Genomic DNA, 72,089 nt, shown 5'->3' with positions numbered 1-72,089 from the left:
AGAGCAGTTACTGCAAACATTCTCATATTATATTATATTATATTATATTATATTATATTATATTATATTATATTATATTATATTATATTATATTATATTATATTATATTATATTATATAGAGGAGAGCAGTTACTGCAAACATTCTCATATATTATATTATATTATATTATATTATATTATATTATATTATATTATATTATATTATATTATATTATATTATATAGAGGAGAGCAGTTACTGCAAACATTCTCATATTATATTATATTATATTATATTATATTATATTATATTATATTATATTATATTATATTATATTATATTATATAGAGGAGAGCAATTACTGCAAACATTCTCTTTATATTAACGTATATTATATTATATTATATAGAGGAGATCAGCTACAGCAAACATTCTCTTTATATTGTATTATATTATATTATATTATTATATTATATAGAGGAGATCAGTTACTGCAAACATTCTCTTTATATTATATTATATAAAGGAGAGCAGTTACAGCAACAATTCTAATGATACTATATTATTATATTAATTATATTACAGTTTTTCTCAGTTGCTTTGGTGCATTTCTCAGATCACAACTAAAATTCTTACTTGTTCAATCTCCACATTATCTACTTGTGCACCTCATAAAAGCAATTTCTCATTCTTTTGAACAAATTGCAGTACATTCATGCAGTTGATTATGTGCAAATGTATGCTGTTTCTTACATTATTAATTGCTTATGTCATGTTTATAAAAATGTATTATACTGGTTCTCTGTTGAATAGTCTTACCCCACAAAACATATAGGCATTAGTTCCATAAGTCATTAAATGCAGAATTGGTTGAACTAGTTGTCATAAACTGTCAAACATATTTTCTATACAATTCTATTAGACTTTTTTTGTCCTGAATTGTTGAATTGCAGAGGTGAGTTCTGAATTTCACTAATGAAGGGGAATGTAAAGCATTAGATCAATCAATGATCAACCAGTTCTCTATAATAGCTCAGAGTGCATCTCATGAAGCTTCATCTGGGATGCATACAGAGCACAACACGTTACACACTCTGAGAGAGGAAGAACAACAGGGTGAACAGCCGAGAAGAAGAAGAGGAGCAAGGATGTGTGGTGGAAGGGTAAGGAGGTAAAACAGAGGAACAGGCTAAGATTGTGTGTTTCAGAAGAAATAAGTGCCATTATTGTAGATCATGTTCTCATTCATGACCTTATGGCCGAGGCTGGATGAAGGGTGCAGCCGAATGTTGGGAGAACAACCGTGTGTCTTCAATCATTCAAGCGTTTGTAGACAGAACAGGTGTGTAATCAGACAGTGTTCACTCTACTGCACTGTACTGTTCACCATAAACTGTAGACTTACTGTAATGCTATAGGCTATTACAGAAGTCTACTTGCATTATACATTATACAGTAAATATACTTGATAGAGACACGTACATACAGTATATGTGTGATAGTCTTGTTTTTTATATCACAGTGCCACTGTACTGTAATCTTTTGTCAGACCAACAGTAAAAGTGCATATGTGAATCCTGTCCAGTCTCCTCTAGAGTAATGCGTATATGTGTGCTGTTTAAATTTATATGTCATTCAGATACAGTGCAGTATTTTGTATTTTCAATCATTGTCATCAAAATCGTAGCCATAGTTTACATCTGAAACTAAGCATTTTGACATTCTTGTTTGTGAACAATGACACAAGGATATGTTCTTTGATATTGTACTAAGGATTTTGAGCAAGTTACAGGAGTTTGATGGTAGGCTAATCTATTGTGTTCTGCTGTTTGTACGAAATGCACTTAGGTACTGGTGTGCAAATCTTAAGGATGATTCAATAAATGTACTAAAGTGACTGATAATAACTGTTAATAGAGCAGTTACAGCAAACATTATGTAACTGCTGTCTCTCTCTCTCTCTCTCTCTCTATATATATATAGAGAGTCTCTCTCTCTCTCTCTCTCTCTCTCTATATATATATATAGAGAGAGAGAGAGAGAGAGAGAGAGAGAGAGAAAGAGAGAGAGAGAGAGAGAGAGATAGAGACAGCAGTTACATATAGTCATAATACAAAAGAAAAAAAGTGTTTAAAAGAATCATGAATCAAGCTGACACGTTTAAATGTTTGTTTACAGATGTATTTTGTTCTTACTTTGATTTTAAAAGCCATTGGATCTACACTAACCCTAACCCTAACCCTAACCCTAACCCTAGCTCTGTCTCTGCCTGTCAGACTGACTGAGATCTGCTCATACTGTGATCAGCCGCCCTTCCCCCACAGCACTGACTCTGATCGCGCGCGCGCCCTTCCCCCACAGCACTGAGACTGATCGCGTGCGCGCCCTTCACCCACAGCACTGAGACTGATCGCGTGCGCGCCCTTCCCCCACAGCACTGAGACTGACTGCAGAGTGAAAGAGATGAGATGAATGAACTAACAGACTGACCAGTGACAGAGAGATAGGTAATCAGCAGTGCTGCTCAAAAGATGACAATCTGTTGTGGCTATGCGTTTTTAAAGCACTTTTACATTGTCTAACAGCTTCTCCGCCCTTTAATGTAAATACCATTCATTTATTAAATACATAAAAAGATAATGCTGTTAAATTACACGTTAAAGTTTAATTTTGAGCCTCGAAATAATCCACACTCCTTCCCCCTTCTTAACTCAAATAAATTCTGAAGTAGTTGTGGGACACTGATGAAATGACAACAACACAGACAAGTGCAGAACTGGAGATATACCAGCTCATATCAGCCCTGCTGTATATTTGCAGACATCAATTTACTATTTTGATTAATGATATTAGTAGAAAATAATATGCCTGTTCAAGAGATCTAGGTTGCTCATTTAGGCATTTTTTGCTCTTTTAAACCTGTGTTTGTACGCACATGCGCAGTGGTTCCTAGTTCGAGGCGGGTGGATTCGTTTAAAAGTGATCATGTGCTCTGTCCACTAGAAAAGACCGGAAAAGACACTCTGGAAAGACTCACTTCACCACAGGTTTTTTTGTTTTGTTTTTTTTTAGTTTGAAGAAAGAGTACTGTGATTAAAACTGTGGAAAAAAAGATTCTTGCCATCAGATAATGTTCTATTAGGTTAAATAAATGTAGTCACAATTTCAACGTGAAATCCAAATACGTAATTACGTCATTTACGCAAGTCTGCGACCGTGGATGTGTTTTCCCGGGAAATGCAGACACGTGACAATGGGACGCGAAACAGACGACGACAACCCCCACCACGCACGCATTAAAGGCTAAAGGTGAGATCTAGACTTGTCCTCAAAATGCATGATAACTAAATACATTGTGAAATATGAAAGTTAGTAAGATGTGTTTATTTTAGTTGTTTAATTATTTTTTCCTTAGGGTTTTATTTACTTCTCGACTGTATTTGAGTTTGCTTCTAATATGATGATTTGCTGCAATAAAGAAAAAGTTTATTGCCAACTTGTAGGCAATGGCCAGTAAATAGAATTTTGTTATTTTTTATATAATAGTACTTTAGATTCTGCAAATTAATCTAAACAACTGAGTCAGTGATAGTCTACTAGCCTATATCATTGTTTTTTTTTTTAATCAAAAGTGTTGTCAACTATCAACAGTAATTTGTATAAATAATGAAATAATGAATTCCATTTTTTTATATCATTATTATTTGATAATTTTTATTTTATATAATATTTTTTATTACATTATATGCCTGTTCTTATTATTATTTATCTTTATAGAGCTTTTTTGCCCAATGCCAGTACATAGACACTTTATAGTATTTTTATTGTGTGTGTCAAATCCAAAGCAGACCAAAAGCACATTAAAAATAGCCCCTATGAATCTAGCTGGTTACTGACTGAAAATCTCCCATACGCTCTTAAATCAAATATGAATATACAGTAGATTGATGTCAATTGTGGTCACAAGGCACACAAGAACTAATGGTTTTTGGCATCATTGACATTGCCTTTTTTATCTAAATGCCTGTTGTTGACTGGTCACATGTGCTGTCATTGAATAGAGCTCTGTTGATATAATATAAAGATATACTTTAGTGTTTAACAGAAAAAAACACAACACAGGTTTGGAACAACATGAGGTTCAATTGAAACAACAATTAATATAATTGTATGTTAATTATGTATGTTTTTGGGTGAACAATTCCAGTAAGATCAACAAGATTTTTTTAAATATGCTTATTTATTTCATTCACCTTATATTTATTTTATTTATTTTTTTCAGTCATTTCAAGAAAGAAATTCAGCATGCTGGGAAATAAAAGGCGTAAAAAACCTCTGCAGGACGCTGAGCATCACATTACCTGTGAAACCGACAAGCCTGGGCTTCGAGAGCAGTTCATCAGCAAATATAAAGGCAAGTATAAATTACTAAGCAGTTTAGTAATAACGTTAATCTACAAAACTGAGAATTTAATGTGAGGTGAGTCATATGGTTGTTAGGCCAACTAATATCCATGTTTCACAAGTTAAACAAAACCAGTTACATTTTTGCATTTCTGGTTCCATCAACCCAAAGTCAATGTTTATTTGCACATTCTGAACCCAGTTATGCATAATAAGCCGACAGTGCATGTGGTCATGTAAACGCAGACTAAGGTCACCATAAACAGCATAAGCATAAACCAATCGACACAGATAGATTTTTGCCCCTTATTTGCAGATTTGCCCGGCATGTAAACACATTAACCTCTGTGTTCTGTGGCTTATTGAAGGGAGCATGTGTGATGTGTGACAGGAAAGTGTCCTTATTTTGGATTAAAGCACATCCAGACAGAGCGAGTGTTTTCTTGACCCAAGAACCTCTTAAAAGTATTCTCATCTCGTTCAGAAGTGGTACAGTCAAAATCCTGCACCCGATACTGCATGAGAGGAGAATATGAGTCTGGAAGTTTTCCTCTGAAATTCTGGAATACTCTTGGGCTTTATTTAACATCACAACTGACATGACATATGAAATACACAGTCAGATAAACGAATGGTTAGGTTTTGACGTCATTAACCTGATTTACTTATAAAGTAGTGGTTTACGTGGTTATTGGTTTGCATGTAAACCTGGATAATGGATTATTTCAAGAAGGTGATTTTATTTTGTTATCAGCGTATCGGTGTGCATGTAAACATGATCAATGGGTTTTGGTTAAATTCCTGAAATAAGATCCATGGTTAGCACAAGATCAAGATATTTTCACGCTTTACTCCACAACATAAAATAGTAATACTCTCTTGTGTGTTTTTTTTAAAAGCCTTTACTTGTCTGGTAAAAGGCAGTTGTTAACAAGTGTCTAAATGGGAGACGGGTTGTCTGGGACATTAAACGTCATCAGCTGAACAGATTAACTCATCTAGTCACTTTCACAGCCTCGTTGTGTTTATAATCGCACTCTTGCAAACTATTCTAGGTAGATGTAGGGATGGGGATGTATACATCACACAATCAGTCAAACATGCATTATAATAATGCAGAAACATTATAAATATTACACAGGGAGATGGATTTTAAAGCTTTAGAGTTCCTGGAGGCACATTTATCAACAACAAAAAAAAAAAACTCTATACTTTTATCTAAACTATAGAAGCCACATAAAACATCCATATACCACAAAGAAAAACTACCTGAAAGAGATGCAAATAATAAACAAACAGAATTGTCTTTTAAAATAATGCAACACAGTTGTTGAAGCTTCATCGTAAGGAAGTTGAAGTTGGTCAACCGTGGTGTAGTTTATAGATTAACTTTAGCTTATTTTCTGCAAATCCCAGTGGGTTTTTGTGGAGGAAACCAGGGGATGTTCAACTACTACCGGGTTGGCCTGCAAAAATAGGTTTGTGTAAGAAAATGTATGTAATTTTAACTGTATAATTTTAAGACTTAAAAGTATAATGTAAAGTATAAAAAGCAAATCATGCTTTGAGATTAGCCTGACTTTTGACTATTTTCCTTAAGTAATTTCCCTTTCACATCGTATAATGTACGTCATATGGTAGAGAACTTTTAGTAATAAAATAATAGTTGACATTAAAGAAACTGCAGCTAATGTATTTCTCCTCTTTAGAGCTTTCTTCCGACCGAACTGAACACTACACTGAAGCTGAGAACACGTTCCTGTTTGATTTTCAGTGGCATGGCAAAAATTGGTGGTGAGTACAGAACTGTTGGATTGATGTAGTAAGGATGCTAAAATATCTGGAACTGTAAAATACTTAGGATGTGTTCATACCTGGAGTTCTGTTCGCTTGGTTCGTTTGGTCCGGGTCCGCTTAGTGTTCAGATTGGCATTTCTATTGTCAAACCTGTTATGCTTGACCAGTCTGTCCTTTTTAGGGTCACATCTTCCTGTTTTTGGTTCGTTTACATGTCTCTGGGTCCATGTTACATTCTTTTTTCATTCGAACCGCACCAGAGTTCGTTTGGAAGCCAACTGAGACCTATTTATTCAGCATCTGGATCCTCTTGTTTGGTGGCACCAGGTTTCAGATGGCAGTGTTCACACTTATTCAAATTAACCACACTAACAGTCTAAACAAACATGCCAGGTGTGAACACACCCTAATAATTAAAATTCAACATGAACTGACATTAAGAGTACTGAGTGCAGTTTCCTTGAGTCATCTAAATTGGCTTTCCCTGTATTCCCTAAAGAGAACAAAATGATTAATTTTAGATGCCTTTATCTGAGAGCTGAGAGGATGTTGCAGTGCGCCATTTAATCTCATATATCATATAGATCAGTGGTTCTCAGACCCTCCTCTCTGCAGATTCTGTATGTCTCCTTCACCTGACACACTCAGATGAGTTCATAGAGCTGTGTTCTGATGATGAACTCCTCATCTGAATCAGGTGGATTAAAACACCAGACATACAGCATATGCAGAGTGGTGGGTTCCCAGGACTGGGGTTCAGAACCACTTATAATAACTGTACATGTCTAGCTAGTACTGAGTGGTCATTTTATGTCTTTATAGCATGGATGCATCTAAAGAAGACTCGTCCTTGGGAAGACTTATGTAAATGATGAGACCAGAAATACTTGCAAAATGAGAACCGTTGAAGTGAGCAGAAAACCTCACCTGTGTCTCTTTGCTGTACGAGACATTCTACCAGGGGAGGAAATCACTTACAATTATGGCGACTCAGATTGGCCATGGCGAGTCAAGGTACTATCAAGAAAATGCTAAAGAGATTAATCAGTAATTCTCACAAATCTCATAATCTTAACTCTCATTCTGATTAGTTACCATGTGATTGTGGTCTCATATTTCTCAAGCCTTTGAATAAAGCATCAGCAGAATCCACTGATAAAAAGCCAGCCAGCAGTTTGGGTCTGCAGAAATCGGTAAGTCCACTTTAAAACATCTGTATCATTATATTATTGACTCTTTCAGCGTAGAGTTGTGTGTGAAAGAAATGATAGATAACGTGTAGGACAGCTAGAGGAATGAACATGAACAAGTTTTTCTGTCCTTTACAAATATTCTGATTTTGATATTCACTGGTTTCTTTTCTGACATCCAGCCCCATTGTTCAGCTTCTGTTTCTTCTCCTGAATTGGACAAGGTGAACAGCAATGGTCCATATAAGCAGTCAGGCAAAGCAATAACATCAATGAATAAAACGGTAACCATCTCATACATGCAGCAACTATCTACTGATGTTTACTGCCAGCTAGTTGAAAGTGCAGTGAGTGATTTCTGAGAAACACTATTGATATTTGAAATCGACACCCAAACAGACACACCCCTCCCTTCATTGCTCGGCCCCCAAAATAATGAACACGCAACACAGGCAACCACTAACAGCTGGCGCTCAGGTGTTCAACTCGAAAAGATCTTTATCGCTGGCAAACCATAGGATGCTTTTTAAAGGTTTGGTTTTAGTTGATTGTAGGTGCATATCCACTTCATCCAGCACACGTGTGTAATAGTAGTGGGAAGTTCGGATCATTTTACTGACTCAGATCTTTAAATCTCGTTCATCAAAATGAACAAATCTTTTTTCAAGTTATTTCGTTCATTTCAGCAGAATGTATTTAAAATGTTACATGTTAGCCAAATTCCCCAAACACATCAAATGTTGATCGCATTTAGAATAAGAAAAAAATTGCAATGCAAGAAAAAGGCCATATTATGAGAAACAGTTAATTTATTTATTTGGGTCTTCAGGCTATGCATTCTGTTAGTTTACCTCACCTCCCGATCTAAGCCGTTCGATCATCCCGTGATCCTCATAAACTGAGCTTTGCAGTCTGTAGTACCAGATACAGTATTGATTAGTTCACGTTTCGAGTCTATCGACTTTGGGTTCAAGTCATTCGTGCATCACGTGACAGCCCCATATAGGCTGAGCTATGCAGTCGCTACCGGATACAGAATTGATTAGTTCATCTTTTGAGTTTTCGTGGACTTGATAGGTGAACTAATCATTTATCTTTCCGGTACTGACAGCATAGCCTCTGTGGGACTGACCGGAAGAACGAAAGACTTGGACCCGAAGTCTCGAGAGATGAACTAATCATTTCTGTTTCCAGTACAGAACCCATGGGATGTTGGGCATGTGCGGTCAGCGCAAAATGAACGAATCACTCTCTGAGACAACTCGGTAGTCCCGAGTCATATTAAAGATTCGTTCATGACGACCCGTCACTAGTGTATAAACGCTTCAAATGATACAAAATTGTATTGCCATTAGAAATGTACTTATGTACCCACACTTATGTAAAATGTACCCACAATTAAAACAAACAAACTAAAAATGACTTGGATGGTATGGAGTAAATGTAGCGCCTTACTACCAACCTCTGCTAGTTAAGTATAGTTATTGGTTCAGAGTTTAAATGTCTGACTCTGAACCAATGTAACTATTAATGTGACTATTGTCACAATTTGTATGTAAAGTTTGTATAAATGTTTGTTTAGAGTTTTTATTTTATTAATGATCTTTGCTTTGAAATGTGCAAAACATTTTTTGTTCACTCCTACAGTGTGTTTGTTCTTGTCTGAAATGGGTGCCACAGTTTTCAATATTGCTAATGTACATTTTATTCTTGTTTAAGCTAAATACCTCTTTATATATCTGCAGAAGCGGTTTCAATCAAGATTGGCAAAATTAAGACAACATCATGAAGATTGCTATGAACGTTTTAACAGAGCAGAAATTGAAAAGGAACACAAGATTGCTAAACAGCAATCACAAAAAGTTTGTTTGGTGAGTAATATGTGAACATAATCACACTATTCTGTGATCAACGCCTCAGTCAATTAACGGTTAATTATTTTATTATTCATTTATTTTATTAATTAACAGTTTGCTTAGTCCTTTTGCTTTTAGACCTTATATTTTTATTCAAATTATATTTCAAGCTGTCACAGTCATCCTCAGTCGCATCCACATCTGATGCACCCTCTTCATCGGCACCCTGTGCTTTGTCCACCTCTATAATGGCCTCATCAACCTCATGCTCTCCTGCCCTGTCCTCATCACCGTCACCAGCTCCTGCGCCACCCATGCCACCTTCATCCTCGCCTGGGCAGCCTTCATCATCATCATCTTCGCCTGGGCAGCCTTCATCATCCTCGCCTGGGCAGCCTTCATCATCCTCATCCTCGCCTGGGCAGCCTTCATCATCCTCATCCTCGCCTGGGCAGCCTTCATCATCCTCATCCTCGCCTGGGCAGCCTTCATCATCCTCATCCTCGCCTGGGCAGCCTTCATCAGCTTCGCCTGGGCAGCCTTCATCATCCTCGCCTGGGCAGCCTTCATCATCTTCGCCTGGGCAGCCTTCATCATCCTCGCCTGGGCAGCCTTCATCATCTTTGCCTGGGCAGCCTTCATCATCCTCGCCTAGTAGGCAGCCTTCATCATCCTCATCCTCGCCTGGGCAGCCTTCATCATCCTCATCCTCGCCTAGGCAGCCTTCATCATCCTCGCCTGGGCAGCCTTCATCATCCTCATCCTCGCCTAGGCAGCCTTCATCTTCATCATCCTCATCCTCGCCTGGGCAGCCTTCATCATCCTCATCCTCGCCTGGGCAGCCTTCATCATCATCATCCTCGCCTGGGCAGCCTTCATCATCCTCATCCTCGCCTGGGCAGCCTTCATCATCATCATCCTCGTCTGGGCAGCCTTCATCATCATCATCATCCTCGCCTGGGCAGCCTTCATCATCCTCGCCTGGGCAGCCTTCGTCATCCTCGCCTGGGCAGCCTTCATCATCCTCGCCTGGGCAGCCTTCATCATCCTCATCCTCGCCTAGGCAGCCTTCATCATCCTCGCCTGGGCAGCCTTCATCATCCTCATCCTCGCCTAGGCAGCCTTCATCTTCATCATCCTCATCCTCGCCTAGGCAGCCTTCATCATCCTCATCCTCGCCTGGGCAGCCTTCATCATCCTCGCCTGGGCAGCCTTCATCATCCTCATCCTCGCCTAGGCAGCCTTCATCATCCTCGCCTGGGCAGCCTTCATCTTCATCATCCTCGCCTAGGCAGCCTTCCTCTTCATCATCCTCATCCTCGCCTGGGCAGCCTTCATCATCCTCGCCTGGGCAGGCTTCATCTTCATCATCCTCGCGTGGGCAGCCTTCATCTTCATCATCCTCATCTTTGCCTAGGCAGCCTTCATCATCCTCATCCTCGCCTAGGCAGCCTTCATCATCCTCGCCTAGGCAGCCTTTATCATCCTCGCCTGGGCAGCCTTCATCTTCATCATCCTCGCCTAGGCAGCCTTCATCATCCTCATCCTCGCCTGGGCAGCCTTCATCATCCTCGCCTGGGCAGCCTTCATCATCCTCATCCTCGCCTAGGCAGCCTTCATCATCCTCGCCTGGGCAGCCTTCATCTTCATCATCCTCGCCTAGGCAGCCTTCCTCTTCATCATCCTCATCCTCGCCTGGGCAGCCTTCATCATCCTCGCCTGGGCAGGCTTCATCTTCATCATCCTCGCGTGGGCAGCCTTCATCTTCATCATCCTCATCTTTGCCTAGGCAGCCTTCATCATCCTCATCCTCGCCTAGGCAGCCTTCATCATCCTCGCCTGGGCAGCCTTCATCTTCATCATCCTCATCCTCGCCTGGGCAGCCTTCATCTTCATCATCCTCGCCTGGGCAGCCTTCCTCTTCATCATCCTCATCCTCGCCTGGGCAGCCTTCATCATCCTCGCCTGGGCAGGCTTCATCTTCATCATTCTTGCCTGAGCAGCCTTCATCTTCATCATCCTCATCCTCGCCTGGGCAGCCTTCCTCTTCATCATCCTCATCCTCGCCTGGGCAGCCTTCATCTTCATCATCCTCGCCTGGGCAGCCTTCATCTTCATCATCCTCGCCTGGGCAGCCTTCATCTTCATCATCCTCGCCTGGGCAGCCTTCATTGCCTTCCTATGCGCAGCCTTCATCATCATCATCATCATCTTCTCTTGCTCCACCCTTATCTTCACTCTTATCAGTGATTCAAAATCGCAGATGTCTGAGACACTCTCATTAAGGGAGGTGGGTAGATTAATTTGCTTAATTATTGGGATGGTCTGGCTGTATTGCACTTGTAGAACTAACAATAGATTATATGAAATTATATATTATTTATATTTGTTTGTATTTCTCCTCTTCCAGATATCCTCTTTAAGGCCATCAAGAAAAAGACAGGTATGTGACTTGCCATGTGATACTTTATATGCTCAATTTTTTTGGCATAATTATGACTTTGCTTGCCAGTATCCACAATGCGATGAAACATAATGTTACAGGAACCACTGCCTTGAGTAAGTGTTATATTCTCTCATTCAGTATTCAGGAAGTACCGTCTGTGACACAGACTACAGCGATGTCACAGACTACAGCGATGTTGACCAAACATACCAAAAATCAGCTCAGATGAATCGGATGGTAGTTCTTCTGGACATGACATGGTCAAAAATGGCCAGACACCTTGAGTTTGTCCATCGCAGAGGGAACACTGCAGCTGGCAAAAATGAGTAAAGTCCTAATGGCCATGGAGAAAGGAACACTGTCTGACTACAAAGGAAAGATGCATCTGTCAGTATGAACTACACGCGAAACTTCATCATAGTTCATAAAGGACACTATTTTCTTGAAACCTTTGCTCACTTCTAAGCCGACTGGTGTGTTTAGAGCACACAGAGGTCGAACTCTTTTCCTGCCCTGGGCATCATCATCTTTAGGTTTCAGAGGACAGTTTTTGATATGTTTCCAAAGGCTACGCTTGTTATAAGGCCCTTGGCAGTAAATGCAGTGAATAAATTCTTTGGCTCTTTGTCTATTTTTTGAACGGTAGTAGGCAATCATCTCCCCATGTCCTTGTCTCACCACATCTGTGTTGTGGGCAAAGTTGCCCCTTTTTCAAAGGAGGTTCAACTGTACTCGTCTTTCTTTGGAATGTTTTGGAAATGCTATTGCCTTTACAACCCCCACTTCGTTGCGATGGACAAATTCAAGGTGTCTTGCCATTTTTGAATATGGCTTAGAGCAATTAAGGCAATACTGCTTCTTGTACGCCTTGCGGAGTTCCGTCTTTGGTGATGGCATTGACTGAATAAAAGTCTTATCACCAGACAAGGTGTTTGTCTCTTTAGATTGGCATTTCATCTTTTTTGGTGATGGTACAGTCATAAATTGATCAGATGAACTACCTGCCTCGTTGGGAGATGTTGGATGTATCAAAGCACTTTTGACAATGTCATGTCCAGAAGAACTACCATCCGATTCATCTGAGCTGATTTTTGGTATGTTTGGTCACATCAGACCCCATCCTGTTGAACAAGTGCTCTCCCAGCTGCTAATGGCCATGGAGAAAGGAACACTGTCTGACTACAAAGGAAAGAAACTTGATGACATTGAAATTGACCCAAATGGTACGAGTATACTTGGACTGTCTGTGTGTATCTGTTCTTTACATATTTGCAAAACAATGTATATGTTACCGGCAAAGTGTGTAATCCGGAATTCTATAGAATGCCCTAGGTAATGTAGGTAGGTAACTTAGGTAACCATCAGGCATTCTATACAATAACGGGATTTCACACTTTGCCGGTAACATATATAATCATGTCACAGATGGTAAGTATAAGCAATAAAGTGTAAATTTTTTTGTCAGTGAATTATTTAGAGCAACTTGAGGCCCAAGGTGATTCCATGTCAAGTGATGAGGAGGATTACAGTGACCTATCTCAGAAAACAGCACCAGCAGAGACTGATCAACTTGTTCAATCTGATCAATCTGTTTCATGGGAGGATCAAGGTAAGAAAAATCTCTAAACTACACAAACAACAATAATCAAATAAACATGAATCAGCTCCATGCAGCAATATCCAGCCAAATGAAAAAAATATACACATTAGGACACATTAGTCTTGATTTGGTCTTTACTCACCAATTTAGTTGTAATGAGAATGTGTAATGAGTATTTACTTGTTTTTAACTATTTCATAGGTTCTTCAAACGCTCCAAAAAAGAAATGGGAGGACAGTGAGGTAAAAGCAGTAGAGAGACACATGATGAAGTTCATCAAGACATACAAAGTTCCTGGTAAGCAAGACTGTGAAAGATGCATTCACGCAGAGCCAGAAGCTTTGAAGCAGCGAACATGGACTGGTGTGAAAAATTATGTGCGGAACAGGATCACGACTCTTAAAGAAAAGGTGGTTTGTAGGGTGGCACAAACACTTTAACACTTTGCACATTATGCTCTTTTTGTAAGAAATGGAGCTAAATTAAAAGAAATGAGGATATAGGTGTAGAAATATTTTGAGGATGGAATGAAACAGAATATAAAGTGCAAAGTTAGAGTATAAGAAGGCTAATGAAGAAGTAGAGGATATTAAGATAGTCAATTTTCATTATTCAGTTTTCTTTGTTCAGTTGCAATGAAGTTGGATGGAATGTCATGTTAAACTTTTTGATATTTCTGTCATAGAGGGAGGAGAGAATGTTAAGAGGATAAAAAGGGAAGAGTGAATAGGTGTGTTGGACATGGGCCGTGGCTGGATGTAACCGATCGGTGAGAGTTGCAGTGTGCAGGCGGGAGGAGCTGAAAACAGACACGTGAGTCGGACACTTTCTGCTTCCCGTAGTGACGCAGAGCCAGAAGCTTTGAAGCAGCGAACATGGACTGGTGTGAGAAATTATGTGCGGAACAGGATCACGACTCTTAAAGAAAGGGTGGTTTGTAGGGAGGCACAAACACTTTAACACTTTGCACATTATACTCTTTTTGTAAGAAATGGAGCTAAATTAAAAGAAATAAGGATAAAGGTATAGAAATTAAAATTGAGAGACGCTCACGCTGTGTTTGCATACTTTACCACAGCTGAAGTGAAATAAATGCATTATTTGCCAAATACACAGATATTTCAGAGACATTTTCATGCAATACATGTACTGCTTAATACAGCATCTGTTTGTACAAGAATAAAGTTCAACATAAGCCTAAATACCGATGAAGTGGGGTCTACATTGTATCAGTTTTATTTGGATAAACATGACAATATAACAGCGTGACTACATGAAAGGGGATTTCACTGTTATAAAAACAGATTTGTGAGCATTAGTGGAACTAAAGGTGTGAGAATTAACTCTTAATCATTGTGTTGCAGTGGATTCGGCCAATCGTGGATCAGTTGTGTCGTCATCAGAGCTCATGAGTCGCTCTGGAGAAGCTGCGCTGGCTGAGTCCTCCTGCTCTCCAATCGCTCTCGCCGTACTCTGATACCATACGTCACAGTCACGGGGCTTCGCTGTCTGAAGTCGGACACAAGTTCTAACCGGCATGCACTGCTCAAGTCAGCTGCTGATCGGTCTGCGCAGCGCTGCATGAAGTCCAACAAGCCTAATGCTCTCCTCCCTCTTTACATCCCTTTACATTCTCCTCCCTCTTTACATCCCTTTACATTCTCTCCTCCCTCTTTTCATCCCCTTTACATTTTCTCCTCCCTCTTTACGTCCCCTTTACATTCTCCTCCCTCTTTACATCCCTTTACATTCTCTCCTCCCTCTTTACGTCCCCTTTACATTTTCTCCTCCCTCTTTACGTCCCCTTTACATTCTCTCCTCCCTCTTAACATCCCCTTTACATTCTCTCCTCCCTCTTTACGTCCCCTTTACATTCTCTCCTCCCTCTTTACGTCCCCTTTACATTCTCTCCTCCCTCTTTACATCCCCTTTAAATTCTCTCCTCTCTCTTAACATCCCCTTTACATTCTCTCCTCCCTCTTTACATCCCCTTTACATTCTCTCCTCCCCTTTTACATTATCTCCTCCCCTTTACATCCTCTTTACATTCTCCCCTCCCTCTTTACATTCTCTCCTCCCTCTTTACATTCCCCTTTACATTTTCTCCTCCCTCTTTACGTCCCCTTTACATTCTCTCCTCCCTCTTTACGTCCCCTTTACATTCTCTCCTCCCTCTTTACATCCCCTTTATATTCTCTCCTCCCTCTTTATGTCCCCTTTATATTCTCTCCTCCCTCTTTACGTCCCCTTAACATTCTCTCCTCCCTCTTTACGTCCCCTTTACATTCTCTCCTCCATCTTTACGTCCCCTTTACATTAGGCTTGTTGGACTTCATGCAGCGCTGCACAGAACGATCAGCGGCTAACTTGAGCAGTGCTTGATGGTTAGAACTTGTGTCCGACTTCAGACAGCGACGCCCGTGACTGTGCCATAAGGCATCAGAGTACAATGAGAGTGATTGGAGAGCAGGAGGACTCAGCCAGAGCAGATTCTCTAGAGCGACTCACGAGCTCTGATGATGACACAGCTAATCCACGATTGGCAGAGTACACCGCTTGACAACGATCACGTGCGTTTCATGTTTCTTCTCACACCTTCAGTTCCACTAAGGATCACAAATCTGTTCTTTATAACAGTAAAAGCTCTTTTCATGTAGTTCTTTTCAAAATAAAACAATGTAGACCCCACTTCACTGGTATTTAGGCTTATTTTGAACTTTATTCTTGTACAAACAGTAGTGCATGTATTGAATGAAAATGTCTCTGAAATATCTGTATCTGGAAAATAATGCGTTTATTCCACTTCAGCTGTGGTAAAGTATGCAAACTTAGCCTGAGCGTCACTACGGGAAGCAGAAAGTGTCTGACATCACATTCTCTCGTCTGCACACGGCAACTCTCACCAATCGGTTACATCCAGCCACAGCCCATGTCCAGCACACCTAATATAAGGGATGAATAGAGGGAGTAAATGTAAAGAGGATGAAAAGAGGGAGGAGTAAAGCGGGTAAAAAGAGTGAGGAGTAGAGTTAGAGGATGAAGAGGAGGAGTAAAGAGGATGAAAAGAGGGAGTAGTAAAGAGGGTAAAAAGATGGAGGAGTAGAGTTAAAGAGGATAAAGAGAGGGAGGAGTAAAGCGGGTAAAAAGAGTGAGGAGTAGTTAGAGGATGAAGAGGAGGAGTAAAGAGGGTAAAAAGAGGGAGGAGTAGAGTTAAAGAGGATGAAAAGAGGGAGGAGTAAAGGGTAAAAAGAGGGAGGAGTAGAGTTAAAGAGGTGAAGAGGAGGAGTAGAATTAAAGAGGATAAAGAGGGAGGAGTAAAGCGGGTAAAAAGAGTGAGGAGTAGAGTTAAAGAGGATGAAGAGAAGTAGAGTTAAAGAGGATGAAAAGGAGTAAAGTGGGTAAAAAGAGGGAGGAGTAGAGTTAAAGAGGGAGGAGTAGAGTTAAAGAGGGAGGAGTAGAGTTAAAGAGGGAGGAGTAGAGTTAAAGAGGATGAAAAGGAGTAAAGCGGGTAAAAAGAGGGATGAGTAGAGTTAAAGAGGGATGAGTAGAGTTAAAGAGGGAGGAGTAGAGTTAAAGAGGGAGGAGAGAATGTAAAGGAGGAAGTAGAGAGATTTTGAAGAAGGGTGGATGGAGGAAGTACAGAGGATAGTTGGGCACTGAGAATCATTCCCACCTCCAAGTTAATTGATTTTTCATTGTTGTTCTTTTAAAAAAAAGAATAATTTGAAGTTCTGTCATTAACTGCAATGTGCACTTTCAACACAATGTGTCCAAGACTGTTAATATTAAAGAGTCATTTAATCGGAGTGTGTGTCACTAGAGTCCCCAAAGAGTCGTTCAATTGGAGTGTGTGTGTGTGTCACTTGAGTCCCCAAAGAGTCATTTAATCGGAGTTTGTGTGTGTCTCGAGTCCCCAAAGAGTCATTTAATCGGAGTGTGTGTGTGTGTCACTAGAGTCCCCAAAGAGTCATTTAATCAGAGTGTGTGTCACTAGAGTCCCCAAAGAGTCATTTAATCGGAGTGTGTGTGTCTCTCTAGTCCCCAAAGAGTCGTTTAATATGAGTGTGTGTGTGTCACTAGAGTCCCCAAAGGGTCATTTAATCGGAGTGTGTGTGTGTCACTAGAGTCCCCAAAGGGTCGTTTAATCGGAGTGTGTGTGTCACTTAAGTCCCCAAAGAGTCATTTAATCGGAGTGTGTGTGTCACTTAAGTCCCCAAAGAGTCATTTAATCGGAGTGTGTGTGTCACTCGAGTCCCCAAAGGGTCATTTAATCGGAGTGTGTGTGTGTCACTAGAGTCCCCAAAGAGTCATTTAATCGGAGTGTGCGTGTCACTCGAGTCCCCAAAGGGTCATTTAATCGGAGTGTGTGTGTCACTAGAGTCCCCAAAGGGTAATTTAATCGGAGTGTGTGTGTCACTCGAGTCCCCAAAGGGTCATTTAATCGGAGTGTGTGTGTGTCACTAGAGTCCCCAAAGAGTCATTTAATCGGAGTGTGTGTGTCACTTCGAGTCCCCAAAGGGTCATTTAATCGGAGTGTGTGTGTGTCACTAGAGTCCCCAAAGGGTCATTTAATCGGAGTGTGTGTGTCACTAGAGTCCCCAAAGAGTCATTTAATCGGAGTGTGTGTGTCACTCGAGTCCCCAAAGAGTCATTTAATCGGAGAGTGTGTATCACTATTTTTATTTGTATAGAGTTTTTTTTGACAATTACTACACTTTACAGAAGAACATGCCTAATGTCTTAACCCCAGTGTGTAGCCAAAGATGACTCTGATGAGGAAAACTCCTTAAGATGTTTTTGTGATAATGATTAGTTTACAGTCGATGCTAAATTAACTAGAGGGATGCAGCCGGTGGTCAGTGAAAGGTTCTCTGCCATGAAGTGAAGTCCGTTTTATTTCTATAGCGCATGATACAATACAGATGGTTTCAAAGGAGCTTCACAGACATAAAATAACTTGCAAATGTCAACAATTATGAAATGAATAATGTAGAGCTGTTTTACAGTTGAAATTAAAGACAATAGTGTTATTATTCAGCTCAATTCTGTTCATCTTTTGCTTCTGATAGTCAATCAGTCAAATCAATAATATTTCTGAATGTTAATTGTCATTCCCCAACTGAGCAGCCAAAGGCACTTGATCTCAAGCTACAAATCAGACAAAAAATGTAGGCTACCCATTTACAGTGATCTTGCAGAAAAGAAGAAACCCAGTTTACTCTCTCACACCTGTATCTCTGCACTAGCTTGATTTCACTGTCCAGTATTGGAACTTTGAATTGTAATATTCTACTTCTGTCTTCTTAGGATAAATAATATATAACATCTCAACAATGTCCTGAAAGTATACCTTAACCAGAGTATGTGTATCACCATGGTCCTCAAAGTATGACTTCATCAGAGTTTGTGTTTAATGTCCCCAAAATGGACATAAAAAATACTGTCCCTAAAGTGAAGGCAAAATGTCAGGTCTTTAAGGAAGGCTTTTATTGATAAAATCAAGTGATAATTGTGATGACAGCTTCTCCAGAAGTGCAGTCATATCTTTCTTTTGTCTCTAGACCCTTCAGAAAGGGGTGTCCCTAAAGGTAGGGTTCCCAGTCATACGTCCTCACATTGTGGTTAAGTAGGTATGTGTGTGTGTGTGTGTGTGTGTGTGTGTGTGTGTGTGTGTGTGTGTGTGTTTGTGTGTTTATGAGGTGCCGGACTGGACAAAAGCAAGGTGAACGCCGCGAGCGCGCTGAACAGTGCGCGAGAGAGACCCAATGTGTCTGAGCATAATATAGTTTGTTTATAAATAAATTACACATTTCAGCATTAGAATAATCTCTGTGACATATTGGTATCATCTGCAACATTTTAATTAGTTTACATAATGTACTCACAATATGTAACCTGTACCTCAATATGTACCTCACACCATCGGTGCTCGGGCATAATAAAAGAGACATCAGGAATGCAGTGCCATGTTAAAAAATTGTGCAATTATAAGATTAATATAGCATAATGTAATAAATGTAACAAAATTTGCAGTGTCATGACAATTTATCTAAAAAAAAATGCATCTGTTACCACATTGTGCAACCAATTCAATCTTAAAGGTCAGATCAAAAATCTTGACTTGAATAATGACAAATAAAGAAGAGACAAACGAGGACAATATGATAAATATCACAGCAGATTTGGATTTTTCTGCATTAACAGACTTAAGATTTCTTAAGCCTCTGTGTTCTTTAAAAGCTTTTATTTTCAGCATTCTCACGTTATTCCTAATATAAATGTTTATTTATTCATTACCTTTCATGGAAAACCTCCTGCGGATCAGAACTTCAGTGTGGAGACGCTGAGACTGATTCCCGTTCTGACTTTGCTGCATCATAAGGATCCTTATTCAAATGCCATCGCAGAGCATGAAAATAACCAGTGAATCATATCATCCTCATGGAAATGGATCATGTTTACATGCTTGTAAAAACAGCATCTCCCTGCTCTTTTCTCCCATTGGGATCTGTGATGTTAAGAGGCCTGATTATTTCAGGACCTTGAAACAAGTCATTATTTTTTTAGTTTTTGTATTGCTTTAGTTACTTGTATTTAAAACCTGAGACACATTGAGGAACGAAATACCCACGCTGCCATGCTAAGGGGATGTTTGCCAATAATGGCTGTGACAAGCACAAAAATATAGAACACACACTGACTCACTCACTCTCCACTCACTCACTCACTCAGTCACTCTCCACTCACTCACTCACTCACTCACACACACACACACACACACACACACACACACACACACACACACACACCCATGCTTGCGCATTCCCTCCACATTCACATAGTTTGAATGTTGGAAGCGGTGAATGCGAGAGGAATACGGGTTTTTCCTCACAGTGGAGGTCGGGAAGGAATGGAAGGCTCTATGGAAGAGCTGGTGGGTTATGGCCAGAGAAGAAGCGCAGTACTCCAGCCATCAGTCACGCTGAGGTCGTTCCCCAAAGTGTCTCAGGACGCAGTGCGAGTTCCCTTTCTAAAGGGAATCTTAGTTTCAGCTCAAAACAAGAATAAATATCTGCCAATAAACTTAATTCAAAAGGAAAACAAATTTTTGTACTAGAAAACACAAATCATTTTTTTTGCAGTGTAAAGCGAAATTGAAGATGTCCTTTATGCTGTGTATTGTTTGTATATATATCTCGACCTTTAAGAAACTACAAACTTTAAACTGTTACAAGCTACTGTGATCAAGGAAGCTGAAATGTGCCACCAAAACGTTTTTTTTTTGTAAATGTTGCTTTTTTGGTCTCGATCTTACTATAAAAGTATAAACATTGAATTGCTTTTTGCTTCTGTACTTGTAACTATTGTGTCACTTCAGGGTGTAGCAAACATAAACCATTAACAGCAGCTAATAATTCATCAAAAAAAGCTCCAACACGGAGCAAATGTTACAATAGACAAAAGCAATGTAGTTAACATCGCCACCTGGACGAGCTCAGTTACTGGTTATTTTCATACTCAGCGATGCCATTTAAATACAGAACCAAAGTCGAATGGAAATCAGTGTCTGTGTGTTCAGATGGAAACATTTTGCATCTTTAAAACAACACAAGGTTTGGCATGAATTGGTCATAAATTACTTCATCTAACAAACATTGTTTACAACCAAACGAACTGCACTGGAACACATATAATTACATTATAACAATAAGACAACAGAAAATGTGTAAAACTATAGACATATGTTTTTAAAGTCTGCAAAGTGTGATCCATATCATATGACCTTAAAAATGCAATAATAAGTCAATTTTATCAAGAGTTCACCTTTGAATTCTTGTTTATTTTAAACGTTGTTTTAATCTTAATAGTTCAGATAGGAATCATGGATATTTATTTATTAGTTTATGATTAGTAAAATGGCAGCTATATATTTATAAACTTTTAAAATGTAAGTTCAGGAGGAATCTGTTAATGGAATCCTGTCAGTCACTTTAAAGCGACCGCTTACCTCGATTCCCTGTAACGACTGAGATAAGTCAGACACAAGTATTTGTTATAGTTTAACAAATTATATTTAGAACTCACTCTGGGATCTGTGGCCCCATCCCCCCAAACAGGGCAAGAAGGTCTTAGTTACCATGACCACGATCAGATAAGTTGGTTTTATGACTGTTAGCAATGTGAACGGGGCCTCTGCCACAAGACCTACAGATATTAGAACAGACTCTCCTGCATTCATTTATCGATGAACTGATTAACATGAAATCAACATGCATCCCAGAACATTTTGTGAATGATTTACTGTCTTGTGTTGTGTCTTTTAATACTATTATCTTTTGATACTATTATCTCTTTGATACTATGTATTTTATTATAGATGTAACCTCACGTATACCATGTTTGGTCTCTATAAATTGGTACTTTGAAGATAGAAATGATTGTGTACATGATATGCCGATAGCTGCGCAACATAGTATTACAAGAATCTATCTTAGTTTAGTCATCAGAAACCAATCCAGCTGCCACTGCAAATGAGCACGCTTAGAACAAAGATTCATAAATCAACCACAGAGGAATCTTCCTGCTTGGATATTCCACCCTTCTCATTGGTCAAGCAAACCCGGAGAGGTGTTTTTTCAGGCTTTATTAGAGACAAATCCTTATATCCCAAGGGCCCCAGCAGGCCATGACCACCACCTGCTATCCTTTCACTCTCCCAAAGGAGTCAGACTGTCTTTTCTTCAATCCAACCAAGAAGAAAACTGTAACCTTACCATCACTCTTGCAACGATCAACTCTTGGCTTCTCGGTACGTTCAGGGTGGCGTGCTGTCCAGCATGGCCTCAGCAGGCTCCAGGGTATCAGGCTTCGATTCACAACAGCCATGTGCTCACTCAGGAGAGAGAGGACTCTCTCAATCACAACAGCATCAAGGACAACCTCAGGAGTTCAGTGTCTTCATTCAATGCAGAAGAAGTCCATCGCAACTCCCATCATTTGCCCTGTGTGCTCTCTCCGGCCCAGAGCCGGCAGGCCACAATCTGCACTCCAGCCATGAGAACAGCGTTGAAATAACCATGCAAGTTCATCATATCTTCTCCATCCAGCAGAGAAGAAAACGATTGCAACTTGTACAGTGACATTTGACACTCACGGACCCATCAACAAACTCAATTTTCAACCTCTTCAAGAATTGTGTCCACTGCACAGACCATGCAAGTATCAATTTAATGAGGTACTCTGAAAATGATAAGCTGATGGTTTTTTTCATAGATAAATGGATCTTTTCCATAGTTCCATTTCCTGTTTCCGGTTTCATATCAATCACCATTTTGCCTATGCATGTATGCACAGTAGGGAGAACAAGTATTTGATACACTGCCGATTTTGCAGGTTTTCCTACTTACAAAGCATGTAGAGGTCTGTAATTTTTATCATAGGTAAACTTCAACTGTGAGAGACTGAATCTAAAACAAAAATCCAGAAAATCACATTGTATGATTTTTAAATAATTAATTTGCATTTTATTGCATGACATAAGTATTTGATCACCTACCAACCAGTAAGAATTACGTCCCTCACAGGGGTCAGCCCTATGTTCCCACAGCCCTATGTTCCCACAGTCATATGTTCTCTCATTTAACTATGTCCCCTATGAAGACTAGGTTTTAGTGCTTGTGCTGGTACAGGGATAGCCCAATTACATCCCAGACAAGTCTCCCTCCTGTGAGGGGTAGGTTTAGGTATGTTAGGGTTAGGGTTAGGGCTGTGGGAACATAAGGCTGCGGGAACATAGGACTGTGGGAACATAGACATGTTCCCCTATCACAGACCTGTTAGTTTTTCTTTAAGAAGCCCTCCTGTTCTCCACTCATTACCTGTATTAACCCTCTGGGGACCAAAAACGCGCCCGCGCGTTTTGCTCGTTTTTTTTTTTTTTAGCAATGAAAATAAACACTAAATGCTCTGTTAATTTTGATCTTTCATTTTCGTGTAATACATCAATCGATCCTGTTCAGTTTCTATTTTTTTTCTGTATACTCACAATAAAAATAAAGTGTTTTGCTTTTTGACAAATAAAGAAAAATTAACATCATGCGATTTCTGCCTTCTCTCTGTCAGTAAACTCCCATTTGAAACGCGTTCGAAAATGATCTATAACTCCGCGAAAATTCAGTCAAACAGGCAAACAGACCCACGGACATACAGCTTGAGATCGCATCTGTTAAATGAAGTAACTTATATAAAAAACAAATATTCTCAGCTTCTGTAATCTGTATAAAAAGAGAGCGACTCCAGTCGAGCTCATTACGAGCTAATTCACAGTAATGTGACCACTCCCCGGAGAGCGCGTGCTATTCAAACGCAAATTCTGAGAACTATTTCAGACCTGTGAAACGCCCACATCAGCTGTAAACAAAGCGCGTCGCGATCGAGTGAGGCATAATATAGCCTACCTTATGGAGAAAAGATTCCTCAGAACAGTGCTGATATGAGGAGCAATATCTCCTGATATGAGGAGCAGATCCCGCTGAGGAGTGAGGTAGGCTGTTTTCTTTTCTCAAGTGTGGAATAACGTTATGGAATAACGTTAGTGTAGGCCTATGCAAACCGCAAAAAGATGAATCGCATTTCTATAATATGACTCGCCTTTCTGTGAGATGAATGAAGGGGACATATTTGTAAAGAATGTTTAGCCTAAATATAAATCGTGCGTCTGTGTGTGAAAGAATAAACTGCTTTGCTATAGCCTACTGAGATGAGTAAAAATCGACTGGAATATGTTGCAATAAAATGTATTTGTATAAGCAACGTATTAAACTGCAAATTAGCATTTATATGCCCTAATATTTCATAAAAACAACGTTACAGTCAGTCACTTGTTGACTAGATTTGGGTACAGTTTTTAGGCTACTGTAGAATATACTGCCACATCAAATAAGCTTTTGTTTAGCAATTTTTGCTCATATCTAACGTTATATATATATATATATATATATATATATTTGTCAAAAATAAAGTCATAGACTAAGATGTTAGATGTTTCAATGTTGGCTATATTCAAACTAATGAATAAATATGATAAAATGTAGGCCTATAATCTTTTTTCTTTTTCTTTTTTACAAAGAAAGAGTACACTTGAAATATTGTTGAAATTGTAATTATTGTTGTAATTGTAACATTTTTAATAAAATAGCAAAACATATTTACAAGAGAGATGTAAGCGAAATCTTAAATGGTCAATATAAGTCTTCTTCTAAATACATCTTTTGTCCTTGCATTGTGGCTCAGTCAGTGTCACACCTGAATGAATGGCTCATTAGGCAGAGTCATTATGCAGAGTGGGTGGGACATTGTAATCTAAGGTGTAAACTACTCCTCCCCCTCGCATATTGGCTTTCCAAGCAAAACCTGTTTTACACCATTTAAATCAATGTTTTTTTTTTTTTGGGAACGATAAAGCAAGACTATTTTCACATAATTTTGAAGCTAGAACTCAAAGGGACAACATCCATTAGTCAAAAGTCTTGTGGACACATATTTAATATGTGTTTTGTGGTCTTAATTCAGCAACTTTCGTTTTAATTTTTTCCAATAACCATGCATAAACATTATTCTCTTAAAAATACAAACATCTACATACAAGTTGCTCGCATATTATGGTAGCCCTCTTTGTGCTATATAGAGTGAATTTACACCTTTGCCATTAACATGTTTATAAATAACTGAAAAAAGCACAAATGTCAAGGCATGTCAGAACATCTCAAGGGCCCCAAAAACACCTTCGTCCCCAGAGGGTTAACTGCACCTGTTTGATCTTGTTACCTGTATAAAAGACACTTGTCCACACACTCAATCAAACAGACTCCAACCTCTCCACAATGGCCAAGACATGAGATGTTTAAGGACATCAGGGATACAATTGTAGACCTGCACAAGGCTGGGATGGGCTACAGGACAATAGGCAAGCAGCTTGGTGAGAAGGCAACAACTGTTGGCTCAATTATTAGAAAATGGAAGTTCAAGATGGCGGTCAATCTTACTCGGTCTGGGGCACCATGCAAGATCTCACCTCGTGGGGCATCAATGATCATGAGGAAGGTGAGAGATCAGCCCAGAACTTCACGGCAGGACCTGGTCAATGACCTGAAGAGAGCTGGGACCACAGTCTCAAAGAAAACCATTAGTAACACACTACGCCGTCATGGATTAAAATCCTGCAGCGCACGCAAGGTCCCCCTGCTCAAGCCAGCGCATGTCCAGGCCCGTCTGAAGTTTGCCACTGACCATCTGGATGATCCAGAGGAGGAATGGGAGAAGGTCATGTGGTCTGATGAGACAAAAATGGAGCTTTTTTGTCTAAACTCCACTCGCCGTGTTTGGAGGAAGAAGGATGAGTACAACCTCAAGAACACCATCCCAACCGTGAAGCATGGAGATGGAAACATCATTCTTTGGGGATGCTTTTCTGCAAAGGGGACAGTACGACTGCACCGTATTGAGGGGAGGATGGATGGGGCCATGTATTGCGAGATCTTGGCCAACAACCTCCTTCCCTCAGTAAGAGCATTGAAGATGGGTCGAGGCTGGGTCTTTCATCATGACAACAACCCGAAATGCACAGCCAGGGCAACTAAGGAGTGGCTCCGTAAGAAGCATCTCAAGGTCCTGGAGTGGCCGAGCCAGTCTCCAGACCTGAACCCAATAGAAAATCTTTGGAGGGAGCTGAAAGTCCGTATTGTCCAGCGTCAGCTGGACAACCTGACGGATCTGGAGAAGGTCTGTATGGAGGAGTGGGCCAAAATCCCTGCTGCAGTGTGTGCAAACCTGGTCAAGAACTACAGGAAACGTATGATCTCTGTAATTGCAAACAAAGGTTTCTGTACCAAATATTAAGTTCTGCTTTTCTGATACATCAAATACTTATGTCATGCAATAAATTGCAAATTAATTACTTAAAAATCATACAATGTGATTTTCTGGATTTTTGTTTTGGATTCCGTCACTCACAGTTTTAGATTCCGTCACTCACAGTTGAAGAGTACCTATGATAAAAAATTACAGACTTCTACATGCTTTGTAAGTGGGAAAACCTGCAAAATCGGCAGTGTACCAAATACTTGTTCTCCCCACTGTATGTATGTTTGTTTAGTTTAGTTATGTTTGTGATTTAGTTAATAAAACTTGTGCACAATATGTATTTGGTTCTGATTCTCTGCTTGCAACAAAGTCCGTTTTCAGCAACCTTGCCGCTGGTGCCACTTCACATGGGCGTCGAGTCCGATCCTTGAGCCGCACACTCGACCACAGATGGAGCAGGGGAAACCAGATACCAGGGGGATACCAGCCACTCATTGGTGTCTCTAGATTCGCCTCTTGGATCATCGGTCTTGGTTGGTTTGGTGTATTTGAGAGACTGCAGTGGCACAGGTGACCAGCCAGGCTGATCTGTCGAGTGACCTTCAGGTTACGGTTTTCAAAAAGCCTGCTGCGTAGGCGTCCAAAAGATGATGAGGCTTTATTTATCCAGGTGTGTATTTCTGTGTCAAGGGAGCAGCATGAGGACAAAGTGGAGCCGAGGTAGGTGAAGTGGTCCACAGTTTTAAGACGAACACCATTTACATGAAAACTGGGGGGTGTGGGGGCGGGGGTAGTGAGACAGGACATGACCTCGTTTTTTTTAGTGTTAACCTGTAGGCCAAAAGATTGGTACAGACTGGATATTGTGTTAAGGGCGTGCTGCATAGAGTCCGGGCTGTGGGCTAAGACTGCACAGTCATCAGCATACTGAAGCTCACAGATTTGGCGGGTCTTTGTCTTGGTGCGAGCCTGGAGCCGACGGATGTTGAAAAGGCTTCCATCAAGTCGGTATTCCACATGGACACTGTCTTCATGTCCCATGACACGATGGAAGAGGCAGGTGATGGCAGAGAGGAAGATGTTAAAGAGCATTGGAGCCAAGACACAGCCTTGCTTCACCCCAACATTTACCATGAAGGACTCTGACTGGAGTTCTCCCGTGAGCACTCTGGCTTGCAACCCATCATGCAGCTACTGTAGGATGCTGAGAAACTTGGGTGGTACCCCAATTTTGGAGAGGTGTTTCCAGGGCAGCTCACGGTTGATGGTGTCAAAAGCTTTGCTGAGGTCAATGAAGGCTATGTAAAGGTCTTTGTGATGTTCTCGGCTCTTCTCCAGCAGCTGCCTCAAAACAAAAACCATGTCTATACATAAACCATTAACAGCAGCTAATTATTCATCAAAAAAAGCTGCAACACGGAGCAAATGTTACAATAGACAAATGCAATAAAGTTAATATTGCCACCTGGACGAGCTCAGTTACTGGTTATTTTCATACTCAGCGATGCCATTTAAATACAGAACCAAAGTCGAATGGAAATCAGTGTCTGTGTGTTCAGATGGAAACATTTTGCATCTTTAAAACAACACAAGGTTTTGCATGAATTGGTCATATTGTTTACAACCAAACGAACTGCACTGGAACACATATAATTACATTATAACAATAAGTCAACAGAAAATGTGTAAAACTATAGACTATGTTTTTAAAGTCTGCAAAGTGTGATCAATATCATATGACCTTAAAAATGCAATAATAAGTCAATTTTATCAAGAGTTCACTTTTGAATTCTTGTTTATTTTAAACGTTGTTTTAATATTAATAGTTCAGATAGGAATCATGGATATTTATTTATTAGTTTATGATTTGTAAAATGGCATTTATGAACTTTTTAAATGTAAGTTCAGGAGTAATCTGTTAATGCAATCCTGTCAGTCACTTTAAAGCGACCGCTTACCTCGATTCCCTGACAAATTACATGCATTTTTTCTTTTTTTTTGATCCTACGGTTAAAAATAAAGTTCTTTATTTGAATCTTATTTCCATTAAGAGCCTTTAACATCAGTGGAAACTTTCCATCAGTGGGAACTTCAGTGTGGAGATGCCGAGACTGATTCCCGTTCTGACTTTGCTGCATCATAAGGATCCTAATTTAAATGCCACCTCAGAGCATGGAAATAACCAGTGAATGATATCATCCTCATGAAAATAGATCATGTTTACATGCTTGTAAAAACAGCATCTCCCTGCTCTTTTCTTCCATTGGGGTCTGTGATGTTAAGAGGCCTGATTATTTTAGGACCTTGAAACAAGTCATTATTTTTTTAGTTTTTTTGTATTGCTTTGGTTACTTGTATTTAGGCAAGGCAAGGCAAGGCAAGTTTATTTATATAGCACATTTCATACACAGTGGCAATTCAAAGTGCTTTACATAGAAGAAATTAAAATAATAAAAAGAAAGAAGAATAATTAAAATAATAAAAAGAAATAAGAATAATTAAAACAGTTAAAAAAAATAAAATACAGTACAGTACAAACATTCGGATGAACAGTGGCACAGTGCTCATTCATTAAATGCATAGTTAAACAGATGTGTTTTGAGTCTGGATTTGAATGTGACTACTGTAGGAGCACGTCTGATCTCCTCTGGAAGCTGGTTCCAGCTGCGGCTGGCATAATAGCTAAAAGCGGCCTCACCATGCTTAGAGTGAACCCTTGGTAATTCTAGCTGATATGATCCTAATGATCTGAGTGATCTGTTGGGTTTATATTCTGTGAGCATGTCTGCAATGTATTGAGGTCCTAGGCCATTAAATGATTTATATACCAGTAATAATACTTTAAAATCAATCCTAAATTTAACTGGGAGCCAGTGTAAAGACCTGAGGACTGGTGTGATGTGTTCATATTTTCTGGTTCTGCTCAGAATCCTGGCGGCAGCGTTCTGTATGAGCTGCAACTGTCTTATGGTCTTTTTGGGAAGGCCAGTGAGGAGTCCATTACAATAATCCACCCTGCTGGTGATGAAAGCATGAACAAGTTTCTCTAAGTCTTGTCTGGAAACAAAGCATCTAATTCTTGCAATATTTTTCAGATGATAGTATGCTGATTTAGTTATTGCTTTGACATGACTACTGAAACTAAGGTCTGACTCTAGTGTCACACCAAGATTCCTGACTTGATGTTTAGTTGTTTGACCCCTAGAGTGAAGGTATGCGTTCACCTTGAGAACTTCATCTTTGTTTCCAAATGCAATGACTTCAGTTTTGTCTTTGTTTAACTGAAGAAAGTTTTGACACATCCAACTGTTGACTTCATCAATGCATTGGCACAGGGAGTCAATGGGGCTGTAATCGTTAGGCGATAGGGCTAAGTAGAGCTGTGTGTCGTCTGCATAGCTGTGGTAAGCAATTTGGTTCTTTCTCATTATTTGGCTCATTGGGAGCATATACAGGTTGAACAGGAGTGGCGCAAGAATTGAGCCTTGAGGGACTCCGCATGTCATGGATGTCCACTCAGACTTATGATCTCCTATACTCGCATAATAACCTCTCCCATCTAAGTATGACTTGAACCATTTTAGGACTATCCCAGAAAGCCCCACCCAGTTTCCAGCCTGTCAAGAAGTATATTATGATCGACAGTGTCAAATGCAGCACTGAGGTCGAGTAGTACCAGCACTGATAATTTGCCTGAATCAGTATTTAAGCGAATATCGTTTATTATCTTTATGAGCGCTGTCTCTGTGCTGTGGTGCGGTCGGAAACCAGATTGAAAATTGTCAAAGTATCCATTCGAGCATAAGAATTTGTTCAGCTGATTGAAAACAACTTTTTCAATGATCTTGCCTATGAAAGGAAGATTTGAGATCGGCCTATAGTTGCTTAATATGGTCTTATCCAGATTGTTCTTTTTCAGGAGGGGCTTGACAACTGCAGTTTTCAGGGAGTTTGGAAAACTCCCAGAGAGAAGTGAGGCATTTACCACTTCTAGAAGATCTGCTTCTAAACTGTTTAATACACTTTTGAAAAATGATGTGGGAAGTGCGTCAAGAGCGCAGGTTGATGTTTTAAGGTGCTGTACGGTTTCTTCCAAAATTTTGCCATCAATTTCTTTGAAGTCAGACATAGTAACTACTTTCTCAGGTGGTCTGATCTGTCTAACCCCAGGGCAACTCAAGGATGTGCTGATCACCTTTCTGATATTATTGATTTTCTCAGAGAAGAAAGAAGCAAACTCACTGCACTTGTTGTCTGAGAGCATTTCACTGGGAATCTGGCTTGGGGGGTTTGTCAGTCTCTCTACAGTAGCAAAAAGAGTGCGTGTGTTGTTTAAATTACTGTTTATAATATTTGAGAAGAAAGTCTGTCTAGCTTTGCCTAGTTCCATATTAAAAGCATGGATGCTGTCTTTGTAGATGTTATAATGGACTACAAGTTTTGTCTTCCGCCACATGCGCTCTACTTTTCTGCATTGTTTTTTCATATTTTGCACTGCTGTTGAGTTTCTCCAAGGTGCTTTTTGTCTGCCACTCTTCTTCCTGACTTTAACAGGAGCAATATCATCAATTACAGTTTTAACTTTTGAGTTAAAGGAATCAAGGAGAAAATCAACAGAGTCTGCAGATATGCTTGGTGTTAAGGATATAGCCTTCATAAATAGTACACTAGTGTTCTCATTTAAGCATCTCTTCTTGACAGACACAGATCTAGCTTCAGTGGCAGGAGAGATCAATATATCAAAGAAAATACAGAAATGATCAGACAGTGCTACATCCTTAATAACAATCGATGAAATGTTTAGACCCTTACTGATGAGTAAATCTAGAGTGTGTCCACGATTGTGTGTGGGTCCATGTACATGCTGAGTCAGATCAAAAGTTTTTAAAACAGTATTGATTTCTTTTGCCATATTGGTTTCTGCATTATCTATGTGGATGTTTAAATCTCCAGCAATGGCAAAACAGTCAAACTCTGAGGTAATTGTTGATAACAGTTCTGTAAAGTCCTCAGCAAAGGCTGGAGAGTATTTTGGAGGCCTGTAAATAATGATAAGTAAAATGCGTGGAGCACCTTTTAACACAATACCCAGATATTCAAAAGACAAGTAATTCCCAAGTGATATTTGCTTACATTGATAGATATCTTTAAAAAGAGCAGCTAGACCCCCACCTCTCTTAACAGCTCTGCAGACACTCATAAAAGTAAAGTTAGGAGGGGCTGCTTCATTGAGGATTGTTGCACTGCAGCTGGCTTCTAGCCAGGTTTCATTCAGAAGCATAAAATCCAGATTGTTTGTGGTTATTAAGTCGTTGACTAGAAGTGATTTATTTTTAAGTGAGCGAATGTTTAGAAGTGCTAACTTAACAGACTTACTTTTCCCCACAGCAATATTAGTTTGACGTGTAAGAGGCACCAGATTAGTTAGGTTTGCTGTACGGCTATTGAAGGCCTTAGACTTTCTATCTTGTAATAGAACAGCAATAGAGGAAGATACAGGCACATTGGGTTCCCGTTTGTTCTGTAAACATTTGAGAAAGTTACTGTTATCAAAACGGGGACCCGACACATATCACTGAGAGCTGGTATCAGTTGTTTTTGGTTCACCTCGAGCAGATGGAGGAGGGTGTGGGCCCTGGCGTTGTGGCAGAGGCCGAAGAGCTCTCACAGGAGGAGGGGGAGGGCGAGCTGGGCCCGCAGGCTTGGGTGGTAATGGTGCCTGTCTTTTTTTGGTTGGTATCTGGGGGCTCGCAGCAAAAGAGTGGGAAAGTCTGGTTCCAGCATGCACTAGTTCTTCCATTTTCTGTGAGAAGCACAGTAGTGGCGATGCTGATGCTGGGGAGAGGGAGAAAGTGTCTGGTGAAAGGGCCTGTTGGTCTGGTGTCTTCAGAGGCTGTGATATGCTGTCCTGGCTTCCCTGGCTGTTTTCCAGGAAGTCGTCCTTGGGTGATGAATCTTCAAGCAGTTCTGATATGTCTGTCTGTGGTGAGCTCTGTTGGCAGAGCTCAGCTGAGATTGTGTCCGTGAGCAGAGGTTGTTGTGGCGGAGTGGTATTATCATGTCCATTTTGCTGCTGAAGTGAAGTCCCGTCGTCGTTCATACTGTGTCCAGGTGTGTGTGTGCCATTCAGACTGAGTGGATTGGCACACACTGCAGAAGGATGATTGAGGGAGAAGTAGAAATTGTCCTTTAACACTCTTGAACCAAGTTTGTTTGGGTGATGGCCATCCCGATGAAAAAGTTGTCTCTGACTCCAGAAAAGATTGAAATTGTCAATGAAGTTTACTCCTTTTATATTGCAGGTTTTTTGCAGCCATGTATTAAGTCCAAGCAACCGTGAAAACCTGTTTGTTCCTCTTGCTGGGAGAGGTCCACTGATGAATGTTTGAACTTTCAGTCTTTTAAGTGTTTCAAAAAGTTCATTGAAATCCTTCTTAAGGAGTTCTGACTGCTCTTTATGAATATCATTCTTCCCCACATGAATGATGAGTCGATTTGCAGTCTTATGTTTCATCAGAATGTTCTGAAGTTCCCTGTTTACATCAGAAGTTGTTGCTTGTGGAAGGCAGCATGTAGTTGTATCCCTGCCGCTAATGTTTCTGATTATGGAGTCCCCCACTATCAGAGTCCTGGGCTCGGCTGCGCTCTGAGCTGAGTGCCGCTGTCTGCTCGACCTTGAGCGCCAGTTAGCATCAGTGTTAGCTACTGGCCCATTCAGTCTGTGTTCGATCACATTCATCACATTTGGGGATTCCTCATTTACATTCATTAGCACTTCAAATCTGTTCTCAAGATGTATAGGCGGTGGTAGGAGACCAGTGATTGCAATCCTTGTCAGAGCTGTATCTGGGGTAGAGGATGCTACTGCGGCAATATGTGATGCTCGTGACAATCTGATGTCTCGAGTGCCTTTGGGTCTCGTTCCCTGTTTGTGCCATCGATTAGTAAGTCGATCGGCTTGTTTCTCTAACTGTCGAGGAGCACTAGTTTCATGGGACTCACCGGTATGCTGAGGGTGTCCATGACGAAGCTCTGTTGTGTGCTCCGTCTGGTTTGGTGGTCCCGTTAGTAACTTTGTTTCAAGAACTGCAATCCTTTGTAAAAGTCTGTGGCAGTTGGTGCAGCAAGTAGATTCCAGAAGAGGCATTTTCTCTCCTATCCTTGAGGCAGTTGTGTTTTCCTTTCCCCGGAATGTAAGCTGGTCGGGTAAAAGAATTCTCAGTTTTTGTAGTAATCCAAACTTTGTCGTCAGAGCACTGTGCTGATTTGCTGAAGTTAAAATTAGGTGATAAAAGGAAATAAAATAAAGGAAATAAAAAAAAATAGGAGATAAAATGTAAAAGCGAGCAAAGTGCGGAGCAGTAAGCAAGAGCGTCCGAACAGTAGCTGAGCAGGAAGTGTTTTAAAGCCGCATTTAAAGCCGCAGTGCGTCCTGAGACACATTGAGGAACAAAATACCCACACCAATAATGGCTGTGACAAGCACAAAAATATTTAACACAGAGTAAAATCCCCCTACTGGTACTACACCCTACGGCCACTGCCCAAGCTTCACGCTTTAATGATGTAAGAACATAGTTCGTGTCTGGACAGTGTTGTGTGAGAAAAAAAATCACAGGACAGGTTAATTACTTTTGGAGGCTGGCTCCATTTATCATCAAAACAAAAATAAATTACAGATTAGGAGGGTGAGGGTGCGGGTGATCCTCGCTCCGATGCGGGACAACAGGTCCTCAAACTGGGCCCGGGACAGGCGGAAGCACCGCTGATAGCGGCTGCCATCCAGGTGCAGCTCCTGGAGCAAATGGTGAAACTCGCCAAACTGGGTACGCCTCCGGAGGGTCTGGTGGACCCGAGTGCGGCGACGATGACCCCTACGCCGATGTTCTGCTCTCCAGAGCAAATACGAGTGGTGACTCTCTCGAGGAATGCTCGATCAACATCAGCCATCTTGCAAACAGACAACCACCTAGCACTTGCCCCTCCCACAAGAAGCGGATTTCGCCTCAGACGCGCGTCAATTTTAAAGTCTGAGGGTCTTTCTCTAAAAACATGCATAGACAGCTTTAATGTCATAGAAAGGGGGACATCATGTTTAAATCAACATAAAGTGCATTGGTTCTGATTTGAACAAACTTTGCTCTACTATGTTTTATGCAGAATAAAACAGCTTTTTTTGGACACTGATGCATTGAAATACACATAATCTTAATTGTTAAACCACATAATATTAATTTCTTTAGGTATGCACATACTGTAGCTTTTTTAAATCAGAGAAAATTTGCATGTGCACCTTTATGATCAAAGATGTTTGTTTCCTTATAAGCAAACTGAGTGTTTACTGTAACTCGCAGAGGTTATTCTGACGTCACTCGTCAAGTTGCATTTTTCAAGTTCCAACAAGTAAAAAACACTGGAAGTTGTTACACAAATTTGTATGAGTTGTTTCAGTATCCCAGAGTCAGAAAGTCACAGATGAACCGCCCAAAACAGAACCTTTTTTTTCTGAAGGTCTTGACAGTTTTGTGAAACTAATCATTCAACCTTGATCTGATTTTGACAGTGGCACTGACATGTTTTAAGTGATGCTTCCAGTTAAAACAGCATTTCTGTCACTTTAACCCACAAACACATGAGTTGTATGCAGTAAAGTACAAATTCAAGTAGCTTTCTAATTATATAATTCTTGTTTTTTTACTCTAAACTTTAAGTTGCTATGCATTACAAAAAAAAAAAAAAAACACACAAAAAAAACTCAATCATAGAAGGATGCCATTAATGTAACTGTTGCTGTTCAAATGCTGCTGTTAATAAACATGTTTGTGAGAAAAGTAGAAAATGATCACAACTTATGTTAAAAGCTTATAAACAAGCCTAAAATAATAGTATTTCTGCAAAGAGATGTTGAAAACTATTGAAAATTGAAAATAACAATATTTGAATTTTTTTAAGTACCAGTATTTTTTATTTTTTTTTTACATTCCTAATTACTTCTATGAAAACTACTTTATCAAATATTTACACAGGTACATTTCGTGAACCAAAACATGCACAGTCAATAAATTATACTAGTCCATTAACTGTATGAATAAATTAGGGTGAAAAAATATTTCTGCATAATCACACATAAACATGTCGTTCCTGGCATTTCATTCATAATCAGACACTAGAGGACTCATTTGGCTGGGAGGGACTTTAGCTTGTTCGGCTTTTAAATAAACCAGTATTTCCTTCAAAGCCGACAATTCAGCAGAGACTGGTGTGTAGGGATATTCATTGTTTATGCTTTATGGCAAAATTGTGTTTCAAAATATTTTGACAGGGAATAACATTCCTCAAATAGTTGCTTTACTGATTAGTAATAGTTATTAATATAATATAACAATTAAAAACATCATATTCTTCTAGAAAGGATTGAACTGTTTTGCTGTAATCCGACTGGAGAGTGACAGTCTTCTGTGAGGTCGACACGTTTGTTCCAGCGATCACCATGAATCCCGGGTGAGATGAAATTCATGTTTTCTACAGGATAAATGTACTTTTTTAAAATAAAATTTAAGTTGCTTAATCGCTAAAATGGTGTGTATCTTCACTAGAGATACTGACATTTGAACTGATTTTATAACAACCCAACTCTCACATAATGATCCTGTCATTACAAAGACAAAACTTGATCAACTAAAGGATTTCATTGGCTGTAATGTGTTTTATGGCGCCTTCTGGTGGTTGGAAAGGTCTTTGCCCAAAACAGGAAAAAAAATGCTTTGACATACTTTCTTATGACTAAGTAACTTAGATTATTGATTAAAAACAGCTAACATGTCAATGCTATGAATAATGAGGCTGTGATTAATAATGTATTTTCATATTTTTAAACAGAAAATTACAGTATTGTTGAAATTAATCTAGTGGTCATATCTGGTTTATTTAAAAATAAAGATGCTATTTTAGAAACTAAAGGCTGTTAAAATTAGTTTGGCCCTGAAAGGCATTTAGAAAAGTGAGTGACTGCACTTATTTCAGTCCTCCCCTCAATGCAGGGAACAAACAATTCTAATGTAATGAGGCCATTTCCAGTGTTCTTGATCTACTGCACACTTGTAAGGACCATCCATTGGCCCAACGACGGAATCCAACGGCCTGGCGAAGGTTTAAAGCGTGTATGTCTTTTCAGCGCTCCAGTGATGTTCACTTAATTTATTGGAACTTAGTTTTAGTATTACTTTAGCTCTATGCGTAATCTGACTCCAATTTCAAATGATAATCAAATTTAGATCGTATTTCTGATTAGAAAATAATCATAAATATTGATTATGAATTATTTTAGATCTTTGATTATTCTGAGTATCCCATACTTTCAGTTATTAATTCATTATGGACCCGAATGCCGCTTAGAGATCACGTCGGCCAAATCGTGTTTCTCACGGACACAAACTTGTTAATTCTGATTTCAGTCAGAGGGTGCAGGGTTTGCTAATACCCCTAAAGTCGGTTGCCTACTGCTCACTCGAACTAGAGAGTGTAGTTTAATTTAGCCACTTCCATACAACTTGCTAAACCAGTGATAGACAGAAATCAAAAGGTCTTCAGATGACGTGCTACTGCTCCGTTCATACATGCGCCTTTAGTTTGACCTACCTTAACTAAGATTTGCGGTAGCACCAGCCTCCTTAATATATTAAAATAATGATTTCAGAATACTTCAGAATAAATCAAGATGTAACATTTATTTGTCAGGTAAAAATGTATCATGCCAATTACACAAGTAAATGATTAAAAGCCAATTCAGAAAATACATGACATTATTTACTCAAAGATGACTCTAAAAGTAAGCAATGTTCTCCTGACAAAGACACACAGTAATGTGTCAGGATTTTCCAACAGGAAAATACTGACATGCATTACTGTGTGGGGGATGATCCTGGTAAAAGATTCCCCAAGATTGCTCTGTTCCCTCACCTTAAATACCAGATCAGAACAGAAGGGGGTTAAACAAATGTTGTTTAGAGTTGTTTGGGCCAATCCATGTACCCCAGGGGGGTAGCACCTGGTTTCTTGAGATATCGTAAAGAGATATCAGCCAGAGAGATACAGGATTCTCCTGAGTTCTCAATTTTTCTCATTAAACCAATGACTGCAATGAAATTAAGACCATTTTACCAATCGCACTGTGCCCTTTAAAATGACACCAAACATGAAAAGGAAAAACAACATATTCACAAGATACACCATATGTGTTAAATAGACATTCCTTGAGGAGGGAGAGGGGGGATGAGTTGAAGTCAAACAAGGGGACAATGAGATAAGTTTGGGCAGGACAAGGTTCTGTGCTCTGTCTTTGTTATCTGCTGTCCAGGGTGCATTTTATGGCATTATTGCAGGGTGAGTTTTGTTTTAGCAGGAAAATCAGTTCTTACACACTTCACCTAGGTGACGCCTGGAATTAATTTAACCAACTATAAGTTTTAAATCAATATGTATAGTATGTGAATAAGGATCTCGAGCTGACTAGAAAGCTTTACCTATTACAATAGACAATGCTTTACAGTGAAGTATGTTAGAGCTACAGTACATATGGCAATTGATCTGCTCAATAAAATACCTTACTCACCCGTTGAGTAATAAAAACACAATCTCTGCATCTTTTACCACATTTCAAATCCTTCAGTTCTCGCATCTCGCAGATCATCTTCCGAAAATCCAAGCTTATGTTGATTTCTTCTGCATTTTTAAACGGGTGATTCCCTCAATAAGAACTTCTGTAGGCGTGTGACTGAAATAAGGTCAAACTTTAATCACATAAATATCTAATTAACGGAAGTTTTGGAATGTAGATTGGACCCATACAAACACTGAGTAGTGTCCATTTAACACTGAGGATTTTACTGTGTAGAATGTTGAGTTGTTGAGTCGCTTAAAAATTTGTTGTAAGAAGGTTTACCATCATTCAACATTTTATATTATTAAAATTGTATATATATTTGCAGACATCCCAAGTCTCCCGGAAGTTCCGGGAGTCTCCCGCATATTGATAGCGGCTCCCTGATGCCCGCAAATGAGTTAAAATCTCCCGGAATCTAGAGCGAGCGAGCAAGAGCGTGCATGGGAGACAGAGACTGTGCTCCAAAAACCATGTAGCGCGTGCACAGCAGAGAGGGAGAGGGAGCGAGAGACCTTGCCTGTGTCCCAATGTGCATACTATCCATCCTAAATAGTATGTGACATTAGTAATTGTCAATACTATTTAGGGCAGATAGGGTGGATAGTATGCACATTGGGACACAGGGCTTGCGTGTGTGTGCTAGTGTGTGTGTGTGTGTGTGCCTCATGAAGCGCATGTAAGATAGAGAGCATCTGACTGGCCTGTTTCGGTAAATCAACCAATCAATTGTCAGTGTTTCGGTAAATCAACCAATCAATTATCAGTGTGGGCGGGCTTTTATCTCTTCTCCCGAACCAAATTAATCAGTTCAGTGTATCTTCATTGTAGGGGTCTTCGGGATACCTCCCTGAAATGACCTTTTGCAGGTTGGGATGTCTGTATTTGTGTTTTATAAATGTCACAACACAAAAATGCTGTCTGTAAATAAGTTTATTTGAGCTGCTGTTGTTGAGCACTCCTTTGAATAACAGGTTGCAAGATACTTTATACTCAACTTTTAGTTTTTCTTTAAGAATAAACCATATTTCATTTTCAAACAAGTTATTAGTAAATATATGACTAGTGCAAAACACAGGAGTGAGGAGAAGAAAGAAGCCACACCACCAGAATAACAAGATCCCATGAAATCAACTGACGTGGCTTGTGCTTTGCTTCTATTTTCTTTATAACAGCCGATATACTTTGAGCCACATCCTCGAATCATGATCTTCTACTTTCTATTTAACAGCAAGTATGTTTGACTGAACGGTCTGTAAAAATAATGAGCCATTTTTTTCAGAAGAGAACTAATATGTAAATGTTTCTAAAAGCCACAGATGAAAACTCATGTTGATGTCATGGGGTCTTTAAAACATATATTGCACATTAGTATTTTAAATACCCAAAGAACATTACATTGATAGAGAAAAGACTCATATGATACTTTTAAATTACAGAAATTAATTTCATTGTACTGATATAAGCACATTATCTGATGATTAAAACAAAAAAAGTGTTTGCCAGTTAAAAAATCTTTTGCTTAAGAACAACACAAACATATCCTTCACTCCTAAGATCTGCTGCAGATGAAGTTGAGTTTGTGGTGTTCAGGACGGCTGATCCAGCGCTGATCTCCTCCAGACTGAACTGCTCCAGATCTCACTCCAGACTCACAGTCCTCGTCTCCTGTGCCGTTCCCTGGAGCCCAGTTATGAAAGCACACGGTCTCTCCGCTCACCCAGAACCAGAGGCCCACAGTGCAGGAGTGACGTAAACCCAACCACACCGCCTCAGTAGACGCACGTTTAACCACATTCATCACACGACGCTGCATCTCGACTGACTGAACCGAGACCAGATCCGTATAATTCTGTCTGCAGTATCTCAGAGCTTCAGACCACGTCAGATTCTCTTTGATCAGAATCAGTTTATCTGGACACAAAACAAACCACAAGCAAAAACTAGAGAGAGACTGATCAAAAACAACATGCAGAACAAACACTGTGGAGGAATCTTGAATCTGAACTTTAAAGGGTTAGGTCACCCAAAAATGAAAATTCTGTCATTAATTACTCACGCTCATGTCGTTCCAAACCCAAAAGACCTTCATTCATCTTTAGAACACAAATTAAGATATTTTGGAAAAACATTGTAAGGACCACACATTGCCCCAACGACGGAATCCAACGGCCTGGGTGAAGGGATAATGTGTGTGTGTATTTTCAGCGCTCCAGTGAAGTTCACTTAATTTATTAGAATTTAGTTTCAATATTACTTCAGCTCTACTCTTAATCTGACTTCAAATTTCAAATGATAATCAAATTTAGATCGTGTTTTTTATTAGAAAATAGTCATAACCATTGATAATGACTTAATTTAGATCTTTGATTACTGTGAGTATCCCATACTTTCAATTATTCATTCATTAAGGACCCGATGCCACTTTGAGACGTCACATCGAATAGTCAGAGGATGCAGTGCAACTATTTTACCCTAAGTGGCCGCTCACTGCTGACTCATAACAAAGGTGTAATTCTTTCATAGTCGCAATATGCAACGTGCTAAATCAGTGATAGTCAGAAGTCGGAAGGTCTCCTTAATGATGTGCCCCATGCTCCATTCATAGTGCCTTCAGTTTGATCTATCCTGGACAGAGATTTGTGGAAACAACAAACTACACTTTAATCTACTAGGAATAAAGATTTCAGAATAATGCAGAATAATTCAAATATAACGTTTTATTTGTCAGGTAAAAATGTGTCATGCCAATTACACAAGTAAATGATTAAAAGTCAATGCAGAAGTAATAAATACATGACATCAATTACTCAAAGATGACTAAGAGTAAGCAATGCATTCCTGACAGAGACACACGGTGGTGTGTGAGTGTGTTCCAACGGGAAAACACAGACACAGCACTGTATAAGTTTTTCCCTGGTTACAGGTTCCCACAGTCTGCTCTGTCATCTTCCCTTAAATACCCAGACCAGAACAAAAGGCTTGTACAAATATTTTTTTAGAGTTGTTTTGGGTCAATTCATGTACCCCAGGGGGTAGCACCTGGTTTCGGGAGATATCTTGAAGAGTCATCACCCAGAGAGGAGAACAGGTCTCCTAAGTTCTCAATCTTTCTCATTAAACTGCAATTAAATTAAATGACTGCAATGAAATTAAGACCATTTTACCAATCGCACTGAGACATTTAAAATGATACCAAACATGAAAAGGAAAAAACAATAGATTCACAAGATACATCCTATGTGATATATAGACAATCTCAGTGAACTTTTGGTGACTTGACTCACGGGGGAGAGGAAGGAGGAGGGAGTTTAATTAAAGTTTAAGATTAATTTATTTATAAAGCACATTTAAAACAACCTTGGTTGACCAAAGTGCTGTACAAGATATATCTAGGTCCATCCCATAGAATTAAAATCACAAGACATCACTACAATCACTTTCACAAGACATTAAACGCACAAGAGTACAAATAGGTTTTTAAAAGATTTCTAAACTCCAACACTGTGGACTCTGTTTTGATGTGTAATGGCAGATTGTTCCATAACCTGGGGCCAGCTATTGCAAAGGCTCTGTCGCCCCTGCATTTCTATCTGGATCCGGGTACTCGTAGCAGATAGTTGGTCTGTGATCTGAGCAGTCTGGCTGGTTTGTGTTCCATGACCAACTCAGTAAGGTACTGAGGAGCGAGATTGTTTAATGATTTATACACAAACAGCAAAACTTTAAATTCAATACGATACTGAACAGGTAGCCAGTGCAGTGAGCGTAGTGTAGGCGTGATGTGATCCCGTTTGCGAATGCCTGTAAGCAGACGGGCAGCTGCATTTTGGACCAGTTGAAGCCGGTGGATAGATGAAGCTGGCAGCCCTTGATATAGCGGATTACAGTAATCAATCCGTGATGAAATAAAAGCATGAATTACGATCTCAAAACTGCTCCTGCTTAGGAATGGTTTAACTTTCGCTAATCTCCTGAGGTGGTAAAAACTGGAACTGACAACTGTATTAATTTGTTTGTTGAATTTTAGTCCACTATCCAATATAAAACCCAGATTCTTTGCAGCAAACGGACGATATGGAGTGAGAGAACCCAAGTCAACATTGCTCAAATCATTGTTCTCAGTTGGCCCAAACAGGACTATTTGAGTTTTGTTGTCATTCAAATGGAGAAAGTTATTATTGAGCCATGCTTTCAGTTCTTGAAGGCATTCCATCAATTTATTTATGGCAGACCTGTCATTGCGCTTAAATGGTATATAAAGCTGCGTGTCATCAGCATAGCAATAATAAGAAACTCCAAATCTTCTACATATAGAACCTATGGGTAACATGTACAATGAAAACAGCAACGGTGCTAAAGTTGAACCCTGGGGGACACCACATATAACATGTGCTACAGCTGAAGAATGCTTCCCTATATTTACAGAGAATCTTCTGTTAGACAAGAAGGACCGAAACCAGTCGAGTACAGTGCCTCTTAAACCGATGTAATGCTCCAAGCGATACAGGAGGATACCATGATCAACAAAATCAAACGCAGAGCTGAGATCTAACATTATTAGAGCCATGGTGGGTAACACTTTATATTACGACCCGCAAACAACTGTGTAAGTAAACCGAAATTACGGTGTAGGTTTCTGTAATTATTGTGTACTTCCATTTAGGTATAAGGGAACGGAGGGCCCTATTTTAACGATCTGAAACGCAAGTGTCAAAGCGCAAAGCGCAAGTAACTTTGTGGGCGGGTCTTGGGCGCTGTTGCTATTTTCCCGGCGGGATAAATGACTCTTACGCCAGGCGCAAATATTAAATGGGTTGGTCTGTTGGTCTATCTATCGTTTGTAATAATATGATTTGCAAAAATGAAAACTGCTGCTTCTGTGTAGATTAGAGAATCAAAGTGTATGCGCGTTTTGCACGCTATATGGTCAAGCATGCGCCCTTAAAATAGCATAATGAACAATGCGCAACGCGCCACTGACTTTAGACTAGGTTTTTTCTGGCCAGTGGCGCAATTGTTTTATGGAACAGTAAAATAGCACCAGGGATTGTTTGCGCTGGAACACACCTCTTTTTTTGCGCTGAACCGCCCAGGGAGCGCAAGTTCATTACCTAGTTTAGCGACGTGCTTCTGTGGAGGGAAAAGCGCGCTTTGCGCGGGTGCAAAATAGGAATGAAACATGCGTCGGTGTACAAAGTCAGTTGCGCTGGGTGCAAGATAGGGCCCAATATGTTAAGTTTTGGGTAATAAAGGGGTAACAAGCAGATATACAACCTGCAAAGAACTTAGTAAGTAAACCGAAATTATGGTGTATGTTTCTGTAATCATAGTGTAGGTATAAGGGAACAATATGTTAAGTTGTGGGTACTAAAGGGGTACAACCAGATATACAAGCAAATTATTTATAATTTATTATTATAAAATTATTTATAGTTTATTTTGAAACTAACAGGTACCTATTCTGTAAATATATTCCAGGCAAAAATTGTACGTCTGTTGTATATAAAAGTTATTATCACATTTCTGGCAAAATATGTTCTCGTGCAATGTAGTTACAGGGTAATTTTGACATCTGTGGGTTGTAAATTAAACTTTATATATATATATATATATATATATATATATATATATATATATATATATATATATATATGCACAGTATGATAAAAATTTAATCTAAAACAATTTTATAAACACCTGATTTCGAAAAACATGGACAATTTTTCTTGCTAAACTACTTAATGTTAAGCCAAAAAAAATTAGTTTCTGCTATGATTTTATTCTAGAACGTACCATGTAGTACTTAGTACTTACATTATCACATTGTATTGCAATGACACTTAAATGTCAGGGCAAATATATTGTGTAATTAATTTTTTTTTTTTTTTTTTTTTAATAAGAGTACCTTTCTCTGTAATTACTGTGCAAATAGTGTTGTTTCGTATTGTTACATAGTAAGTAGTGTTTGTTACCTGTTTCAACTGTGTAGTTACAGGGTAAGTGTAACTCCTGCGGGCTGTAAATTAAAGTGGCGCTTGTTAACCCCTTGTTCTGTGTAGTTACAGGGTAAGTGCAGTAAATATACAATAAAGGATCCCATTTAATTTCTGACTTTTATTTTACAAAAAAATTTCAAAACACTTTTTCATCTTAATAAAACATTGTCTTTTCTACAGTATACTCAAACAACAAAGTAACACATTATATCCCCCATTATATATATTTTTTCAAAATCAGGTGTTTATAAAATTGTTTCAGATTACATTTTTATCATACTGTGGTTACGTACAGCCATATATATATAAAAGTTTAATTTACAACCCACCAATGTCAAAATTACCCTGTAACTATTGCACAAGAACATATTTTGCCAGAAATGTGATAAAACCTTTTATATACAACAGACGTACAATTTTTGCCTGGAATATATTAAAAGAATAGGTACCTGTTAGTTTCAAAATAATTATATTATAAATAATTAGCTTGTATATCTGGTTGTACCCCTTTAGTACCCAAAACTTAACATATTGTTCCCTTATACCTACACGGAAGTACACAATAATTACAGAAACGTACACCGTAATTTCGGTTTACTTACGCAGTTGTTTGCGGGTCGTAATATAAAGTGTTACCCCATGGTGTTACCAGCATCAGTGGACATTAAGATGTCATTAAAAACTTTCAAAAGGGCAGTCTCTGTGCTATGTAAGGTTTTAAAACCAGACTGAAAGATATCTGAAATATCGTTGCTATTCAAGTAGTTTTGTAGCTGCGTAAATACAATTTTTTTAAAAATTTTGGATAAAAACGGCAGGTTGGAGATTGGTCGAAAATTTGAGTAAACTGAAACAGGGTTAAGACTGAATCTATCGTTGAAAATAAAATTCTAGAACAGTATGAATTTAGGGCTATGATGTCTGATAAATATTTCGTTTTTGCAATTTTGGCAGCCTTTTGAAAATTGTGTAACGAGGCCTTCAGCATTTCATATGATACCTGTAGCCTATCCTTCTTCCACTTTCGTTCACACTGACGACATTGCTGTCTGAGTTCCCGAATTACATTATTTACTCATGGTTGGGATTTGCATTTCCGATTAATGAGCTTTTGAGGTGTGATAACATCTAAGATATTATGACATCTATTATTGAACCGTTGCACTTGATCATCAACACTCAAGTGAGACGGAACAGAGTCCGAGGTGAGAGGTTGATGTTCTTCCAGATACATTTTAGAAAATGCATTACAGGATTGTGCAGTCAGAGTACGAGACCAGCATGCTTGAGCTGGTTTGGTACTGGGTAAAAAAGGGAGAATAGTAGAGAACAGCACTGGTTTATGATCGGAAAAGGAAATGTCACTAGTGACAACATCAGCAACAGATAAACCATCAGTATCAACCACCAAGTCAGTATCAAATCTAATGTATGACCAAGACAGTGAGTGGGGCCATTTACCCATTGTACAAAGTTTAGTGAAGATATAAGGTTTAAAATATCCTTTGCTAAGGCATTATCTGCACAGCAGACATGAATATTGAAATCGCCCAAAAGTAGAATGCAGTCGTATTTAGTAAGAATTTCCCCCAAAAAGTCAGCAAATTCTTCAATAAAATTATTGTTGTTTGATACCGGTGGTCGGTAGATTAAAATAATCAGTACAGAATTAGAGGAATTCAGATGAATCAACTGAACCTCAAAGCTATTGGGGCTGACAGTAGTCAGTAATCTGCATTGCAAGTTATTTTTAAAAACCGTCACAAGACCTCCTCCTCGCCCTGTAGGACGAGGGGTATTAAAAAATTCAAAGTTAGGAGGCACAAGATCAGAGAAAGGGCTTAGGTCACCTGATTTTACCCATGACTCAGTCACAAAAAAGAATTCCAAATCATTTGAAGTGATGAAGTCGTTGCAGATAAAAGTTTTATTTACCAGGGAGCGAGCATTGACTAGCGCCATCTTGAGCTGCGGAGATTCTCGTTGAACTCGAGTCGATCTGCGAAACGAGCGCAGATAGCAATGGTCGGCCTTCCTTCGCCGAACCCGAGGGGAGTTGCGTTGTGGAGAGCAGGCAGTTGAATCCATCGAGTTGGGCCGGATATACACAGTGGAAACCCTGGATCGCTGTACCACCCGTAAACCCCCTTCCGCATCAATTGCGTAATGAGCCAGCACAGTATGGGTGGAACAGCCCACTGCCAGAGCCAACTTAATCCTCACGGCAATACCTGCTCGTTTGCCGCGTCGTCTTCTGCGTCGTCTGCCTGAGATGTTGAAGATTTGCCAGCGCAGATATTCAGGGAGACCAGAGGACTCCGGTGGTAAGTTGAAACCAGAACTATCAAGTTCAGATAGAGTCGCATGGGTCATGTACGGCTTGGGCATGTGTTGGTAAATGTCGATCAATTGTTGACGTTCGTAGACAATTAGAGAGTGGCAATACAATTTCAAGGGAGACAATAAAAACGATAAAAACAAGACATGTAACACAGAGAGTAGACGGCCTGCCACACACACCGGCGCCATCTTTTCTCAGTCGTGTAATACAAAAAAAAAACAAAGGGAGAGGGGGATACAGAGATAAGGAAGGAGAAAAGTTTGGACAAGACAATGTCCTGTGCTCTTTCTTTGCGATCTTCTGTCCAGGGTGCGTTTTATTGCGTTATTGTACGGTGAGTTTTATCACAGCTTTTGTCTTATGGGCCTTTCACACAGGACGCGGTATGCGCGGTGCTTGCCGCTGGGTTCAGTTTTGCCCTTCAGATACAACGCGAAAAAACTGTTTACACACATTGACTACCTACAAGTTACATGACTTTTAAAACACAACTATTTTTAATGTAAATCTGTCTGTCTATGAGACGATCGATCATACCATACGATGTCTTAATATAATTTTCTTTCATCTATTTTAATTTCCTTGCTTGTTTGGACCCCCCGATTCTATTGGCCGCGCTGGTAATCGTCACAGAGCGCAGTGGCAAAAGTTGAACTATTTTGAACTTTGACCGCGGCATGCGCGTGAGCACGCCAATGATGCGCACCGCTGCACTTGCGCTTTGGTCGACGCAGCAACAAAACGTCCTTGCGCCATTGAGATGAATGGGTTTTATAGCGCAGCGCCGCGCATACCGCGTCCTGTGTGAAAGGCCCATTAGCAGGAAAATCTATTGTTACAACATCGTTAAAATAGTCCATGTGACTGCAGTGGCTTAACCTTAATTTTATGAAGCAACGAGAATACTTTTTGTGCGCTAAAAAAACAAAATAACAACTTTATTCAACATTTTCTTCTCTTTCGTATTAGTCTCCGAGTCGCGTTCATGAGAGCAACACGATGCATGTGTGACCAGGACGCCAGATCCTGCATCATCAACACACGCAGACTGATACGGAAGTCAATTTAAAAAAAAAAAAGTATTCTTGTTGCTTCATAAAATTAAGGTTAACCCCCTGAGGTCGGCGGTATCGCCGGCGATACCAGCTCGCTTTTTTTTTATCAGTGTAAAAAAAACTCATAAATACTCTGTTGACTTTGATTTTCCATAGGAGTTTCATACATCAATCGATTCTGTTAAATGTGTATTATTTTTGTGTATACTCACAATAAAAACAAAGTGTTGTGCTTTTTGCCAAATAAAGAAAAATAAACACGAAGCGAGTTCTGCCTTCTCTCTGTCCGTGTAGTCCATTCTGAAACGCGTCCGAAAATGAACAATAACTCAGCGAATACTCAGTCAAACAGGCATTCAGACACACAGGCATGAAGCTTGAATTCTCTTCTTTTAAATGAAGTAATTTATATAAAAAACAAATATTCTCATCTTGTGAAACCTGTATTTAAAGAGAGCGATTCCAGTCGACCTCATTAGAGCTAATTCAAATGTAATGTGACTCCGCCCACGGAGAGCGTGCGCTATTCAAACGCAAATGTCTGAGGTAATCCGCGCAATCCTGTGAACGCCCCCATCAGCTCGAGAAAACATACAAGTTTATCAGATCATTACATGTTTACACTGTTTTGCAGCGCTGTGAGGAATAATGGAATGTATCTCAGAAGTGCGGGTATATCGAGGAGCGAGCTGAGAAATGTAAGTTCACGTGAATCGGGTTTCTTTATGAATGAATGAACGGCAAGATGCGCGCTGTTTACCACAGCTGGCAAAAAGACAGTTTAAATTTAAATCGCGTGTGTGAATGAATGATGATGTTTTAGCAAACTGTATTGCTATACTGAGATGAGTAAAAATCGACTGAAATATGTTGAAATAAAATGTAGGCTATTTGTATAAGCAACGTATTAAACTGCAAATTAACATTTATATGCCCTAATATTTCATAAAAACAACGTTACAGTCAGGCGAAATATGAAAGACATATGTATACTGATACAAATATACTGTAAGATTACACTTGAATTGTTGTTGTAATTGTAACCTTTTTAATAAAATATATTTAAAAGGTAGATGTAAACAAACTATTAAAAGGTAAATATATTTTTTTTCTTTAAATAATTTTTATTGTGTTTTATTAGTGACAAATTTGGGGAGAGGATAAATATTCCAAAACTGAAAATACAGTATGAGAATTAACTGCACAATTACTAGACATGTTTACCTTGGATATTATACAATTTGCAAGCACAATTTGTGGAAAAATAAAAAAAAATTGCGATGCTTCCAACTGTGAACCAATTTGGTAGTGTATGTATATATATATACATATGTGTGTGTGTGTGTGTGTGTGTGTGTGAGTGTGTGTGTGTATGCATATATATATATATATATATATATATATATATATATATATATATATGTGTGTGTGTGTATGTATGTATGTATATATATATATATATATATATATATATATATATATATATATATATATATGTATATATATGTGTGTGTGTGTGTGTGTGTGTGTGTGTATGAAGAGTTCAGATGCAAAAGCCTCTAAATGCCATCTGAAATTTTCTTCTAGAAAGATCATTTTTATGAAGCTCGTATATTTAAGTTAGCTGTAGGTGACACACCTGAATGAATGGCTCATTAAGTATGCAGGGGCATTGTCTCACCAGGTGTGAACTACTAAATATGCATGATCGTTTACGCCCCATCCGCATATTGGCTTTCCAAACTAAAAGTGTTTCACAAAACTAAAATCAATTTATCGTTTTAAGTGAATGATTAGGCAGGATGATTTTCACATAATTTTGAAGAAAAAACTCTAGGGAAGGACATCCATTAGTCAAAAGTCTTATTGACACATATTTAGTATGTGTTTTGTGGCTTTATTTCAGAATCTTTCATTTTTAGTTTTTTCAATAACCATGCATAAACATTATTCTCTCAAAAATGAAAACATGTACATACATGTGGCTCACATATTATGGTAGTCCTGTTTGTGCTAAATAGAGTGTATTTTTTTTTTTGCCATTAATATGTTTATAAGCAACTGAAAAAAGCACAAATGTCAGGGCATGTCAGAACATCTCAAGGACCCCAAAAACACCCCAGACCTCAGAGGGTTAAGCCACTGCAGTCGCATGGACTATTTTAACGATGCTTTTCCTACCTTTCTGGGCCTTCAAAGTGTTGATTAAATAGCTGTCAGTGGTGTTCAGAAGATGAACTAAGGGTCATACGGGTTTTGGAACGACATGAGGGTGAGTAATTAATGACAGAATTTTCATTTTTGGGTGAACTAACCCTTTAAGATATCTGGAGGAATCTGTCATGTCAGACATGTAGCGTGAACTTTAAGATATCTGGAGGTGATGGATGGATTGTGTGTGTTTGTGAGGATCTGCTCACCTTCATGACACACAAAAGGAAATTGGTTGTTGCAAGAGAAGTCTGCCCATTGTCTCAGAGCGTTCGGTCTGATCACTGTACAGTTTTCAACACCTCCAGCATTATTAGGTTCACCAGTATTCCAGTCTCTGAATGAGGAGTTACTCTGATCTGACCACTGCCATGAGTCTCTGACTCTGAACAGACCGATCCAGACATCATTAGATATGTGACTATCATTGATGATCTTCTGAATCTGTTGACTCTCATTCTGGTTCCTCACACTGACCAGATCAGTGTGATTCTGTCTGCAGTATCTCTGAGCGTCTCTCCAGTTATTCGTCTGATTGACAAAGACGAGTCCTGTGTTCGCTTCAAGAAAAAAAAAATATTTAAAAAAACTTTTTCATAAATAAGTGTTCATTTGTCTTATGCTGTTTTATGGTTTTTAATGTGAATAAGCGCAGTGGTGCAAGCATCAGAAACATGTTTCCATTACATTGAAAATGTTACATTGTTCTAAAGGGGGAGAGTATCATCCTCTACCTTTACAGATACATTTACTCAAATTCCCATGCTGATAATAACTGTAAGGAAACATTTGCAATTAATATGGAAGTACTGTATTTCCCAGGAAACTTAAACACACACACATACACACACACACACACACACACAGGGAGCGAGGCCAGAAAATTTTCTTTTTTTCACGTGTCCTTTTTAAAGCAATGTTTAAAAATCTGCCTATTCGATTTTTTTAATTAAATCTAAAAATATTGAAAATATAATATATATTTATTATTTTATTAGCATTAATAATTTGTTATTATTGCTATTTTATAATAAATCCAAAAGCAAAACAAGAAAATAACTACATTAGATTATGTGCTTTGAGACATGAGGTAGTTTAACACCGTCTCTCGTGACTAGCAGACTCTGCTGTGTGTGTTCATGTGTTTTGAAGGAGCCGTGGGTTTGGAGACGCTCTGAATGCTTTCAAAGCTGACTTGATATTAATAGCCTCTCATAAATTGCCTTTAATTTTTTAAGTTGTTACTGTGTATGTTAGTAGAAAACGTTCAGGAGCTGTCATATTTGGTATATGGTGCATCTATAAATGAACGGTTGATGTAATTTTAAATTACTTACTTTTGTTGCAGATGAAATGAAGAGTATCACTACATGGCCAATCTTCCCATTTTCCATTTCTCATCATAGCACACTTGTCTCTGCCATCAGGTTGTTTATCAGCCCAGTTCAGATAGAGCGCAGGTTCACCTGAAGACCACTGCCATTTATCAACAGCCGTCTTCTTCAGCCCAATCCAGATAGACTGAACACGTCCATCATTCACACTCTTCTTCAGCTCGTTCATGTCGTTCATGTTGTCAACGGTGGCCAGATCTGTGTAATTCTCTCTGCAGAATCTCTGAGCTTCAGTCCAGGTCTTCCTCACGTTTATAAAGTGATACTGACGCTGAACACATTCAGATACGGAGCAGAGAGCTGTGAAAGAGAGCGTTTGATTGAATGCTTTTCATAACAGGGTCAAACCTGATGAAACTATAAACCATAAATAATACAACAAACACACTCACCAATGAGAAGAAGAATCAAATATAGAGTTTGGTCCATTTCTGAGGAAGAAACACAGAAAAACTCAGAAATCAAAATAAAAAATCACCATTTCATTTAGTATCTCAACAGCAGCATGAATTCACTGTACATAATCACTCAGAAAATATTAACATCAGAAAGTGTAATTGTGTTTGAAGAATGAACATGTTCTTACTTTAGAGGTCGTGTGTTTCTGTCCTGAGTCTGATGTTTCTGTCTGCAGATTTACACTACGCTATTATTATATCTGCTCTCATCCCTCATTCAGCTCATCACATCATTTGCGTATTAATCTAAAACAAATTTTCATGTTTTATGTCCTCATCATTTGTGTTTGTCTACCTCTGTATTTTCATATTGGCATCTTTGTCAGTTAGTATAAGTCTATATTAATACGAACCTTCATCAAAAAATATATGAACATTTACAATTTACATTTGAACATTCACAACTAAACAGCAGCTTTAATGATATTGCTGGACTGCATAACTCGTGTTTCATCCCTGATCATCTTGACATGTATCGGCCTGTCCAACACTTGCCATCTTTCCACTTCACCATTTGTCTACTTACAGTACATTTTGTTCTTGTATTTGGCCCAAGTGATCAAGTGTGTGTAGAACTTTTGATTACCTAATTTTACACACGTATGGTGTGGTAAAAATGCAAGTGTTTACAGAGTGTCTGTACAGCAGTGCCTATGTAATACAGTTTACTGGTAATGATGGTGCTTTTAATTAAGTGATAAAAAGCATTTGCAAATGTTGTACAAATGACAAAATACACATACTCATCTCTGCACCAGTAAAATGTGCTCACTTATAGCCTGTTGCGTGCACATACTCTCTAGTGGCCAAGTGTGGGTATTTGGACAGACCCCATGTTTGAGTTTCTCTGTTTTGGGCCACTTTTATCTGTTGCTGTTTGAACTGAACAGAGAAGGGTTGAGTTCAGTAGTGAAGACTGGTGATACTGGTTACTGAGAGCCTTTAAAGCTTGAATATTGAGAGAGTTTGACTAGTGAGAGAGTTTGGGGCATTAAAAAAGACAAAATGAAGAGGAAGGGAAGACAAATCTTTTTTTCTTTGGGAAAAAATATAGAAACGTTTTTGCTCATATATAGGCTTTTTTTTCTTCCTCTTCTGAAAGCTGAGACCCCTCACATTCACAACAGAGACGAGATAAAGACATGAAAGCTTTCATTCCCCTGAAGTCCATCTCTAATGTTAGTAAAGATTATTAGACTCATTATCCCACTGAAATAATATCATCTTCTGCTGTTTCAGAATAAACGTCTTTATTTCCTCCGTCTAAATACTTGATTGTGATTGGCTGGAATGTGTTCATTAAAACATTCTTACATTTTTAAGAATTAGTCTTATTTAGAAAATTCTTATTGTGTTTCGTGTCATACTCCTGCTGTTCTTGGTTTATAGAACATGAACACATTTGCATGTTAACACATCCTCATCACTCATTTGTTTAGGTCCACATTTAGACGTTCAGGGTGGACAATCTTTACATCTCTGACGTGAAACAGAAGCAGAAACAGTGTGTTATTGTACATGTTATTGACACATTCCATGGTCTCATTCCATAGATATCATATAAAGGCTAGATGTCTCGTCCGCGCTGCTGGCCAATGGAGCTCGACATCCGCACACGGCGGCCATCTAACCACAGGGTGCTCGCTCACTCATAACATGGTGCATGTACTTTTAAATAACCATAACTTGCTCAATTTTCTACCGATTTTCAAACGGTTTGGTTTGTTATAAACGTCAGAGATGTAGCTATTACACTGCATACATATGAATAATTATGTTCAAAATGTTTAAGCATTCAGAATTATAGCCACGTTAATAACGTTTGTAAGAAACCAAACCGTTTGTAAATCCGTCCAGATTTCAGCGAGATAAGAGGATTTGTGTGCGTGCTGCTCACTCACCTTAATTCACAGAGCCCTGTGGTTAGATGGCCGCCGGTGATGCCGGAAGTGACTCCGCCTTAAGACATCTAGCCTTTATATGATATCTATGTCTCATTCTTTCTTATTCATCTGTTAGTTTTACTAAAGGGATATTTCACCTCTGGAAAGATGAATGTGTATTTAAAGGGGGGGTGAAATGCTATTTCATGCATACTGAGTTTTTTACACTGTTAAAGAGTTGGATTTCTCATGCTAAACATGGACAAAGTTTCAAAAATTAAATTGTACGTTTGAAGGAGTATTTCTGTGCCAAAAATTGTCCTTCCGGTTTGTCACAAGTTTCGGAAAGTTTTTTTCGAGTATGGGCCTGTGTCACGTAAGATGGGGCGGAATTTCCTTATATGGGTCCTAAGGGCACTTCTCCGCGGGCGCGCGCGCACTCGTAGACCAGACAGAGAGAGAAGAGAGCGAGCTTTTGGAAGTCAATGTCACCAAAGAAGTGTGTTTTTGGTTGCCAGGGCAAGACAACCCTGCACAGATTCCCAAAGAACCCAGCGTTAAGGGACCAGTGGATGGAGTTTGTTTTTTCAGAGACTGTTTGTTTTTGTGCAAGACTGTTTGTTCCCTGCATTTCGACGATGATTGTTTTATAAACAAAGCCCAGATCAACGGATTTGCAGATCATCTAATGCTTAAGGATCGAGCAGTCGCAATGATAAAGGTTTGCGGTCGCTGTCGGTGAGTAAAACTGCTTCAAATGTCTCTGTGTGTTGTTAGCTATCGGCGCATAAGCACAGCTTTAGCTCCGCCCACACGGCCCGCCTCCAGACGCTCGTTTTTTTCCGGAAAGACTCGGTACAGCCTATCTGTCTTTTATAAATATAATAAAACTAAAGACTTTTTGGAGATATGAAGGATGCAATACTACTCTATAGGTACTCAAGATTAACAGGAGATTGAGTGAAAATGAGCATTTCACCCCCCCTTTAAATTGGGTCATTTATGTAGTAGAAATGTGAAATTATTTCAGAAGTTGGTGCTTTATAGACTGAGAAAAGCCAGAAAATGTATTTTTGACACATGTGGATGAAAAACAAACACAACTCCCAGAATGCACTTGCTTCGCTGCCCTACGAGGCCACTCCTGAGCCGCAGCTGCTCCGGCCGCCTCTTGTTCCTCCATCATCCGCATCTGTTCATCGCTGTATTGTGGCTCGTACAGGCAGCCACGGGCATCGGGTTCATGCACCAGATCTTCAAAATCCCCTTCTACCATTTCATCTTCAAAACTACCTTTCGCCATCGTGTTTAGCCCACTACTCAGCTTTCTCCACAGAGCAAGAGCCTGTTAGCTTAGCTTAAAAAAAAGATGGCTGACACTATTTGTACGTTCTGTGAGATTGGGCGGGTTGAACACATGCGGAACGAGCTTGTGCTTTGCTTTTATTTTAAACAGCCAATATACTTTGAGCCACATCCTCGATTCATGATCTTCTACTTTAACAGCAAGTATGTTTGACTGAACAGTCACAAATAAAAACTCATGTTGATGTCATGGGGTCTTTAAAACATATAGTGCACATTAGTATTTTAAATACCCAAAGAACATCACATTGATAGAGAAAAGACTCATATGATACTTTTAAATTACAGAAATTAATTTCATTGTACTGATATAAGCACATTATCTGATGATTAAAACAAAAAAGTGTTTGCCAGTTAAAAAAACATTTGCCAGTTATGTAAGAACACAAACATATCCTTCACTCCTAAGGTCTGCTGCAGATGAAGTTGAGTTTGTCGTGTTCAGGACGGCTGATCCAGCGCTGATCTCCTCCAGACTGAACTGCTCCAGATCTCACTCCAGACTCACAGTCCTCGTCTCCTGGAGCCCAGTTATGAAAGCACACGGTCTCTCCGCTCACCCAGAACCAGAGGCCCACAGTGCAGGAGTGACGTAAACCCAACCACACCGCCTCAGTAGACGCACGTTTAACCACATTCATCACCTCCTCCTGCATCTCCTCTGAATGAACCGAGACCAGATCCGTATAATTCTGTCTGCAGTATCTCAGAGCTTCAGGCCACGTCAGAGTCTCTTTGATCAGAATCAGTTTATCTGGACACAAAACAAACCACAAGCAAAAACTAAAGAGAGACTGATCAAAAACAACATGCAGAACAAACACTGTGGAGGAATCTGTCATGTCAGACATGTAGTGTGAACTTTAAGAGATCTGGAGGTGATGATGGATTGTGTGTGTTTGTGAGGATCTGCTCACCTTCATGACACACAAAAGGAAATTGGTGGTTGCAAGAGAAGTCTAACCATTGTCTCAGAGCGTTTGGTCTGATCACTGTACAGTTTTCAACACCTCCAACATTATTAGGTTCATCAGGAGCCCAGTATCTGAATGAGTAGTTACTCTGATCTGACCACTGCCATGAGTCTCTGAACAGACCGATCCAGATCTGTGATCCAGATAACTTATGATCACTAATGAACTTCTGAATCTGTTGATTCTCATTCTGGTTCCTCACACTGACCAGATCAGTGTGTTTCTGTCTGCAGTAACTCTGAGCGTCTCTCCAGTTCTTCATATGATTGACAAAGATGAGTCCTGTGTTCCCTTTAAGAAAACAACAACAACAAAAAAATCAGTTTGTTCCTTTTTTTTTTTTTTTTTTTTTTTTTAACTCAAATTTTTTCATAAAAAAAAAATTCTATACAGAAATTGACTCAACATTGAAAGTGCGACATTTATCCACAGTCTGTTCTATATTCACTAACAAATTACATGAATTACATACAATAATTATGTTATTATATTTTACACAGTTACATTTACTCAAATTGTTATGCTGATAATATAATTTGTAAGGAAAATTTTCCGGGGAAACTTAAAAACACACACACACACACACACACACACACACACACACACAGGGCGAGGCCAGAAATGGAAGGGACTTTATATAACAGGATAGGCAAAGCATAGAGTATGAAAACTGCACTCCAAATTGCCAAGAAAAAAATATATAATTACAGGTATGAATCCGTTACATTGTTCCTCAGTCACTCCTGAAATTGCTGTGATTGACAGTGATAACCGTAGCGACGGACGGGACAAAACATTTGTCAAAATAAACCTGTGCATTTAGTGCTGTAGTGTATATGCAGACTAATAGACCCACAGCAACACAGACCAGAAGAAGAAAACAAGTCTGTGTTGTCTGGGTAATATTAGCAGCTTTAAAGATTTTTTAAATAATTTTTTTATTTTTTAATTCATAATTTTAGCAATGTTTAAAAATCAGTTTATTTATTTATTTTTGATAAATCCAAAAAAAATATTAAATGCATTATTTACTTATTAGCATTAATAATTTGTTATTAAAGCTATTTTATAATAAATCCAAAAGCAAAACATGAAAAGAACTACATTATGAAGTGGCAAGAGCAAATAGAGTGGTTCAAGTATGACATCACTTTGCAGAGTTCAGCATTTTAGCACTTCTGGTTCCATCGTCCCGAAGTCAATGGGTTTTTTGAATGGGATTTTGGTTAAATGGCTGAAATAAGGTCTGTGGTGAACACAAGCTCAAGACACTTTCACGTTTTATTCTACGACATAAAATACATCAATATTACGCCACTCGTGATTTTTACATGTCTTGAAAAAGGCTGTTGCTAACAAGTGGCTAAATGGGACTACAGAGGCTGTCGGAGATTAAACGTCATCACGCCGAACAGATTAACTCAATCCGCTTTTACACTCATTATGCTCATAATTGTGCTCTAATAAACTATATTCCAACTCAATGTTCTGGGAACATGATTTTAGATTAAAACTGAAAGAGTTGTCAGAAGCTTTAGTGATGATAGTCTTGAATTTGTGGGACCATTGTGTAGTTCGTTTATAGCCAAACTTTAGCTTTTTACTTCTGGCAACTGCATTTATGCTTCAAAATTCATAAAAGTTGTGTTCATCTGTGATCTTGATGGACAAAACATGCAAATATCATAAACTTTTGTTAATTACAGAGCTTGTTTTTAGCGATAATCCAAAAGCCTATGGGAAAATCCTATTGGGTTTTTTATTGGCCGGTTGGCCTACAAAGTCACGTCATACTTGCAGCGCTGTATGAGCAAACGAGTCCTCTGCTGCCATCTACTGGTTATAGTGGTAATTTCATTATGTCATTTTCCTTTTAAAGGTCTTTGTTTTCCACTAGGGGACAGAAATCATCCACTAAACTAAAGCATGGCATATTTTCCATATCTCCATTAATGAAAAATAGAAATGTAGGCTAGATCTTCTTTAAACTACATTTAGTCTACAACTATAGAGGTAAAAGATAAAGTGTATTATTTGATTGGGGTCTAAACATCCCTAGTGTGCACCATAGACAAAACGGCCCAATTGCGCAGACCTCCATGATTGAAGATAAAACAGTTCAGCATTTTAGCATGAAAAGGTTGACATCTCGACATGGATGAAGGATCATCACCTGCAGCTCAACCTGGCAAAGACTTCTCGTCCTCCCTGCCAATCCATCTCTACAGCACGACTTCACTATCCAGCTAGATTCATCATCAATCACCCCATCAAGGTCGGTCAGAAATCTTGGAGTAACGTTTGATGACCAGCTGACCTTCACAGATCACATTTCAAAGACAGCTCGATCATGCAGGTTTGCACTGCACAACATCAGGAAGATCAGGCCTTTCCTAACTGAGCATGCAACACAACTTCTCGTCCAGGCCCTGGTCATCTCTAGGCTTGACTACTGCAATGTTCTTCTGGCTGGACTTCCATCATGTGCAACTAAACCCCTACAGATGATCCAAAATGCTGCAGCTCATCTTGTCTTCAACGAGCCAAAGAGGGCCCACGTCACTCCTCTGTTCATCTCTCTGCACTGGCTACCTCTCGCTGCTCGCATCAAGTTCAAGGCATTGACGCTTGCTTACAGATCTATCACAGGCTCAGCTCCCTCCTACTTTCACTCACTCCTACGAGTCTACATCCCTACCAGACGCCTACGATCGGCCAACGAGCGACGTCTCGTGGTTCCATCACAGAAAGCCACAAAATCACTTTCCAGAACATTCTCATTCACAGTTCCATGCTGGTGGAACGCTCTCCCCACCCTCATCCGGAATGCAGAATCCCTGACAACATTCAAAATACAACCTGAACTTCTGTGAGCACTTAACCGCATAAAAAAAAAAAGAAAGTTATTTCCTTTTCCTTTAATCCTCCCTTATCGGGCTTATGCTACTCTGAACAATGCCTGAATTTCGTATTTTGAGCACTTCTTGCGTTGTTGGCAACCTGTGATGTTCTACCAGGAGCTGTTCACGTCCTCAGACTCGGATTTATGCGTTTCTATGTCAACACTATCAACGCCGAAATTAATCTACAGCAGTCAGGTGGTACAACTAGAGCTCCGTATGCTGTTTACGCTCATTATTATTGTAATGTTATGTGCTTTGAGTCATGAGGTAATTTGACACTGTCTCTCTGATGCTTGGCCGACTCTGCTGTGTGTGTTCTTGTGTTTTAAAGGAGCCGTGGGTTTGGAGACTGAAGGGAGAGTGGGATCTCATGCTTTCAAAGCTAGCTTGATATTGCTAGCCTCTCTGAAGTAACTTTCCCCCACCTTTAATTATGACCGCCGCTAGCGTAGCTAGCGAAAGCGGTCATATAGGGATTGTCAAAGTTTTTTTTTTTTTTTTTTTCGTCATCTACTGAATTTTTTCGTCAACGATACCAGGGACACCGAAACACCGGGGAACATGAAATTTGGTGGGCATGTAGCCCCACTAGACTTTTACGGAAAAATTTCGTTTGGTCCCCGGGGGCCACTCCCCCCCCGCGCTGGGCCCCCCCAAACCCAAAAAATGCAGTTTTTCCTAAATAACTACCTGAACCGTGGCACCGAGGATGAAGAATTTTTTATGGTATGTTGGTCTACTAGACTTTTACGGAAAAATTTCGTTTGGTCCCCGGGGGCCACTTCCCCCCCCGCGCTGGGGCCCCCGTGAATTTTTCGTCAACGATACCAGGGACACCGAAACACCGGGGAACATGAAATTTGGTGGGCATGTAGCCCCACTAGACTTTTACGGAAAAATTTCGTTTGGTCCCCGGAGGCCACTCCCCCCCCCGCGCTGGGGCCCCCGTGAATTTTTCGTCAACGATACCAGGGACACCATAACACCGGGAAACACGAAATTTGGTGGGCATGTAGCCCCACTAGACTTTTACGGAAAAATTTCGTTTGGTCCCCGGGGGCCACTCCCCCCCCCCCGCGCTGGGCCCCCCCAAACCCAAAAAATGCAGTTTTTCCTAAATAACTACCTGAACCGTGGCACAGAGGATGAAGACATTTTTATGGTATGTTGGTCTTAAGGGCCCACATCAACCTAGCCCATAATCGATTGTCAAAGTTTTTTTTTTTTTTTTTTTTTCGTCATCTGAATTTTTCGTCAACGATACCAGGGACACCGAAACACCGGGGAACATGAAATTTGGTGGGTATGTAGCCCCACTAGACTTTTACGGAAAAAATTCGTTTGGTCCCCAGGGGCCACTCCCCCCCCGCGCTGGGCCCCCCCAAACCCAAAAAATGCAGTTTTTCCTAAATAACTACTTGAACCGTGGAACCGAGGATGAAGAAATTTTTATGGTATGTTGGTCTTAAGGGCCCACATCAACCTAGCCCATAATCACTCATTTGTGATTTGCGCCCCTCCCATAAAAAATTTAAATGCAATATTATTCTGCTTTAATCGCCCCTATCTTCAGTGGAGATGTTCAGAACTGCACCATATTTCATGTGTATGATTAACTTGACATCCTCTGGGGGTATGCTAAGTTTCGTAGAATTTCATCCATGGGGGGGTATAAAATAAATTCATTTATGTGCACATTTAGTGACTGTACACTCATCGGCCTGTAGATGGTGCTGTTGAGCGAAGGGTTGCTGGTTTAGGATGATACTGTCACACACACACATGCAGGAATACAAACAAACGCAAGCATGCACACACACTGACATCCACAGGCACAGACACACACCCATACACACACATACAAATCCACATGCACAGACACACACACACAAACACACACACGCACACACATGTACGCACGCACACATACACGCACAGACACACACAGACACACACATACACAAACACACACACATACACACATGCACATACTACTACTTTTTTTAGGTATCAGCCATATACCCGATTTACCAATACCCAATGTGTTATGCTTGGGCAGTATACTAATGACGTGGGTGGGACATGTGTCATGCCATGTTAGATCACATCCTGAGAGTCTACGCTTTCAGAAAATATATAGTTTATATAGTTGAATCAGTTTTCTCTTCATGGTACAGACCAAAATGTATTATGTGTACACTTTCTTCACCTAAATCCATAAAATCCCATTAATTTCAATGGGACATTTACTTAAGTGTTCTACTAGGTACAGTGGGAATGAGTTTAATTTTGTTAACATTGTTTTTTTAAAACTCTGAGACCAGGGCTACAAGATAAAACCACTTTTTTGGGGAAAAAATGTTTTTTATTTCAGTAAAACACAACAAACCCATGCCAAAGTCAGATAACAGACTTTTACCATCAACAGGCACCTCAACCGTTTGGTAGAGGTTTGTATAAATTGAATGGGAGGGTCCTTTGAAAAAAAAAAACACACAGATTTTTCATACTTAGTATGTATAAGTATAAGTATATATACTATTTTGATCCTGTGAGGGAAATTTGGTCTCTGCATTTATCCCAATCCGTGAATTAGTGAAACACACTCAGCACACAGTGAACACACAGTGAGGTGAAGCACACACTAATCTCGGCGCAGTGAGCTGCCTGCAACAACAGCGGCACTCGGGGAGCAGTGAGGGGTTAGGTGCCTTGCTCAAGGGCACTTCAGTCGCTTTTTACTGTTAACCACTGTTATGGATGTGACGTTTTCACATTATGGATGTTAAGTGTCTAAACTAATGACTTTTGATATAAAACTTAAATAGTAAAGGCAAATAATTACAAAACTCTAAATTATCCATGATCCACAGGAATACTCCAGTCTTTTAAAATATACAACTTATATACATAAACACGCAATACAGCCAAATTGCTCCACGTCATTTCTTTTTGTGGAAAGCCAGTGCAGGCCTGAGCGGCGGTCATATTTTGTACCGCCATGCGGTACATCTAGTTTATAAGTTAATACTGTGTGTGTGTTAGTAGAATACGTTCTGGAGCCGTCATATTTATGGTGCATCTATAAATGAATGGTTGTAATTGTAAATAGCTGCACTCACTGTTGCAGATGAAATTACAAGTATCACTACATGACAAATCATGAAATTGTCCATTTCTCATCATAGCACACTCATCTCTGCCTTCAGGTTGTCCAGTAGCCCAGTAAATCATCAAGTACTCTCAGTTCTTTTTTAGTTACTGGAACTCTTGTATAACTGAACTATTCTAACTAAGCTTTTGGCAGTACAACATACTATTCCTATTTCACTTTACTTTTTTTTTTTTTTTTTTAAGGCAATTGGTTTGCATGCTTTTAAGTAAGTCTAACTAATTAGATTTTCCATTACAGTTTATGGTGTATCTTTTATAAATGAATGTTTATTGTGATTGTATGGAGCTGCACTTACTGTTAGATGAACTGCAGATGAAAGTCAGGTTGTCACTACATTTCACATCATGCCATTCTCCATTTCTCATCATAGCACACTCATCTCTGCCATCAGGTTGTTTATCAGCCCAGTTCAGATAGAGCGCAGGTTCACCTGAAGACCACTGCCATTTATTAACATCCTTCCTCTGCAGCCCAATCCAGACACGTCCATCATTCACACTCTTCTTCAGCTCGTTCATGTCGTTCATGTTGTCAACGGTGGCCAGATCTGTGTAATTCTCTCTGCAGAATCTCTGAGCTTCAGTCCAGGTCTTGTTCTCGTTTATAAAGTGATACTGACGCTGAACACATTCAGATACGGAGCAGAGAGCTGTGAAAGAGAGTGTTTGATTTAATGCTTTTCATAACAGGGTCAAACCTGATGAAACTATAAACCATAAATAATACAACAAACACACTCACCAATGAGAAGAAGAATCAAATATAGAGTTTGGTCCATTTCTGAGAAAGAAACACATAGAAAAACTCAGACATCAAACATTCCCAGATTCATTTTGGAGTAAAATATGACAATTTCATTTAGTATCTCAACAGCAGCATGAATTCACTGAACATAATCATTCAGACAATATTAACATCTGAAAGTGTAATTGTGTTTGAAGAATGAACATGTTCTTACTTTAGAGGTCGTGTGTTTCTGTCCTGAGTCTGATGTTTCTGTCTGCAGATTTACACTACGCTATTATTATATCTGCTCTCATCCCTCATTCAGCTCATCACATCATTTGTGTATTTCTCTAAAACTAATTTTCATATTTTACTTCCTCCTTATTTGTGTTTGTCTTCCTCTGTTTCTCTGTATTTGCATATTGACGTCTGTGTCAGTGTTAATCTATATTAATATGAACCTTTATCAAAAAATGAAATGAACATTTACAATTTACATTTGAACATTCACAACTAAACAGCAGCTTTAATGATATTGCTGGACTGCATAACTCGTGTTTCATCCCTGATCATCTTGACATAAATGGCCATTCCATTCTTGCGACCTTTGCACTTCACCATTTGTCTACGTGTGTAGCGGTGTGTTATCTGTGTTGAGTCTACTCAGAATCACTCTAGAATGCAGAAATTTGTCCAAACAAATCCTCCTTTTATAACATCTGTAGTAAAAAACAGATAATGAATCCATCACAGAGGGACTTGAAGTCACAATTACAACAGTATAACGTATGAAACAATCATTTACAAGATTACGGCCTTAATAAATCAGCATGTAAACTTGCGTGACCCACCGCTGTGAATGCGCATGCAGACTGGGAAGAAGCAGTGTGTCACTGGCGGACGGAAAGAATGAGGAAAGCCCAAAAATGGTCATGGCAAGTATAATCACAAAATAAATGTTCTTAATGCACTCCTGCTACACTTGCATGATGTTTATTCTTGTGTTTGGCCCGAGTGTTTAAGTGGGCATGAAGACCGCAAGTATGTGTAGAACTTTTGATTATCCGATGGGACACATTTACAGTGTTGTAAAAATACAAGTGTTTACAGAGCTTTATTTTGATTCTCAAAGCTTTGCATTTTTAAATAAACCTCTAAGTGTCTGTACAGCAGTGCCTATAGGCATATATATGTAACACGATTTACTAGTAATGATGGTGATTTTAATCAAGTGATAAAAAGCATTTGCAAATGTTGTAAAATTTACAAATACACATACTCGTCTTTGCACCAGTAAAATGTGCTCACTTATATGCCGCCCAGACCCCCGCTACTGCATGCCCGTTGTACATGGCCCCACCGCCGGTGTTGGAGGCATCTGTGGAGACCACAGCATACTTGGACACTTGTTCTAGGAGCACTCCGGCCCAGAGAAACGAAGGGTCTGACCACGGGCTGAGGGTTTGCCCTAGGAGCCTCTGAAAAAGTATGTTTTTTCACACACGGCACAGTAGGTCTCCTCTGGGATTGGCCAAGAATGAAGGCGAGTCTCGATCTCAACACCGAGATATTCATGTTCCCGCAATGGGAACATGAACCATCCACAAAAGCTGCTTCAGCATGCTGTAAGCACAAACACGTAATGCATCTATTGTGACCGTCAGCTGGGGACAGGGAACGACCGCATCCAGAAACGCACGGGTGGAATGGCATCTTGAAAAAGAGGCAGATACACCCGTGTTGCTCTTTCAGGAAATAGTGCTCTCAACCAGTGCCGGAGCACACAGGGGAATGACCGCGGCAGAACACTCTTCAGAGACATCGACATCCGATCGGCTCTGAAGTGAAAGACCAGTGGTGTGTGCTTCCGTATTTATACCCGAGCTGCGGGGCGGAGCGCAAGATGCAAATCTCACACGCCAATGTGCATTGGCTCGTTTTTTGAATACTCGAAGATGACAGGCTGATATTGTTTCTCTGTGTTGTTATTTGTTATTCTTTTATATTTAAAACTATATCTTTATAGTTATCGTCCTTGGTGTGAATGGGTCTTTACTCTTATTGAGACAAATCAATCAACCTTTCATCACATTTTCAAACCAATACAATAAATGCAATTATTTTAGCTGGTTTATTAACCAAAATATTGTTTATTAAAAGAAACAATTACCCTAAGTGAACATATCTGAATTATATGTTCTGTATAATGTATCAATAATCTATACAATATAATAAGCTATATAATAATAATCCTATGTTTCCAATTTATGATACGTTTGAAAATTTAAGGAACACAGTACTCGTCTCTTCTGGTGTGCATCTAATATACGCCAGATATTAATTTGAAAGCTATTGAATGGCTTCACATGATTTATAGAAACAAATACAATAGCACACAAATCCAATGGACAACTTTTGTGTTTAGTCACTTTATATGTAGGCCTACAGTATATGGAAAAGATTTTTGTTATAAATTTTGTTCTGCACATGTTGTGTTCATATTGCAGTTTCAATGCTATAAAGCATATTTCAAACATGAGCATTGGGGTTCGGGTTAGATTGTGGTTTAGCAGTGATTATTGATTTGAAATTGTGTTGGTTGGACAGTATAGGTTGTTTTGTCTCAATTGGCGTAAAAGTTGTATGTTGTAATTTTCACCATTGCAACTGGTTAACTGGTTAATATTTTAATTCCATTTAGTTTACCGCAAAAAGCACAGTTGAGATTATTACAAAGATACTCACCTGCTCCTATGAAGCTCTTCCTGAGACCTTCTCTGAGGACCTTCGTCAGCTGGTAAATGACACACTTCAGACCGATCCAGCGAACCGCCCGTCTGTCAGTGAAATCCTGACCAGGCCTTTCATCATTAAACACCTTCATAAAATGGTGAGTTAGCTTTTATGTTTACATTTTACTATACAAAAACATGTTTTATGAAATGATAAAGTAACAATGTTTTGGAAATTGGCATTGATATTAACCAAATGAACTGAGATTTTATATATTTTTTCAGAGCATACAAACTATTGGAGACCTTTACAAGACTCTAGATGTACTGAGATCCTTGGCTGATGATTTGGAGATGGTCCACTTCAACACAACCGTCAGCAGTCTGACAGGAGGTGTAATGGGATTGGCTGGAGGAATCACATCTGTAGTTGGGCTTATTCTGGCTCCGTTCACTCTTGGAGCTTCTCTGATAGTAACAGGAGTGGGAATCGGTGTAGCGGTAGCTGGTGGAGTAACATCTGGTGTGAGCAACATAACAAACATGGTTAACCAGCAAACAAACCGACAGAAGATCAAAATGATGATAACAGAGTTCCAAGAAAAAATTACCTCCACAATTTGCTGTATCCAAAACATCCAAATAGCAGTGGAAAATTTAGAAAAAGAGTTTTCCACAAGCAATAGGTTGTTTCCCAATGCACAAGCTGGAACGAGTGCTGGAGCTCGACTTGGACGAGGACTGGGAGGAATTCCGGAGATTCTCCGTTTAATTGAAGTTGTAAATGTTGGGAAAGTTGCAGCTCAGGCTGCGAGAGTCGTCCGTGTGGCTGAAACAGCTACAGGAGTTTTATCTGCACTTTTTGTAGCTGTTGACGTCTTCTTCGTTTTTCTCGACTCCGTAGAAATCCACAAACTCCGCCAAGATTACGCTTTAAGAGAGAGTGAACGAGAATCAGAATCCACCAGCAACCAAACCACTGGGTCGACTGAGAAGACGTCAAATAACAGCGACACAGCAGATCTGCTGCCCGCAGACACTCAACAAGCAGAAGAGCTGAAGTCTGAGACCATGACATTTGTCACAAAAATAAAGGAGACAACAGAGGAGCTTCAAGCGATCCTGGATACACTACGAGACGCAATGCACCCAAACTGAGAAACACTTCTAACTAATAATTATCAGAGCTGGCAGTTTGTAATGTTCAGTATATTCTTTCATCATAGAAATATGTATTGATTATAGTAGTAGCAGCAAAGGTTAGGTAATGGTCCATATTCGGGTTTTCATAATGAAGTCACTAAATCAATATCGCTGGTTAGGATAATGCTCAAAGAAAATTTAGAAAGCAAAAAATGAGTATTTTCACTCCTAATTAATTGTTAACAATGTACATTGGGACGTGGCCTTTATTTACATGATGTTTTGAAAATGTAAGCAAAAAACTTTTCCTGTCTTTGTGAGTAGCTGATAAATGTAATGTTTCTTTCTACTGTGTTTGTATAATGCACTTGTACTGAAATATGTGATAGTTTTGATTGAGGATTAACAGATTGGCCTGATAACCTGATTGGCCTATTGGCCTTCAGGTCTGAAGAGATTTTAGTGAAAGACAGACACTGGCGATCGATGAATAAAAACTTAAATTCAGGTGTGGTCTTGGAATAATTATAACCAGAAAGAAATGTGCCACTTCAGCATATCAGAATGTGTGCAGAAAAAAAACCCAACCATGTACAAACTAATAAAAGTTTGACTTTGAATTTGAAATCATACCCTGGCATACAAATGTCAAGCTAAAAGATAAATGGGTTCATTCCACAAGCAAGGAACAGTGAACAAAAACAGAGAGTCGGAGAACTGCGGGTATTTGGAAATTTAAGCACTTCTTGCTGCTCGCCGTTCTCAAGTGAAGCATTTGGATGTTATAGAGTTCAAAGGTAATGTCAAACGTTACACGTGGTGAGCAATCATTAAAATTGCTAAGGAGCATTCTCTGGTGTGCGGACTCATTGTTTACCTAAGCATTTGGATGTTAACTGGTGATCTGTTATACAGTGAGGAAAATAAGTATTTGAACACCCTGCTATTTTGCAAGTTCTCCCACTTAGAAATCATGGAGGGGTCTGAAATTGTCATCGTAGGTGCATGTCCACTGTGAGAGACATAATCTAAAAAAAAAATCCAGAAATCACAATGTATGATTTTTTAACTATTTATTTGTATGATACAGCTGCAAATAAGTATTTGAACACCTGAGAAAATCAATGTTAATATTTGGTACAGTAGCCTTTGTTTGCAATTACAGAGGTCAAACGTTTCCTGTAGTTTTTCACCAGGTTTGCACACACTGCAGGAGGGATTTTGGCCCACTCCTCCACACAGATCTTCTCTAGATCAGTCAGGTTTCTGGGCTGTCGCTGAGAAACAGGGAGTTTGAGCTCCCTCCAAAGATTCTCTATTGGGTTTAGGTCTGGAGACTGGCTAGGCCACGCCAGAACCTTGATATGCTTCTTACAGAGCCACTCCTTGGTTATCCTGGCTGTGTGCTTCGGGACATTGTCATGTTGGAAGACCCAGCCTCGACCCATCTTCAATGCTCTAACTGAGGGAAGGAGGTTGTTCCCCAAAATCTCGCAATACATGGCCCCGGTCATCCTCTCCTTAACCCTCTGAGGTCTGAGCTGTTTTCTGGGCCCTGGAGGTGTTCTGACATGCTCTGACATTTCTGGTTATATCTGTTACTTGTGACATTTTCATGGCTAAAGTCTAATTACACTGTATTCAGAACAAACTCTGCTACAATAATATATCAACAGCATGTATGTAAAAGTTTGTAGTTTTGAGATAATGACATTTATGCGTGGTTTTTGAAAATACAAAAAAAAATTCTCACTGAAATAAGGCCATGAAACCCATACTGATTATTTCTTCACAAGACTTTTGAAAATTGTATGACGTAGCCTAGAATATTTGCTGCAAAACTATGTGAAAATCACCCTGACTGCTCATTCAGATAAGACAATATATTGATTTAAAAATTTTACGACGTGTTTTGTGTGAAAAAGCCTTATGCGAGAGCTCATTAATATGTAAGCTTTTCTCACCTGAGAAAGACAAAGAACCTCCCCTAACGGCCCTATTAGGAGCTATCAGGCCCCTATCATTCTGAGCAACCTTGCACAATACTGTAAATGAGGAGATTTAAAAAAGAATGGCTTTTAAATTGTTTGGATTTATTTACAACACAACATAATCCAAAGATACACAACAAATGCCAAAAAAGCACTTCAAAGACAGAGACCTTTGTGCCATTCCTAAAAACACTGTACATACCTTTCATCTCCAAGATTTTCACTTTACCATGTTCACGTACTGAGACTCATGTGAATGTTGAAGTCCTCAGTGGCATCTGGGACCTGAAAAAAAAAAAAGTGAACATACTGATATCAAGAGAAAGGCCTGCACGATTTTGGAAATAAATATTAGATTTTTCTGGTTAAAATTGCTTTTTAAAATTCCTTTTTAAAATTCACAGAATACACACACACACACACACACGTTTCCAACGATATATAATATAATGAACACCAGGTTTGTTGTGCCTTGTAGGCATAAGGTATATGCGCAGTGCGGATAAAATAATAATAACAATAAATAACCTATAGCAGCCTATAAATCTTCCAAAAGATTTCAGTAACAACTAAGCTAGAGAAAAATATATTGATTATCATGTTACTTCAAATGTTTCCATCCGTTATGATGATATGAAATGAGATAATAATAAAAACATGAAGCCGTTTGGTGCGTTTTGCTTTCATCCAAAATATGATACATTCAAACGCGATCGCTTGCAAAATATGATACATTCAAACGCGATCACGCTCAAATATAAAACATTATGGTTAACCATAAACATATCTATGTTTGAGCAGATATCCACAAACACAGTAAACACGGGTCTAAATATTATAATATTCCCCATATATCTAGCAACAGTTCAACTGCAATGTGACATTTATGCAACAATAACAAACTAGGCTATGTAAGAATTTCTTACCTTATCTTTCTTGTCTTCAGATCGCGTTCTTCTTCTTCTGAGGTAGCCTAAATCCAATGTAAGCTCAGGCACGTCTTTCAAACTCGACGAAAAGTGAAGTGAAGTGTTTTGTTGTTGAGGTAACGAGCGCGTTCGCGTTCCATGTGGAGATTTGCATGTGAATATCTTTTGCGCGAGTAGGCGTGGCCAAATTAACTGTAATGAGCAAGCGTTTGAGAAGCTGGACATCTTGTTGGTTTTATACAAATTACGTAAACAGAGAATATTTGTTTTCGTTTTGAATCCGATTATTTAAAAGTACACACTTAAATGTTTATAAAGGTATATGGCTCATAAATGTGTGACAAGTATTCGCTGAGTTTTGTTTCAGTTTATAGACGTGCTCAAGAAAAAAAAGTTCACCGCGACGGAGAGGCAGAAAGCACACCCTGTTTATTTTCTTTATTTTACAAAAGCACAATGTTTTGATTTGATTGTAAGTGGACACATACAAAAGGAGAAATATCACAGATTCTTTTTTTATATTTCTTTTTTCTGTATGACCATAAATGATGGAGTAATTTAAGTTTATAGTGCTACAATGTGGAGAAAATCCGGCAAAACGCGCCCGCGCGTTTGTCGACCTCAGAGGGTTAATACAGTGCAGTCGCCCTGTCCCATGTGCAGAAAAACACCCCCAAAGCATGATGCTACTACCCCCATGCTTCACAGTAGGGATGGTGTTCTTGGGATGGTACTCATCATTCTTCTTCCTCCAAACACGTTTAGTGGAATTATGACCAAAAAGTTCTATTTTGGTCTCATCTGACCACATGACTTTCTCCCATGACTCCTCTGGATCATCCAAATGGTCATTGGCAAACTTAAGACGGGCCTTGACATGTGCTGGTTTAAGCAGGGGAACCTTCCGTGCCATGCATGATTTCAAACCATGACGTCTTAGTGTATTACCAACAGTAACCTTGGAAACGGTGGTCCCAGCTCTTTTCAGGTCATTGACCAGCTCCTCCCGTGTAGTTCTGGGCTGATTTCTCACCTTTCTTAGGATCATTGAGACCCCACGAGGTGAGATCTTGCATGGAGCCCCAGTCCGAGGGAGATTGACAGTCATGTTTAGCTTCTTCCATTTTCTAATGATTGCTCCAACAGTGGACCTTTATTCACCAAGCTGCTTGGCAATTTCCCCGTAGCCCTTTCCAGCCTTGTGGAGGTGTACAATTTTGTCTCTAGTGTCTTTGGACAGCTCTTTGGTCTTGGCCATGTTAGTAGTTGGATTCTTACTGATTGTATGGGGTGGACAGGTGTCTTTATGCAGCTAACGACCTCAAACAGGTGCATCTAATTTAGGATAATAAATGGAGTGGAGGTGGACATTGTAAAGGCAGACTAACAGGCCTTTGAGGGTCAGAATTCTAGCTGATAGACAGGTGTTCAAATACTTATTTGCAGCTGTATCATACAAATAAATAGTTAAAAAATCATATATTGTGATTTCTGGATTTTTTTTTTTTTTTTTGATTATGTTTCTCACAGTGGACATGCACCTACGATGACAATTTCAGACCCCTCCATGATTTCCAAGTGGGAGAACTTGCAAAATAGCAGGGTGTTCAAATACTTATTTTCCTCACTGTATGTTAATGACATTAATTAGACAGCATTTACAAAGAGGAGATCATAAACCATTCAGCTGCGCATAATTTCAACTCCAATTTCAAGATTCATTTATTTTGCAATTTATAAATTTCACTTCTGGAAGAGAGATGTACACACGTTGTTACGTATCAGAACGTAAATGTGTTTATATTGTGTAGAACAAATGAGTGTGCGCATGTTTTCTTTTTGTTCTCTTTTTGCTCTCTCTCTCTGTCATTTTGCGCTCATTTGAGTGTCACAGGTGCAGCTGATTAGAAGGGCGGGGCTGATGGACTCCTCATGTGAATATAAGCCGTGTGGAAGGCTTGTTCGTCGAGTTCCCCCTCCTGCTTCACGCTGTTGTATAGTGTGTGTGATAAGAGTTGTGTCCGATACAGTGGTGTGGAAAAGCCGGTTGGCTGTCGAGTGTTTCTTTCGTAGAGTAAGCTGCTTGTGTGCGGCATTCCTGACTGTTAGCGGTATAGGACGGTAATTGTGTTATCCTATAGCTTTAACTAACGATACTGATACCTTGTTTTTGTTGTGTGATTACGGGAGCAGGAGATAGAACTCTGGGCGACACCTTTTAATAGGCGTCACTCTATATGTTAGTGCATGTGGCACGTAACACACGTTTTCTGTGATTATGTTCATTCTTTGACTTACACATTCGCACATTTGAGAAATTATCGTAAGCTCAAATGTAGGACGGTTTCTACACAACATTTTATAAATGAGGCCCAATGTCTGTTGATGTGAGCGAGTTTTGGCATCAACAGAACTTAAATTTCATCCAGTTTATTAGCAACAAAGCACATCAGTGTGAATCACGCAATATCCGTCTTATATCTCGATTCTGATCTGATCCATTACTAAAAGTGAGAACTGTCCATTTTGACTGCACTTATTTCAGTCCTCCCCTCAATGCAGGGAACAAACTATTCTAATGTAATGAGGCCATTTCCAGTGTTCTTGATCTACTGTACACTTCACCTGGTGACGCCTGGAATTCATTTTACCAACTGTAAGTTTTAAATCAATATGTATAGTACGTGAATAAGGATCTCAAGCTGACTAGAAAGCTTTACCTATTACAATAGACAATGCTTTACAGTGAAGTATGTTAGAGCTACAGTAAATATGGCAATTGATCTGCTCAATAAAATACCTTACTCACCCGTTGAGTAATAAAAACACAATCTCTGCATCTTTTACCACATTTCAAATCCTTCAGTTCTCGCATCTCATCTTCCGAAAATCCAAGCTTATGTTGATTCTTGTTTTATTACAAGCTCTGTCACATTCTCTTCTTGCCAGCAGACTCTCCTTTCTTCTGCATTTTTAAACGGGTGATTCACTCAGTAAGAACTTCTGTAGACGTATGC

General features: G+C 39.4%; 4 protein-coding genes across 5 annotated transcripts; 2 read left to right on the top strand and 2 right to left on the bottom strand.

Annotated features, from left to right (window-relative positions):
* Positions 1–12,154: 12,154 nt before the first annotated feature.
* LOC311077211 (uncharacterized protein) lies at positions 12,155–14,277 on the top strand. Of its 2 annotated transcripts, XM_084139036.1 has the most exons (4): positions 12,155–12,896; positions 13,139–13,282; positions 13,475–13,683; positions 13,959–14,123. In XM_084139036.1, the coding sequence occupies exons 1-4, from the start codon at positions 12,719–12,721 to the stop codon at positions 13,983–13,985; spliced, it is 558 nt and encodes a 185-aa protein (XP_083995162.1). In that variant the 5' UTR covers positions 12,155–12,718; the 3' UTR covers positions 13,986–14,123. The 2 variants fall into 2 exon arrangements, with proteins under 2 accessions (XP_083995162.1, XP_083995161.1); XM_084139035.1 differs by having other exon boundaries at positions 13,475–14,277.
* Positions 14,278–39,198: 24,921 nt separating this feature from the next.
* LOC311077206 (C-type mannose receptor 2-like) lies at positions 39,199–51,222 on the bottom strand (the record flags this gene model as incomplete). The annotated part of the gene is made up of 4 exons (XM_084139031.1): positions 39,199–39,707; positions 49,609–49,959; positions 50,737–51,093; positions 51,186–51,222. The coding sequence occupies 4 exons, from the start codon at positions 51,220–51,222 to the stop codon at positions 39,346–39,348; spliced, it is 1,107 nt and encodes a 368-aa protein (XP_083995157.1). The 3' UTR covers positions 39,199–39,345.
* A 3,299-nt stretch (positions 51,223–54,521) lies between these two features.
* On the bottom strand, positions 54,522–62,568 carry LOC311077204 (C-type mannose receptor 2-like). The gene is made up of 5 exons (XM_084139029.1): positions 62,510–62,568; positions 62,293–62,331; positions 61,847–62,200; positions 55,417–55,764; positions 54,522–55,253 (listed from the first exon to the last, which is right to left on the bottom strand). The coding sequence occupies exons 2-5, from the start codon at positions 62,327–62,329 to the stop codon at positions 54,904–54,906; spliced, it is 1,089 nt and encodes a 362-aa protein (XP_083995155.1). The 5' UTR covers positions 62,330–62,331; positions 62,510–62,568; the 3' UTR covers positions 54,522–54,903.
* Positions 62,569–63,627: 1,059 nt separating this feature from the next.
* On the top strand, positions 63,628–66,168 carry LOC311077207 (uncharacterized protein; the record flags this gene model as incomplete). The annotated part of the gene is made up of 3 exons (XM_084139032.1): positions 63,628–63,738; positions 64,979–65,167; positions 65,295–66,168. The coding sequence occupies 3 exons, from the start codon at positions 63,628–63,630 to the stop codon at positions 66,165–66,167; spliced, it is 1,173 nt and encodes a 390-aa protein (XP_083995158.1). The 3' UTR covers position 66,168.
* Between the last annotated feature and the right edge of the window lie 5,921 nt (positions 66,169–72,089).

This window comes from Abramis brama, assembly GCF_963993115.1.
Source record: "Abramis brama genome assembly, contig: SCAFFOLD_90, whole genome shotgun sequence".
Classification (NCBI taxonomy): domain Eukaryota; kingdom Metazoa; phylum Chordata; class Actinopteri; order Cypriniformes; family Leuciscidae; genus Abramis; species Abramis brama.
The sequence above is the reverse complement of the archived record's forward strand: the minus strand, read 5'-3'. Positions and strand labels throughout refer to the sequence as shown.

Coding starts and splice junctions, on each gene's coding strand:
- LOC311077211 (XM_084139035.1), top strand. CDS start 12,719: ATGTCATGTCCAGAAGAACTACCATCCGATTCATCTGAGCTGATTTTT. Junction 12,897..13,138: donor CATTGAAATTGACCCAAATG/GTACGAGTATAC, acceptor TTTTTTTGTCAG/TGAATTATTTAGAGCAACTT. Junction 13,283..13,474: donor TGTTTCATGGGAGGATCAAG/GTAAGAAAAATC, acceptor ACTATTTCATAG/GTTCTTCAAACGCTCCAAAA.
- LOC311077204 (XM_084139029.1), bottom strand. CDS start 62,329: ATGGACCAAACTCTATATTTGATTCTTCTTCTCATTG. Junction 62,201..62,292: donor TTTGATTCTTCTTCTCATTG/GTGAGTGTGTTT, acceptor TCTCTTTCACAG/CTCTCTGCTCCGTATCTGAA. Junction 55,765..61,846: donor CATCTGCAGTTCATCTAACA/GTAAGTGCAGCT, acceptor GTTTTCTTAAAG/GGAACACAGGACTCATCTTT.